We start from the raw sequence: 72,089 nt of genomic DNA, 5'->3' as shown, positions 1-72,089 counted from the left end.
AAAGAAAGGGACTGAGAAAATATTTGAAGAGATTATAGTTGAAAACTTCCCTAATATGGGAAAGGAAATAGTTAATCAAGTCCAGGAGGCACAGAGAGTCCCATACAGAATAAATCCAAGGAGAAATATGCCAAGACACATATTAATCAAACTGTCAAAAATTAAACACAAAGAAATCATATTAAAAGCAGCCAGGGAAAAACAACAAATAACACACAAGGGAATCCCCATCAGGTTAACAGCTGATCTCTCAGCAGAAACTCTACAAGCCAGAAGGGAGTGGCAGAACATAATTAAAGTGATGAAGGAGAAAAACCTGCAACCAAGATTACTCTACCCAGCAAGGATCTCATTCAGATTTGATGGAGAAATTAAAAGGTTTACAGACAAGCAAAAGCTGAGAGAGTTCAGCACCACCAAACCAGCTTTACAACAAATGCTAAAGGAACTTCTCTAGGCAAGAAACACAACAGAAGGAAAAGACCTACAATAACGAACCCAAAACAATTAAGGAAATGGAAATAGGAACATACATATCAATAACTACCTTAAATGTAAATGGACTAAATGCTCCCACCAAAAGACACAGATTGGCTGAATGGATACAAAAACAAGACCCATATATATGTTGTCTACAAGAGACCCACTTCAGACCTAGAGACACATAGAGATTGAAAGTAAGGGGATGGAAAAAGATATTCCATGCAAATGGAAATCAAAAGAAAGCTGGAGTAGCAATTCTTATATCAGACAAAATAGACTTTAAAATAAAGACTATTAGAAGAGACAAAGAAGGACACTACATAATGATCAAGGGATCGATCCAAGAAGAAGATATAACAATTGTAAATATTTATGCACCCAACATAGGAGGACCTCAATAGATAAGGCAAATACTAACAGTCATAAAAGGGGAAATCGACAGTAACACACTCATACTAGGGGACTTTAACACCCCACTTTCACCAATGGACAGATCATCCAAAATGAAAATAAATAAGGAAACACAACCTTTAAATGATACATTAAACAAGATGTATTTAATTGATATTTATAGGACATTCCATCCAAAAACAACAGAATACACATTTTTCTCAAGTGCTCATGGAACATTCTCCAGGATAGATTATATCTTGGGTCACAAATCAAGCCTTGGTAAATTTAAGAAAATTGAAATTGTATCAAGTATCTTTTCCGACCACAATGCTATGAGACTAGACATCAATTACAGGAAAAGATCTGTAAAAAGTACAAACACATGGAGGCTAAACAATACATTACTCAATAACGAAGTGATCACTGAAGAAATCAAAGAGGAAATTTAAAAGTACCTAGAAACAAATGACAATGGAGACACGATGACCCAAAACCTATAGGAAGCAGCAAAAGCAGTTCTAAGGGGGAAGTTTATAGCAATACAATCCCACCTTAAGAAACAGGAAACATCTCGAGTAAACAACCTGACCCTGCACCTAAAGCAATAAGAGAAAGAAGAACAAAAAACCCCCAAAGTTAGTAGAAGGAAAGAAATCATAAAGAGCAGATCAGAAATAAACGAAAAAGAAATGAAGGAAACGATAGCAAAGATCAATAAAACTAAAAGCTGGTTCTTTGAGAAGATAAACAAAACAGACAAACCATTAGCCAGACTCATCAAGAAAAAAAGGGAGAAGACTCAAATCAATAGAATTAGAAATGAAAAAGGAGAAGTAACAACTGACACTGCAGAAATATAAAAGATCATGAGAGATTACTACAAGCAACTCTATGCCAATTAAATGGACAACCTGGAAGAAATGGACAAATTCTTAGAAATGCACAACCTGCCAAGACTGAATCAGGAAGAAATAGAAAATATGAATAGACCAATCACAAGCACTGAAATTGAAACTGTGATTAAAAATCTTCCAACAAACAAAAGCCCAGGACCAGATGGCTTCACAGGCGAATTCTATCAAACATTTAGAGAAGAGCTAACACCTATCCTTCTCAAACTCTTCCAAAATATAGCAGAGGGAGGAGCACTCCCAAACTCATTCTACGAGGCCACCATCACCTTGATACCAAAACCAGGCAAGGATGTCACAAAGAAAGAAAACTATAGGCCAATATCACTGATGAACATAGATGCAAAAATCCTCAACAAAATACTAGCAAACAGAATCCAACAGCACATTAAAAGGATCATACACCATGATCAAGTGGGGTTTTTCCAGGAATGCAAGGATTCTTCAATATATGCAAATCAATCAATTTGATACACCATATCAACAAATTGAAGAAGAAAAACCATATGATCATCTCAATAGATGCAGAGAAAGCTTTTGACAAAATTCAACACCCATTTATGATAAAAACCCTGCAGAAAGTAGGCATAGAGGGAAATTTCCTCAACATAATAAAGGCCATATATGACAAACCCACAGCCAACATCGTCCTCAATGGTGAAAAACTGAAACCATTTCCACTAAGATCAGGAACAAGACAAGGCTGCCCACTCTCGCCACTCTTATTCAACTTAGTTTTGGAAGTTTTAGCCACAACAATCAGAGAAGAAAAGGAAATAAAAGGAATCCAAATTGGAAAAGAGGAAGTAAAGCTGTCACTGTTTGCAGATGACATGATACTATACATAGAGAATCCTAAAGATGCTACCAGAAAACTACTAGATCTAATCAATGAATTTGGTAAAGTAGCAGGATACAAAATTAATGCACAGAAATCTCTGGCATTCCTGTACACTAATGATGAAAAATCTGAAAGTGAAATCAAGAAAACACTCCCATTTACCATTGCAACAAAAAGAATAAAATATCTAGGAATAAACCTACCTAAGGAGACAAAAGACCTGTATGCAGAAAATTATAAGACACTGATGAAAGAAATTAAAGATGATACAAATAGATGGAGAGATATACCATGCTCCTGGATTGGAAGAATCAATATTGTGAAAATGACTTTACTACCCAAAGCAATCTACAGATTCAATGCAATCCCTATCAAACTACCACTGGCATTTTTCACAGAACTAGAACAAAAAATTTCAAAATTTGTTTGGAGAATCAAAAGACCCTGAATAGCCAAAGCAATCTTGAGAACGAAAAACGGAGCTGGAGGAATCAGGCTCCCTGACTTCAGACTATACTACAAAGCTACAGTAATCAAGACAGTGTGGTACTGGCACAAAAACAGAAAGATAGATCAATGGAACAGGATAGAAAGCCCAGAGATAAACCCACGCACATATGGTCACCTTATCTTTGATAAAGGAGGCAGGAATGTACAGTGGAGAAAGGACAGCCTCTTCAATAAGTGGTGCTGGGAAAACTGGACAGGGACATGTAAAAGTATGAGATTAGATCATTCCCTAACACCATACACAAAAATAAGCTCAAAATGGATTAAAGACCTAAATGTAAGGCCAGAAACTATCAAAGTCTTAGAGGAAAACATAGGCAGAACACTCTATGACATCAATCACAGCAAGATCCTTTTTGACCCACCTCCCAGAGAAATGGAAATAAAAACACATGGGACCTAATGAAACTTAAAAGCTTTTGCACAGCAAAGGAAACCATAAACAAGACCAAAAGAGAACCCTCAGAATGGGAGAAAATATTTTCAAATGAAGCAACTGACAAAGGATTAATCTCCAAAATTTATAAACAGCTCATGCAGCTCAATAGCAAAAATACAAGCTAATCCAAAAATGGGCAGAAGACTTAAATAGGCATTTCTCCAAAGAAGATATACAGACTGCCAACAAACATGTGAAAGCATGCTCAACATCATTAATCATTAGAGAAATGCAAATCAAAACTACAGTGAGATATCATCTCACACCAGTCAGAATGGTTATCATCAAGAAATCTAGAAACAATAAATGCTGGAGAGGGTGTGGAGAAAAGGGAACACTCTTGCACTGCTGGTGGGAATGTGAATTGGTACAGCCACTATGGAGAACAGTATGGAGGTTCCTTAAAAAACTAAAAATAGAACTACCATATGACCCAGCAATCCCACTACTAGGCATATACCCTGAGAAAACCATAATTCAAAAAGAGACACGTACCAAAATGTTCATTGCAGCTCTATTCACAATAGCCCAGAGATGGAAACAACCTAAGTGTCCATCATCGGATGAATGGATAAAGAAGATGTGGTACATATATACAATGGAATATTACTCAGCCATAAAAAGAAAGGAAACTGAGCTATTTGTAATGAGGTGGATAGACCTAGAGTCTGTCATACAGAATGAAGTAAGTCAGAAAGAGAAAGACAAATACCGTATGCTAACACATATATATGGAATTAAAAAAAAATGTCATGAAGAACCTAGGGGTAAAATGGGAATAAATACACAGACCTACTTGAGAATGGACTTGAGGATATGGGGAGGGGGATGGGTAAGCTGTGACAAAGTGAAAGAGAGGCATGGACATATATACACTACCAAACGTAAGGTAGATAGATAGTGGGAAGCAGCCGCAGAGCACACGGAGATCAGCTCGGTGCTTTGTGACCGCCTGGAGGGGTGGGATGGGGAGGGTGGGAGGGAGGGAGATGCATGAGGGAAGGGATGTGGGAACAGATGTATATGTATGACTGATTCACTTTGTTATAAAGCAGAAACTAATAAAATAAAATAAAATTAAATTAAATTAAAAATAATGGATTAAAGGGCTTCCCTGGTGGTGCAGTGGTTGAGAGTCTGAATGCCGATGCAGGGGACACGGGTTCGTGCCCCGGTCTGGGAGGATCCCACATGCCGCGGAGTGGCTGGGCCCATGAGCCATGGCCTCTGAGCCTGTGCGTCCGGAGCCTGTGCTCCGCAACGGGAGAGGCCACAACAGTGAGAGGCCCGCGCACTGCAAAAAAAAAAAAAAAAAAAAAAAAAAATGGATTAAAGACTTAAACATAAGACTGGAAACCATAAAATTCCTAGAAGGAAACACAGGGGGAAAATTCCATGTCATTAGTCTTGGCTATGATTTTTTGGATATTACACCAAAGCACAGGTAAAAAAAACAAAAATAAATAAGTAGAACTACATTAAACTGGAAAGTTTCTGTGCACAAAAAGAACAAAATGAAAAGATGGAAATGGCAGAAAATATTTACAAAACATATCTGATAAAGAGTTAATATCTAAATTATACAAAGAACTCATACAACTCAAGAGCAAAATAAATAACCCAATTAAAAATGAACAAAGGACTTGAATAGATATTTTTCAATAAAAGACATACAAATGGCCAAAAAATACATAAAAGGTGATCAGGGAAGCATAAATCAAATGAGGTATCACTCCACACCTGTCAGGATGGCTATTAGCAAAAAGTCAAAACATAACAAGTGCTAGCAAGGATGTGAAGAAAAGGGAACCTTTATGCATTATTGGTGGGAAAGTAAATTGCTACAGTCATATAGAAACTGTATAGAGGTCCCTCAAAAAATTAAAAATAGAACTACCATATGACTCAGCAATCCCAATTCTGAGTATATATGCAGAGGAAATAAAAAGACTAAAGAGATACATGCACTCCCATGTTCATTGCAACATTATTCATAATAGATATGGAAACATATCTATTATCTTTCCATAAAAGATATGGAAACAATTTAATTGTCTGCTGATGGATGAATAGATAGAGTAACTTTGGTATATGCATACAGCAGAGTATTATTCAGCCTTTAAAAAGAAGGAAATCTTGCCATTTGTGACAACACAGATGAACCTGAAGGACATTATGCTAGGTGAAATAATCCACATGCAGAAAGACAAATATTTCATGATCTTACTCATATATGGAGTCTAAAATAGTCGAAGTCACAGTAGAAGGTGGTTACCAGGGCATAGAAGTGGGGGAAGTGGGGAGGTGTTGGTCAAAGGAAACAAACATAATATGAATAAGTTCTGGAGATCTAATGTAAATTATGGTGTCTATGGTTAATATATTGTATGCTTGAAATCTGTTAAGAGAATAGATCTTAAGTATTCTCACCACATACACACTCACACACACACAAAAGGTAACTATATGAGGTGATGAGTATGTTGTGGTAATCATTTTACAATGCATATGTACATTAAGATATTACATTGTCCACCTTAAATATATAAAATTTTTATTTGTCAATCATACTTCAATAAAGCTGAAAAAAGAAAATGAAAATAAAAATAAAAGAATTGAGGGGAAATGCCAGAAATAAAGGAGTCATAGAGAGGGGAGCCTCAAAATCTACTTATAAAGTCAACTCAAAACATTGGCTAAATTCTGACTGTACAAACATAGGCAATACTCTAATAATAGCAGGAAGGCTGAGAGAGCTGAAGAGATATTTTAATTGTTGCCCTTCTAAACAACATTTGGTGGTCAAATTCCACCAAATTACAAGATCTTGGTAACCATTTTGGGCTGTCTGTTGAAACCCTAGAAGGGCCATGTCTTAGGAATAAGACTACACTTCCGGACAAAGGGATTCACTGAAAGCTAAAGGCAAGACTGAAATAGATTCTCTCCAAAAAAGTGTTCAATAAATCTTCTATGAGTTCAAACAATTAACTGCCTGTTAGAACAAACAAAACACTCTTTAGAGGAAGATAATAGAATCCAGAATGTTTACACTGTATTATTCACCGTGTCCAATAAACAAGCAAAATTAAAAGACATACCAAAAAACTCAAGAAAGATAAGACTCAATAGAAATGAACCAGATGTTGGAATTAGAAGAAAAACTGTTTATAATAACTATAATAAATGTATTGGAGTCTACAGGAAAAGATGGATATAGTGGATGAAGAAATGGGGAATTTCAGGAGGGATTTAGAAACTGCATAAAGAGCACAATGGAAATCCTAAAGATAAGAAACATACCTAAAATCAGAAATTTTGGAAAGTATTAATAATAGATTGAATACAATAGAAGAAAGATCAGTGAATTTGAATAAAGGACAATAGAAGTCTTGTAAGCTGATGCACACAGAGAAAAAAAATTGAAACAAAAAGAGAACAGGTACTAAAGGACTTGTTGGAAGTAACAAGTAGTAAAATATATGTGTAATAGGAGATACAGAAGGACTGGAGAGAGGATGTAGGGTAGACAAAACATGAAGAAATATAAGCTGAAAATTTTCCAGATTTTCTCAGAGTAACCCACACATCCAATAATGTCTGCAAACCTCAAGCAGAATAAAAACAAAGAAAACTGCATCTAAGCATGTCAAAGCCAAATTGCTGAAAACTAGAAGTTAAAAAAAACCCAAAAACATAAAAGTAGCCAGGAGACTAAAATGCATATTAAATATAAATAAATAACAGTAAGAAAATTGATTCAGACCTTGAAGGATAGAAGTCAATTGTATAACATCTTTAAAATGCTAAAGGAAAAAAAAATAAACTGTCAATTATGAATTCTATATTCAGGAAGTTATTCCAAATAACAAAAATGAAAACAATAGATTCAGCATAATTCCTATCAAAATTTCAACACCTTTCTTTTTTTACAGAAATGAAAAAGTTGATTGCCAAATTCATGTAGAATTGAAAGGGGCCCTGAATAGCCAAAATAATCTTGAAAAAAAGAATAAAGTCAGAATCTTCACATTTTCCAATTTCAAAACTTACTACAAAGCTACAGTAATTGTAACAGAATGATACTGGCATAAGGATACATTTATAGACAAATAGAATAATATTGAGAGTCCATAAATACACCAATACATCTATGGTCAGTTGGGTTTTGACAAGGGTGCCAGGTCTTTTCAATAGAGAAACAATAGTCTCTTCAACAAATGGTGTTAGGAGGGAGACCTTCAAAACGGCAGAAGAGTAAGATATGGAGATCACCTTCCTCCCCACAAATACCTCAGAACTACATTTACATGTGGAACAACTCCTACAGAACACCTACTGAATGCTGGCAGAAGACCTCAGACTTCCCCAAAGACAAAAAACTCTGCATGTACCTGGGTAGGGCAAAAGAGAAAAGAAAAAACAGAGACAAAAGAATAGGAATGGGACCTGCACCACTGGGAGGGAGCTGTGAAGGAGGAAAGGTTTCCACACACTAGGAAGCCCCTTTGTGGGTGGAGACTGCAGGTGGTGGAGGGAGGAAGCTTCAGAGCCACAGAGGAGAGCGCAGCAACAGGGGTGCAGAGGGCAAAGCAGAGAGATTCCCGCACAGAGGATCGGTGCCGACCAGCACTCACCAGTCTGAGAGGCTTGTCTGCTCACCCGCTGGGACGGGCCGGGGCTGGGAGCTGAGGCTCGGGCTTCAGTCTGAGCGCAGGGAGAGGACTGAACACAGCCTGAAGGGAGCTAGTGCTCCACGGCTAGCCGGGAGGGAGTCTATGAAAAAGTCTGGACCTGCCAAAGAGGCAAGAGACCATTGTTTCAGGGAGTGCAAGGAGAGGGTATTCAGAGAACCACCTAAACAAGCTCCACAGATGGGTGCAAGATGCAGCTATCAGCATGAATACCAGAGAAGGGCATGAAAGGCTAAGGCTGCTGCTGCAGCCAGCAAGAACCCTGTGGGCAAGCACAGGTCACTATCCACACCTCCCCTCCCAGGAGCCTGTGCAGCCTGCCACTGCCAGGGTCCCGTAATCCAGGGACAACTTCTCCGAGAGAACACATGGTGCGCCTCAGGCTGGTGCAACGTTATGCCGTCCTCTGCCGGCACAAGTTCACCCCACATTTGGTACCCCTCCCTCCTCCCGGCCTGAGTGAGCCAGAGCCCCACAATCAGCTGCTACTTTAACCCTGTACTGTCTGAGTGAAGAACAGACGCCCTCAGGCGACATACACACAGAGAAGGAGCCAAATCCAAAGCTGAAACCCAGGAGATGTGCGAACAAAGAAGAGAAAGGGAAATTTCTCCCAGCAGCCTCAGGAGCAGCAGATTAAATGTTCACAATCAACTTGATGTATGCTGCATCTGTGGAATACCTGAATAGGCAACAGATTATCCCAAACTGAGGCAGTAGACTTCGGGAGCAATGATATATATATTTTTTTCCTTTTTCTCTTTTTGTGAGTGTGTATGTGTATGCTTCTTTGTGTGATTTTGTCTCTATAGCTTTGCTTTTACCATTTGTCCTAGGGTTCTGTCTGTACATATTTTGTTGGATTGTTTTGTTTTGTTTTTTTCTTTTTTTATTACTTTTCTATTTTTTTATTATTAAATTTTATTTTTTATTTTAATAACTTTATTTTCTTTCTTTCTTTCTTTCTTTCTTTTTTCCCCCTTTTCTTCTGATCCTTGTGGATGACAGCATTTTGGTACTTCGGCCAGGTGTCAGGCCTCTGCCTTTGAGGTGAGAGAGCTGAGTTCAGGACACTGGTCCACCAGAGACCTCCCTGCTCCATGTAATATCAAATAGCAAAAGCTCTGACAGGGATATCCACCTCAACACTAAGACCCAGCTCCACTCAATGATGAGCAAACTACAGTGCTGGACACCCTATGCCAAACAACTAGCAAGACAGGAACACATCCCCACGCATTAGCAGAGAGGCTGCCTAAAATCATAATAGGGTCACAGGCACACCAAAACACACCAACGGATGCGGTCCTGACCATCAGAAAGACAAGATCCAGCCTCATTCACCAGAACACAGGCACCAATCCCCTCTGCCAGGAAGCCTACACAACCCACTGAACAAACCTTACCCACTGAGGGCAGACACCAAAAACAACAGGAACTACGAACCTGCACCTGTGAAAAGGAGACCCCAAACACAGTAAGTTAAGCAAAATGAGACGACAGATAAATACACAGCAGATGATGGAGCGAGGTTAAAACCCACCAGATCAAACAAATGAGGAGGAAGTAGGCAGTCTACCTGAAAAAGAATTCAGAGTAATGATAGTAAACATGATCCAAAATCTTGGAAATAGAATGGAGATAATACAAGAAATGTTTAAGAAAGACCCAGAAGAACTAAAAAGCAAACAAACAATGATGAACAACACAATAAATGAAATTAAAAATTCTCTAGAAGGAAGCAATAGCAGAATAACTGAGGTAGAAGAATGGATGAGTGACCTGGAAGATAAAATAGTGGAAATAACTACTGCAGAGCAGAATAAAGAAAAAAGAATGAAAAGAATTGAGGACAGGGCTTCCCTGTGGCGCAGTAGTTGAGAGCCCGCCTGCCGATGCAAGGGACACGGGTTCATGCCGCGGTCCGGGAAGATCCCACATGCTGCAGAGCGGCTGGGCCCCTGAGCCATGGCCGTTGAGCCTGCGCGTCCAGAGCCTGTGCTCCGCAACGGGAGAGGCCACAACAGCACGAGGCCCGCGTACCGCGAAAAAAAAAAAAAAAAAGAATTGAGGACAGTCTCAGAGACCTCTGGGACAACATTAAAAATACCAATATTCGAATAATAGGGGTCCCAGAAGAAGAAGAGAAAAAGAAAGGACTGAGAAAATATTTGAAGAGATTACAGTTGAAAACTTCCCTAATATGGAAAGGAAATAGTTAATCAAGTCCAGAAAGCACAGAGAGTCCCATACAGGATAAACCCAAGGAGAAACGTGCCAAGACACATATTAATCAAACTATCAAAAATTAAATACAAACAAAAAATATTAAAAGCTGCAAGGGAAAAACAATAAATAACACACAAAGGAATCCCAAGAAAGTTAAACAGGTGATCTTTCAGCAGAAACTCTGCAAGCCAGAAAACAGTGGCAGGACATATTTTAAGTGATGAAAGGGAAAAATCTACAACCAAGATAACTCTAGCCAGCAAGGATCTCATTCAGATTCGACAGAGAAATTAAAATCTTTACAGATAATCAAAAGCTAAGAGAATTCAGCACCACCAAACCAGCTTTACAACAAAGGCTAAAGGAACTTCTCCAGGCAGGAAACACAAGAGAAGGAAAAGACCTACAATAGCAAACCCAAAACAATTAAGAACATGGTAATAGGAACATACATATCAATAATTACCTTAATGTAAGTGGATTAAATGCTCCAACCAAAAGACACAGACTAGCTGAATGGATACAAAAACAAGACCTGTATATATGCTGTCTACAAGAGACCCACTTCAGACCTAGGGACACATACAGACTGAAAGGGAGGGGATGGAAAAATATATTCCATGCAAATGGAAATCAAAAGAAAGCTGGAGTAGCAATTCTCATATCAGACAAAATAGACTTTAAAATAAAGACTACTAGAAGAGACAAAGAAAGACACTACATAATGATCAAGGGATCAATCCAAGAAGAAGATATAACAATTGTAAATATTTATGCACCCAACATAGGAGCACCTCAATACATAAGGCAAATACTAACAGCCATAAAAGGGGAAATTGACAGTAACATAATCATAGTAGGGGACTTTAACATCCCATCTTCACCAATGGACAGATCATCCAAAATGAAAATAAATAAGGAAACACAAGCTTTAAATGATACATTAAACAAGATGGACTTAATTGATATTTATAGGACATTCCATCCAAACACAACAAAATCTTTCTTCTCAAGTGCTCATGGAACATTCTCCAGGATAGATCATAACTTAGGTCACAAATCAAGCCTTGGTAAATTTAAGAAAATTGAAATTGTATCAAGTACCTTTTCCGACCACAGTGCTATGAGACTAGATATCAATTACAGGAAAAAATCTGTCAAAAATACAAACACATGGAGGCTAAGCAATACACTACTAAATAACCAAGAGTTCACTGAAGAAATCAAAGAGGAAATCAAAATATACCTAGAAATAAATGACAATGAAAACACAATGACCAAAAAGCTATGGGATGCAGCAAAAGCAGTTCTAAGAGGGAAGTTTATAGCAATACAATCCTACCTCGAGAAACAAGAAACATGTCAAATAAACAACCTAACCTTACACCTAAAGCAATTAGAGAAAGAAGAACAAAAACATCTCAAAGTTAGCAGAAGGAAAGAAATCATAAAGAGCAGATCAGAAATAAATGAAAAAGAAATGAAGGAAACAATAGCAAATATCAATAAAACTAAAAGCTGGTTCTTTGAGAAGATAAACAAAGTTGAAAAACCATTAGCCAGACTCATCAAGAAAAAATGGGAGGGGCTTCCCTGGTGGCGCAGTGGTTGAGAGTCCGCCTGCCGATTCAGGGGACATGGGCTCGTGCCCCGGTCCGGGAAAATCCCACTTGCTGCGGAGAGGCTAGGCCCATGAGCCATGGTCACTGAGCCTGCGCATCTGGAGCCTGTGCTCTGCAACAGGAGAGGCCACAGCAGTGAGAGGCCCGCGTACTGCAAAAATAAAAATAAAAATAAAAACAAAAGAAAGAAAAAAAGGGAGAAGACTCAAATTAGAAATAAAAAAGGAGAAGTAACAACTGACACTGCAGAAATACAAAGGATCATGAGAAATTACTACAAGCAACTATATGCCAATAAAATGGACAACCTGGAAGAAATGGACAAATTCTTAGAAAAGCTTCTGAGACTGAACCAGGAAGAAAGAGAAAATACAAACAGACCAAACACAAGCACTGAAATTGAGACTGTGATTAAAAATCTTCCAACAAACAAAAGCCCAGGACCAGATGGTTTCACAGGAGAATTCTACCAAATATTTAGAGAAAAGCTAACACCCATCCTTCTTAAACTCTTCCAAAATATTACAGAGGGAGGAACACTCCCCAACTCATTCTACAAGGCTACCATCACCCTGATATCAAACGAGGCAAAGATGTCAGAAAGAAAGAAAACTACAGGTCAATATCACTAATGAACATAGATGCAAAAATCCTCAACAAAATACTAGCAAACAGAATCCAACAGCACATTAAAAGGATCATACGCCATGATCAAGTGGGGTTTATTCCAGGAATGCAAGGATTCTTCAATATACGCAAATCAGTCAATGTGATACACCATATTAACAAACTGAAGGAGAAAAACCATATGATCATCTCAATAGATGTAGAAAAAGCTTTTGACAAAATTCAACACCCATTTATGATAAAAACCCTCCAGAAAGTAGGCATAGAGGGAACTTACGTCAACATAATAAAGACCTTATATGACAAACCTACAGCCAACATCATTCTCAGTGGTGAAAAACTGAAACGATTTCCACTAAGGTCAGGAGCAAGAAAAAGTTGCCCACCCTCACCACTATTGTTCAACATAGTTTTGGAAGTTTTAACAACAGCAATCAGAGAAGAAAAAGAAATGAAAGGAATCCAAATCAGAAAAGAAGTAAAGCTGTCACTGCTTGCAGATGACATGATACTATACATAGAGAATCCTAAAGATGCCACCAGAAAACTAATCAATGAGCTAATCAATGCATTTGGTAAAGTTGCAGGATACAAAATTTTTGCACAGAAATCTCTTGCATTCCTATACACTAATGATGAAACATCTGAAAGAGAAATTAAGGAAACACTCCCATTTACTACTACAAGAAAAAGAATAAAATACCTAGGAATAAACCTACCTAGGGAGACAAAAGACCTGTATGCAGAAAACTATAACACACTGAAGAAAGAAATGAAAGATGATACAAACAGATGGAGATATATACCATGTTCTTGGATTGAAGGAATCAATATTGTGAAGATGACTGTACTACCCAAAGCAATCTACAGATTCAGTGCATTCCCTATCAAATTACCAATGGCATTTTTTACAGAACTAGAACAAAAAATCTTAAAATTTGTATGGAGACACAAAAGACCCCAAATAACCAAAGCAGTCTTGAGGGAAAAAATGGAGCTGGAGGAATCAGACTCCCTGACTTCAGACTATACTACAAAGCTACAGTAATCAAGATAACATGGTACTGGCACAAAAACAGACATAGATCAATGGAACAGGATAGAAAGCCCAGGGATAAACCCATGCACCTATGGTCAACTAATCTATGACAAAGGAGGCAAGAATATACAATGGAGAAATGACACCCTCTTCAATAAGTCATGCTGGGAAAACTAGACAGCTACATGTAAAAGAATGAAATTAGAACACACCCTAACACCATACAAAAAAATAAACTCAAAATGGATTAAAGACCTACATGTAAGGCCAGACATTATAAAACTCTTAGAGGAAAACATAGGCAGAACAATCTATGACATAAATCACAGCAAGATCCTTTGTGACCCACCTCCTAGAGAAATGAAAATAAAAGCAAAAATAAACAAATGGGACCTAATGAAACTTAAATCCTTTTGCACAACAAAGGAAACCATAAACAAGACAGAAAGACAACCCTCAGAATGGGAGAAAATAATTGCAAATGAAGCAACTGACAAAGGATTAATCTGCAAAATTTACAAGCAGCTCATTCAGCTCAATATCAAAAAAACAAACAACCCAATCAAAAAATGGACAGAAGACCTAAATAGACATTTCTCCAAAGAAGATATACACATTGCTAAGAAACACATGAAAGAATGCTCAACATCACTAATCATTAGAGAAATGCAAATCAAAACTACAATGAGGTAACACCTCACAACAGTCAGAATGGCCATCATTAAAAAATCTACAATCAGTAAATGCTGGAGAGGGTGTGGAGGAAAGGGAACCCTCTGGCACTGTTGGTGGGAATGTAAATTGATACAGCCACTATGGAGAACAATATGGAGGTTACTTTAAAAACTACAAATAGAACTACGATATGACCCAGCAATCCCACTCCTGGGCATATACCCTGAGAAAACCATAATTCAAAAAGAATCATGTACCACAATGTTCATTGCAGCTCTATTTACAATAGCCAGGACATGGAAGCAACCTAAGTGTTCATCGACAGATGAATGGATAAAGAAGATGTGGCACATATACACAATGGAATATTACTCAGCCATAAAAAGAAATGAAATTGAGTTATTTGTAGTGAGGTAGATGGAGTTAGAGTCTGTCATACAGAGTGAAGTATGTTCAGAAAGAGAAAAACAAATACCGTATGCTAACACATATATGTGGAATTAAAAAAAAATGGCTCTGATGAACCTAGGGGCAGGACAGGAATAAAGACACAGACGTAGAGAATTGACTTGAGGACACGGGAAGGGGAAGGGTAAGCTGAGACGAAGTGAGAAAGTAACTTTGACATATATATACTACCAAATATAAAATAGATAGCTAGTAGGAAGCAGCCACATAGCACAGGGAGATCAGCTTGGTGCTTTGTGGCCACCTAGAGGGGTGGGATATTGAGAATGGGAGGGAGATGCAAGAAGGAGGAGATATGGGGATATATGTATATGCATAGCTGTTTCACTTTGTTATAAAGCAGAAAGTAACACACCACTGTAAAACAATTATACTCCAATAAAGATGTTAAAAAACAAACCAACAAAAACAAACAAAAAACACCAAATGGTGCTGGGACAACTGAATAACCATATGTAAAAGAATGTAGTTGAACCCCTGACTCACACCACCCACAAAAATTAACTCAAAATGGATCAATGACCAAGTATAAGAAGTCAAACTATAAAACTCTTAGAAGAAAATATAGAAGCAAACCTTCATGAACTTGTTTTCTTAGTTACAACAACAAGAAAATAGATAAATTGCACTTAATCAAAAAAAAAAACTTTTGTGTATCAAAGGCCATGGTCAAGAAAGTGAAAAGACAACCTATAGAGTGGGAGAAAATATTTTAACCTCGTATATATGATGCAGTTTAATATCCAGAACATACAAAACCTCCTACAATGCAACAAAAAGTTAATGCAATTTTTAAATGCGCAAAGAACTGAAAAGACATAGCCAAAAAAGATATACAAGTGGCTAATAAACACATGAAAAGATGTTCAACATCATTAGTCATTAGGGAAATGCAAATGAAAACCACGGTGAGATAGCACATTGCACCTACTCGGATGGTTATAATTTTTTTTAAAGGGAAATAACACACGATGAGAATGTAGAGACCCTGGACCCCTCGTACATTGCTAGTGGTAATGCAAAATGGTGCAGCTGCTGTGAAAAACAGCTTAACCTTTCCTCAGAAAGCTAAACATAGGCTATTATCCAGCAATCCCATTCTTACCTCAAAGAACTGAAAACAGGGACTCAGACAGATAATTGTACACCAAAACTAATTGTAGCATTACTCATAATAACCAAAAGGTGGAAACAACCCAAGAGTCTATCAACAGATGAATGGATAAACAAACTGTAATTATATACATACTGTGGGATGTTTTTCAGCTGTAAAAAGGAAAGAAATTCTGATATATGCCTCAACATGGATGAACCTTGAAAACTATAATAGGCAAATTCGTAGGGATAGAAAGTAGATTAGAGGTTACCTGGGGCTAGAAGAGTAGAAGTTATTGCATAATCATTGGCTACAGAGTTTTTTGGGGAGATGAAAACGTTTTGGAAATAGATGGCGGTGATAGTTGCACATTAGGAATGTAATTAATACCATTGAACTGTACACTTAAGATGGTTAAAATGTCAAGTTTTATGTTATATATATTATACCACAATAAAAATTTTAAATTGTATAAAAAAGAAAGCAAATAAAGACATTTTAAATAATCGAAAACAGATTAAAAATGTTGTCAGCACCTCTGCCTTGCAAGAAATGTCAAAGCTTTTCGTCCTGGAAGGAAACAATATAAAAATAGAAATCTTGATTGAAAGGAAGGAAGGGAAAGAACAGGATATTGTAAATATGTGGGTAAATATAAAGGTCGCTCTTTCTCTTCTTAATTTCTTTAAAAGTAAATTAACTAAAAGCAAAAACAATAACAATGTATTTGGGGTTTAAAACATATTTTGGGTTTTAAACATACAGTATAAAATGTATGATAATAATAGCACAGGCCAGAGTAAGGGTTATAAGTGAAACTGTGCTGTTGTAAGGGTCTTACATTGTATATCTAATAGTATAATATTAATTCCAGATAGATTGTAACAAGTTAAGTATGCATATTATAATCCCTAGAGAAAGCACTAAATATAATAATATAAAGAGGTAGTTAAAAACGTAAATAGAAGAGATAGAATGAAATTCTAAACAATATTCAACTGAAGGGAAGATAGGGAAAAAAACCTCACAAAACGAAGCAGACAAATAGAAAACAAAGAGTGAGATGATAGATTTAAACCCAACCATATCAATAATTACATCAATTGTAATGAACTAATATAATTAAAAAGCTGAGATTGAAGACTACATAAAGAAGCATGACCCAGTTATACAGTTTAGAAAGGATGCACTATAAATATAAAGTCACAGTTTGAAAATAAAAGGGTAGAAAAATATGCAATAAAAACATTTAGTATGATATAGTCATACCAGTCTGCTATTAACATCAAAGAAAGAAGTCTTCAAGACAGGAAAAATCATCAGGGATGAAGTTATTTGATGATAAAATGTTCAATTCATCAAAAAGATCTAATGATCCTAAATGCTTATGTTCCTAATAACAGTCTCAAAATACATGAAGCAAAAATTGACAGAACTAAATGGAGAAATAGATAAATAGATTTGTTTCTACATGTTGCTAGATTTGATTTGCTAAACATTTTTCTGTCTATGGATACATGAATTGGAAGACTCAATATTGTTAAGATGTTAGTCCTCCCCAAGTTGATATATAGATCCAAGGCAATCCCATTTAAATTCTAAGCAGTCTTTTTTGGTTTTTGTAAAGACATATGCTAAATCTAAAATTTATGTGAGAATTTAGGGGACCTAGAATATAATCTTTAAAAAGATGAATAAAATTGAAGCTGTTACACAAACTGACTCCAAAACTTATCAACTTATTAAAAAGCTACAATAATCAAAGTAGTAAGGTATTGACAAAAGTAGAGAGAAATAGACCACTAGAACTGTGTAAAGAGACTAAACATAAACATTTTTTAAAGTTAAATGATTTTTTACAAAGCATCAAGATAATTCAATGGAAAAAGGAAAGTCTTTCAACAAATGATGCTGTAACACAAGATATTTACATAGAAAAAGAAAATGAATCTCAACTGCCACATCATGTGATATATAAATATTAATTTGAAATGGATGATAGGACTAAACTAAAAAACTAAAACTATAAAGCTTCTAGGAAAAAATTAGGAAAACATCATGATTTTCTGGTACCTAGAGATTTCCTAGAACTCCAAAAGCACTAACTATAATGTAAAATGTATATAGTGTAGTTTGTCAATATTAAGAACTTCTGTTCTCAATGAAACACTTGATAATAAAACAAAACTGTAAGCCACAGACTAGGAGAAAATATTTGCAATATGTATACCTGACAAAGGACTTGTATCTAGGTCATATAAAGAACTCCCATACTACATCATCATCACTACCATCATCATCACCAAACAACCTGGGTTTTAAAATGGACAGAAGATTTGAAAAAAAAAACAGTTCATAAAAGAGATTATATATGAACATGGTCACGAGACATATAAAAGCCTCTTTTGACACCACCAGTCTTCAAGGAACTACAAATAAAAACCACCATGATATGCCACTCCCTAGCTACCAGAATGGTTAAAATTTAAAAGACCAACAATACTAAGTGTTGACAAGGATGTGGAGCAAGAGGAGCTCTCCTACTTTGGTGGTGGCTGTATGAAATTGTATGACCACTTTAAAAACAGTTTGACAGTTTCTTATAAAGTTAAATGTACACCAATCCTATGACCCAGCAATTTCACTCTTAGTTTTTTAACCCAAGAGAAATGAAAACACACTTGGTGGTGTTGGTTCTGAGCTTTTTTTTTTTTTTTTTTTTTGCGGTACGCGGGCCTCTCACCATTGTGGCCTCTCCCGTTGCGGAACACAGGCTCCGGACGCACAGGCTCAGCCGCCATGGCTCACGGGCCTAGCCACTCCGCGGCATGTGGGATCATCCCGGACCGGGGCACGAACCCACGTCCCCTGCATTGGCAGGCAGACTCTCAACCACTGTGCCAGCAGGGAAGCCCTGGTTCTGAGCTCTTTAAAAGACACTTTCGAGTCTGTCATACAGAGTGAAGTAAGTCAGAAAGAGAAAGACAAATACTGTATGCTAACACATAAATATGGAATTTAAGGAAAAAAAATGTCATGAAGAACCTAAGGGTAAAACAGGAATAAAGACACAGACCTACTTGAGAATGGACTTGAGGATATGGGGAGGGGGAAGAGTAAGCTGTGACAAAGCGAGAGAGAGGCATGGACATATATACACTACCAAACATAAGGTAGATAGCTAGTGGGAAGCAGCCACATAACACAGGGAGATCAGTTCGGTGCTTTGTGACCCACTGGAGGGCTGGGATAGGGAGGGTGGGAGGGAGGGAGACGCAAGAGGGAAGGGATATGGGAAGAGATGTATATGTATAACTGATTCACTTTGTTATAAAGCAGAAGCTAATACACCATTGTGAAGCAATTATACTCCAATAAAGTTTAAAAAAAAAGACATTTTCATAAACAAACTTTCTAAAACGTTAAAACATACTAGCCATCTCCACTTCCTTACCTCTCATTTACTCCTCCAATCACTGTTATCAAGCATCATTCTCTGGACTCCCCTGAAATCACTTTGGCATCTCAAGTGCTTCAAAGTTCATAGTAATTAAAGAGGTTTCCTTGGTTTGAGATTAGCTGGAGTGAATAGTGTTTAATGGGTTTGATTATTCTCAACCTGCTCTGTCATATCCTGGATTAGGGTAGCTACATTATGGTATCTTTTTGTTGATCATGTTGACTCTACACACAGCCAGCTCTGTAATTTAATTAGGCAATGGGGCCTTAGATTCCTCCTCTAGGCTGTCTTATATCCCCCACCCCCAACCCACCACCCCCTAGTTTAGGCCATCATTACTTCCTTTATATTTTTGCAAGAATTCTTACCTAATGGCTCTCCCTCCTCTCTCATAATACGTGTCTACTCTTCACAGGCTGAGTGAGTAAGGTTCCTAAAGCACATCTCTGTTCAAATAATTTTGTGTTTCCTTTTGCCAGCAGGGTAACATCCATACACTTAGGGTTGATGTTCAAGGCCCACCACGATCTGGTCCTGATTTAGCATGTCCTGGTCATTTTAAATACTTGATTCCAATTCAGCTGATCAGGGAAAAATTGCAAATAAAAATACCTCATATTTACTGAGTGTTTACTCTGTGCCATTCACAGATCATCCTTAGCATGGTAGTCACAAGATTTGACCTAAAGTAACCTTTGTCCTAACCTGACTCTTGCTTTGTCATTCTGTTATCTCACCTTAACCACCAGCTCCATTACTTTACTTTCCTCATCCATTTCAGTCCCTCTGATTATGGCATCCTGAGTTTTTGGCTTCTCTAGTTGCCTCTGCCATCATTTCCTTTGAGTTCTGTATTCTTATCACCATGACATTTGTCCAACTTTCCTGTTTGTTAACTAACCCTTTTTCTTGTCCTCTGGATGCCCTGCTTAGAATTACCACTACAGAAAGACTTGTTGGCACTGACCCCAGCAACTTGGGCTCTATTCTATTCTTTGGCCTTGATATCAGAGGGGTGGATCCTGGACATTGTGAACCTAGCCTTCCTGGTTTATTATAAAATCATGCTGTAGATTTCCTAGAATGTCAGGTTTAAAAGGAATCCTAAAGTCTATAACAGTAAAACCACTAACTGAGTTAAAAATCCTATGTTCTTTCTCTTATTTTGCTCATTCCTTTGAACAGTGCTTCAAATACTTGATGGCAGAATTCATATCCATAAGTCTCCTGTTTCTAATCTAAATATCCCAGTTTCTTTAGTCATTGTCTCCAGCTTGATTGATTTCCTCAAAATTAGCTTTATTTTTATTACTGCCCCTTTTGCAATAAATGGTGGAAAGAATTTTTTTTAATATCCCAATTATGTTCTGACCAGTTTGGGCTAGAATAGGGCTTTATGTTATTTACTATTAACTTTTACATAACTTTTTCCATGATGATGATTGGGATCTTTTTAAATGCTTGTTCTGGAATCAGTGTATTAGTTACTTCCTGCTTCAGCTTCAGCCTCATCTCAGATCTGAGTCATGGAGCTGGGGTCAGAGTGCCATGCTTCTTCCCACAAGGGCAGCAGCTTTTACTAATTTCTCTGCAGCAATGTACAGATATACAACATATTGCCGTGGGTATGTCCAGATATGTTATCACTGTTGGAGAGTTCTGCACAATTCTCTTCTGCTAATTGTATCTCCCACTCGTCTCCCATTCACTGAAACCATCTGAATGCCAGTGAGGGAGATATTATCAGATAGAAAACTTTGAATCCATGTTGATTTACTTCTCAGCTTTAGTAACAAATTCCTCTTCACACACAACTGATTGAAACACATCCGTGTGCTTATCACAGATGAGATTTATCCACATATGAGACTTCCTCTAGGTACTGATCAATAGTACACCTAGTACACATTGTGTAATCATTTAACCAGTTATTCTAACTGTTCCACATCCTCTCCAAACAATTAAAAAAACTTTATCAAACCCTTGCCAAAATTTTGATTTCATCACATCTATTGCATTCCTCTTATTTAGAGGCTTCATGAAAAATAAAAACTAGTTTGGCTTAACTTTCTTTCCCCTTTCAAGTTCTGATTATTACTGCTCCATTTTTATTTTTAAAAGCTTTAGAATCTTAACAGGGTCCATGTCAAACTCCCCTTTCTATGCTGTTTCTATGCAATCTACCTCCATTCATTAGGATTAGTCAAGAATTAGCGGATTTCTTTTTCTTTGTAATTGGGATGTGATTCTCCTCTCTAATGGAATCATTCCCCATCCCCAGAATACACCCTCCCTTTTCTCTCCTCCACCTGTGCCCCCCCACCCCGCCCCGAACCCCTACCCCGCTGGCTCTCCTAGCCTTTGCTTAGGGTCTGAAATATCCTGTTCTATTATGTAACTGTGTCTGTATGTCTTGGCTCCTCGGCTAAAACCAGAGATTTCTGAAGGTGGGAGCCCTTTATTATACTTCATAGCGTCTAGTGACGAGCAAAGCACCTAACAGTCCCGTAAAGACATACTTTCTGAATGGATGAATGAGGACACATTAAGTTTTCTTAGCTTTTTTTCACCGTGAATACTCCTGCAAAAAATATTCCAGCATATATGCCTTTTTGTGAATGGATGCTTTTATATCTAGAGAGTCCCAAGAGCGAAGTTATTTGTATTTTAAAAATAAATGTTGCTAGATTCCTTTTCCCAAAGACTTTATCTGCATTTCTCCCAGCCATGTATAGGAGCATTTCTTTTCTCACATCTCTTTTAGCAATAAGTATTTTGTGTTGGATTTTAATCTTTGATGAGCTCATTATTACACATTTGCAATATCTTTACTATTAAGTTTGCACATATTTTCATATGTTTTTCGATCTTTTTGATTTTCACTTCTGTGAATTTGTTCTTCATGTGAATTTTCATACTCTTTGCCCATTTTCCTGTTTGGTTGCTTGTCTCTTTTTATCAGTTTATAAACTTTTTGTGTATTATTGTTATTTATTCTCTGCTCAAACTTAACATTGCAAAAACTCTTTCCAAACAAATTGTTTGTCGGGCAGTGTTGGTGGTACAGTGGTGAGCATAGCTACATCTAAATAAATTGTCTTTGAGCTTGTTGTATACTTTTCAATACTTTATGTCTTTCAATAAGATTTTATAGTTTTCTTTATAAACTATATTGACAAATTTATCCCTAATTATTTTGTAGTGTTTGTCAATATTGAGAAAATTTTTTCTCATTTCTATTTCTAGGCCCTTATTATTAAAATAAAGTTATTGATATTTGAATATTTATCTAGTATCCACCTATTTTACCATTACTGCTTGTTATTGCTGTGGTTGTTACTCAGATTTATTGGGTGTTCATACCATCAGCAAAAGCAGATAACTTGATCTCATCTTTTTGAGACTAGTTATTTTATGTTCTTGTTGTTTTGCATTATCTAGAACTTCTAAGACAATGTTTACTAATAATGGTGGCATGAACAAAAATTTGGAATTTCTTGAAAATTAAGACTGATTCTTCTAGATAATTTTTGGATCAAACAGAAATCAAAAGTGAAAAGATAACCAACCTATCTAGAGAGGAGTAAAAAAGAGACATTCTACCCAAACCTATAGAACCTAGAAAACACTGTAGTCAGAGGAAAACATATATATATTCTTAAATGACTTCATTATTAAAGAAAATAAATATTAAAAAATCAAAGGGGAGAAAAGAATTTAATATCCATTTTAAGAATATTTAGGAAAGAAACTAAAATGGAATTAATTAAAAAATTTTTAAATGACCCTTCCCTCCTGTCTCCCTCTTATAAGGACCTTTCTGATTACATTGGACTCACTTCAGAAATCCAGGATAATCTCCCCACCTCAAGATCTTAATCCTATCTGCAAAATGCCTTTTTACCATACAAAGTACCATATTCATAGGTTCCAAGGATTAGGGCATGAACACTTTTTTTTGGAGGGGGGTCATTATTGGGCCTATCACACAAAAATTTGGGCTAAACTTCTCTTTTCCAAAATGATCAGTTTCAGCTTAACACACATTAATTAGATTTTCTTTACTCTCTGTATCTTACTGCCTTTTTGTTTGTTTGGTGCAATAGCCCCAGTTTGGTGTCAGGCTGGGTCTTTTGGGACAGCTTTAATTCCTTCTTACTCGCACTAGTACAAAACACTATAAAGAACTCATTTTGCCTTTTAAAATTATTCCTTTTTTTCTCCATTTTCCTTCTTGCTGACTTTTAACCTCTTTCTTTCAAAATTTCCAAATTCAAAAAGTATACATACACATAATGATCAAACATGTGCTGTACCTTAAGTCCAAAGAGATTTCCTCAAGAGTTTGCTCATGACGGCAGATGGCTGCTTAAACATAGTAACTTATATGTTCTTTTAAATTCAACAGAAAGGAGATAAGTGTTCAGTGAATAATCTTGGATATTTAGCATAAGGAATCTGGGGTTCTTATGCTCTTCATAAAACATACCACAAAAACTTATCTGAACAATATTATCAGCTCTTCTTCCTTCCCATAACAAACTGAAGACCTAAGATAGATTTCTTTTTTAAGATCACTTGCCATCTGTCTCTCAAAGATGACTAAGCCTGTAGAAGTCTATTTCATGTGTATGAACTAAAAGTAACAGTATAGAGAATAACAGTGCCAATTCTGGAATCAGACAAACCGTGGTCAACCATAGCTCCATTGATTACTGAACTTAGGAAAATTACTTAATTATTCTAGTTTAGTTTTTCTATTGGTCAGATAACAGTACGTAGCTGGATTAATGTGAGTATTAAATAATTCAGTCAAAGCACTTAATCCAGGATAGGCATGCAGTAAATTCTTGATAAAATTACTTATCAGTTCTTTTTACAAGGTCTCATTAAAAATGTGCCAGACACACCACACAAGGATTTGTTCCCCAGGTTTGATCAGCCTGAAAAACAGAGGCACCCTAACCCTGGAATCAATGGGACCATTGCTGAAAGAAAACTTTCAAGGTCCTTATTCCCCTATGCATGTCATTAATGTTGACCTCATTTGTTGATGAAAAAGAAACAAGTTGGTTTATGCTATCATTAGCTTAAGATCCTGAGTATATACTTCTTCAAAAGGAAATAGGAAAAAGAAAGATCTAGTCCCCTAGAATTTCTCTGTTACTATTAGTCATGTTTCTCTTTTCTCTTCCTGATAAAGCTATAAAAACTCTTTTTAAAAGACTCCTAAAGTTTCTTTACTTTGTTCAGACAGTTTGAAAAATTAAGACTTGTGCTACTCAGATAAATCCTAGAGGAGCCCATGCCCCCTTTGCATGGCAGAAAGAAGGGCCAAAAAGCAGACTTTGCTTAGCAAGGGTCAAACTGGAAGAGATGTAAAGTAGAATACTCTTTTATTATATCAAAGATGTAAACAAAATTGCAGAGCTACCTGGTTGAAAATTTCTGAAGAAACAGAATGAATTAATAAATTCAGTTGCTCAAACACAGTAATTTAATATAATAAAGTGGCACTTTCTCTCCTTTCTCAGGATTTCCTTACATCTTTCTCTATCTGCTTAAGTATTATCAGATTCCCACAGTAGTAAATTATGCAAGACTGGAAAAGAGTGAACAAATGATTCTTGAGGCATAAAGTAACAAAATTTGTATGAGGCACCTGAGGTCGGCTGGATAGCTGGTGAAATATTGAGGTTTAAACCTCAATATTTCACTTCAGTGTGGCCAAGCAATTCTGGCTGTGTCATTCCCCAAGTCCTGTGAGAGTGTGGAGTGATGGTGTGCAGGCTCTTTATGTCACCTTCCCTCCCTCCAAGGCCTTATTTAGAAATTCCAGAGGTGGTTTAGTGGTGAAAGGTTGTTCAAGTACTTTCCTCTCCTTTTTATTCTCTTCAGAGCAAACACTCAAATACTCAGAGAGCCAAAGCAGCTGTCTCACTCTATGTCTGGATTGCAGAGCCCTAAATATTTATAGGTCTTTGAGAATTCCAAGTCTCAAGTTCAGGTAGGATGCTATTTTTACTTGGTTGCCATTTGAAGACTTACTTCCAGTGGTTAACACACTAGAAGATAACTTTTTTGACTATAGCTCTAATACTTTCTAATTTGGAAAACTAATTAGAATTAGTTATTCTAATTTAGTCATTAGAACGACTAAAAAAACTTAGTCACTCTAATTTGGAAAAATATTCATACCAAATATTTTATTTGGTATAAATAAAATAAAAATATCCATAATACCACTGTCAGTGTAACACTGTGATCTCCTTTCCTCTCTCTATGTGTATATGCATATTGACACACAGTATTCAGATTTTTATGATGTTTTCACATTTTACATACAATTCTTATTCTGTTTTTATTAATCTATTATTTTATTATTTCTTTACTGGAACATAGGCATTTCCCCATGCCAATAAATATTTTTTGAAAATATTCTTTTAGTAGCTAAATAATATTCTGTTTTATCCACATATAACATAAGAAAAATGGTTCTCCCATTTCTCACTACTGTGGCAGCCCTGGAACTAAATAATGGAAAGGAAGTTATCACTAAAGGCAGAAATCTGGGAGGGGAGTCTCTGGGAATAGTCAGGGGACAAAGGTATAGATAGAAAATATCAGATGAACATGAGGTGTCAACCTCCTGGAGCACTGCCCTGCTCCTGTTGGTTCCTTTCAATGGCTCTTACTCCTGAACAAAGCCCAAACTTCCAAGTCAGCATTTAAGGCTTCCCACAATTTGCTACAACTCACTTTTCCAACTTCAGCTCTTATTGTACTTGTTTACGTTTTCCCATGTTTCTGCCAAATGGGCTGGTTGCCTTTTCTTTACATAGAAGTCAAAGGTCTTTGCTCCCTCTATACCCATGCTCACTCTTTCCCCTTCACTTTGAATGTCTCTGCCCTTCCTTATAGTGACTTGTCTACATCTTATCCCTTGTTTTAAGATGCAGCTTGAAAAGCACCTCCTTCATGGAGCCATGCCTGAGTCCTTCTATCTCTCCTGGCCAGAGTCAGTGTTTTCCTCCTCTCAGTTTTATCTTTACCTATGCATCAATCTTTACTTGAATTATGGCTATTTGGGCACACATCTTATTACTCCTTCTAGATTATGCATCAAAAATTTTGAATATTTTCATGTCACAGTATTGTCTTGAACATTGTAATTTTTATTGGCACACACTAAGGAATTAATAGCATCCACTGTTATACTGCTCACTTATCACTTTGTATCTTTATTTGAGTAAAACTCACCTGACTGGTCTTTCTTACATTCATCAGAGAAATGTTTTTTGATGGTAACTGACCTCCAAAGATGGTCCCAAATATTTCCTGTTCACTCTGTAAATTCCCACACACATCAAGATATGGTGCTACCTCCTACCCACAACTCTCAGAATCTGGGCTGGCCTTGTGAATTGGCTTTGAGAATGCAGTGGAAATAATAGTCTGAGACTTCCAACCCCAGGACATGTTGTGAGGAACCCATACTACAAAGCAAAGAGCCAAGGTTGTTTTTGACAGCCACAGCTGAGCTCCCAGCTGACAGCCAGCAGTAATTATTGGCCATGTTGTTGAATCACCTTGAATATTCTAACCTACTCAAGACCCTAGACAGCTGACCCAAACCCATGAAGAAGAAGAACACAAACCTATGCAGCTGACCCTAGTCATCCCAAGAATCATTAAACATAATAAAATGGTTGTCATTTTAAGCCACAGAATTTTGGGGTGGTGTGTTACACAACATATAAACCTAACACTGATACACAAGTTAAACCATGTGAATTGCTGATATTGGACAGGTTTTGACTGACAACCTCATATAGTTCAACCTAATATGAATAATACCTTGATATTGTTCTATTGCTCTTAGCTCTTATTCTAAGCAAGTTATAACACTCTTGTCTCAGAACCCACTCAGCAAAGAGAGGTTGAAAGTTATCACCATAACAGTAAATAATAATAACAGTAAATAAAAATAAATGAATATTATGTATTGACCAAAAATTAAATAATCCAACAGAGAAGTGTGTTGTGTATACTAGTGGTCCATACACAACACTAAAGAGAAAAATTCCCGAGTTCAGCTTTTCCTAACTTCAGTTCTTTACATACCACCTTCATGATTTAGGGCACGTCTTCATACTCACTATAAGATTATCTACATTATTTTTACTCAGAAAAATCATTTTAGTGAAACATTATATCCCTCCCATCAACGGACCTATTTAAAGAGACTCAAAGTGATAGAATGTTACTGGCCCTCTTTGAAGCTTATATGTTAAGATAGACACATTTACATACCCACAGGCTCTGATTAGATCATCAGACACACAAGTAGTACAACATGTGTCTTAAAACACAAAAGATCAGAGTTCTTTCTTAGCAATACTGTGAAAAACCCAAGGCTTTTCTTCATCTCCTATTTCTCTTTTTCAGTATAATTATCACTCTCCAAACCATAACCTGAGGCATCCATTTCTTCCTAGTACCCCAAATGTCTCTGGTCTACACAATGACATTTGATCTAGAACCCTCCTCAGTGGACAGCACTTAAGCTCAAAAGATTTCTTGTCTTCTTTTCCAACCACATTTATCCTGTTCACCAACTCCATGAGTCTTGTTCTCCAATAGAGAGAGTTAATATAAAGAATACATCTAGATTACTTTGTTCATGCTTATGCTTTCAAGGTACCAAGTATACACAAACTATTTGAATTTTTGGTTTACTTCTTTGTATTCTGGCCTTTCCATTAAATATTTGAGGTCACTTATAGAAAGTGTTTAATAAAATAATAAAATATGAATGTAAGGAAAAGGCACAAGAGCCAGAAGAAAATGCAAACTGGTACAGATGTAACCAAGGAGAAAATAGCACTCAAACCAACAAAATAGTCCATAAAATACCACACATATGCTATAGTTAATATACAAATTTGACTAAGAATCTCCTGTTTGATCAAAGAATAAAGAAAACAGGTCTTTTATATTAATCTCCTTAATCATGATTTAGAAGAAAACTAATTTCTTCAGGTAAATGTTGTTTCCTGCATTGTATTCTAAAATTAATCTCTTATATGGATCCTTATAATGTGGAGCAGAGAAGTGTAAAATATAAAATATAAAAACATTCCTACAACAAATAGAGAAATAATTTCTAGAGAGTGTTTCTAGTAGTAGTCTTTGATTAAAAGTGAGTTCAGACTTCTATTTCTAGTTAAGGTAAGGAGTTGGATTTACCATTACAACTGAAACAATGACAAAGCCAGAGAATATATATGAAACAATGTTTTTCAGTCATTGGATAGGAGGTTGCAAAGGACAGTGATATTGGCGAGAGTGGAAACAAATGAGGTAAGTCTTCTGATTGCCCAGATTTACTTCCTGGAGAGTTTCCAGGCTATAACTTGAAGAGAGAGGGAACTCAGGCAGAGCCTGGAGACTTCCTGAAACTGAGAATGGCTTAGAAGTTGAGAGAGGCTAGGGTTGGTAAAGTGTGCAGGACAGAGTTCCAGAGAGGAGAGAGCTACACAGAGAGAGCTCTGGAAATCTTCAGAAAATCTCCAAGTCTTCCTCAAGCTGGGCTATGATAGTTTCCTTTGTAAGAAAACTACCCACATCTGGGGAAAGAACCACCCAATAAGAGCAAGGGGAACAATTCTTGGGTTTCCACAGGACAAAGCATAGTTTGTGCTCCCTTCAACAAGAGTGGGAAAAACTCATAAATCATGGGATATCAGGTAGAATACTCAAGAGAATATTGATTCAGTAATAAAAGAAAATTAGCCCTGGATTAAAGGTGGCTCCAGTCTCACAAAACAATACTTAAAAAATAAAAACCTCACAAAATAAATAAATAAATAAAAACCTCAAAAGGTTCAACATTTCTCCAAGTAACTTAGCTATGACCTAGAAGAAAAACTCAGGAATATTTATAAGAATATGAATATATCCAGCACCAAGCAAGGTAAAATTCATAATGTCTTGCATCTAATAAAAAATTAAAGGTCACAAAAAAGCAGGAATTTATGACTCATATTAAGGAGATGGGTCAATCAATAGAAACAGACCCAGAAATGACACATATGATAGAATTAGCAACAAGAACATTAGAAGTTATTATAATGATATCCAACACATTCAAGAAGGTGAAGGAAACTTGAGCATGGTGAGTAAAGGCCCAAGTAGGACCACTAGCCATGAAAACTGCTACTGGGATTATTTTAAAAAACACATTGAGTAATAGCAGATTAAACAATGTAGAAGAAAAAATTAGTAAACTTGAAAACATAGCAATTGAAACTATTCAAAATGAAACACAAATAGAAAAAAGACTAGAACAAATAAGCAGAGCATCAGTGAGCTATGGGACAATGCCAAGCACCCTTTTTTATCTGTATTGGAGTTTACAAAAGGGAAGAGGTGGGTGGTACAGAAAAAAATTTTCTGAAGAAATAATGGTTGAAATTTTTCCAAATTTAATGAAAACATAAAGTCACAGATCTAAGAATCTTAACAAACCACAAACACACACACACACACACAAATCATAAAGAAAACTATATGAAGTCACATCATAATCAAATTTCTAAAGCCAATGTTAAAAATATCCTAAAAACAACAAGAGATAAAAAAGATGTTACATTAAAAGAACAAAGATAAGCAGATTTAGAAGAAGGTGAAACATTTCTAAAGAACAAAAGCAAAAACAAAAACAAAACCCTGTCAATGTAGAATTCTATACCAATAAAGTTCTCTGACCATTTATCTGATTAACTTCCACATTGGAGGAAACTACTGACCTGAAAACTAATGTGAGGCAACAGGATGATACCTGTCTCTGAGCACATTGTAATTTAATGGAACATAATTATTGTATGTTTATAAAATAACATAGCCATTTGAATGTATAAATTTGCTAATTAAATTATCTATTCAATTTATTAAAACTATCTTTCAAAATGAAAACTCAAAAAAAAAATACCCAGAGATGTTCTCAGAAAAGAATTCATTACCAGAAAACATGTATGTACTATGAGAAATGTTAAAGGAAGTTTCTAAACAGAAGGAAAATGATGGCAGAGGAAAATCTGAATCTACAGAAAAGAATGATGAGTACAGAAATGGTAAATATGCAGTTAAACATAAAAACTTTTCTTAATTTTCAAATATCTTTAAAAGATAACTGACTTTTTAAAGTAAAAAACAACAGCAATGTATTGTGGGGTTTATTACACCTGTAAAATAAAAATATCTTAGCACGAAACCTGGAAGGGGGAGACAAGAAAATATACTATTATAAAGTTCTCATATGTGAAGTGGTGTAATAGTTAAAGATGTACTATAAATCCTAAAGCAACTACTAAAAACAAAAACATAGAGTAATAACTAATAAGCCAATAAAAAGGGTAAAGTGTAATTACTAAAAATATAACAATCAATCCAAAAGAAGGCAGAAAAGAAAAGGAAATATGGAGTAAAGAACAGATGGGATTATCTTACAGCATATACAAAAATCAACTCAAAGTAGATTAAGACTTAACATAAGACCTAAAACTGTAAAATTCCCAGAAGAATATGTAGGGGAAACCAACAAAGGACAGGTATCCAGAATATATATGTATACACATATGTATCTCCAGCTCAAATGTTCCTAAACACAAAGAGTTGTTAAATGTATGAAAAGATGTTCAACCTCACTAGTAATCAGGAAAATGCAAATTTAAACCATTATGGGAAAACTTTTTATACCCATAAGAAAGGCAAATTTTTAAGTCAGACAATGCCAAAGTTTGGTAAGCCAGTTAGTAATGTGAACTCTTATTCACTGCTGGTGGGAGTATAGATTATTTCAATCACTTCAGAAAATAGTTTGGCTTTCCTTATAAACCTGAAAGTGTACTTTTCCTACAACCCAGCAATTTCATTAGAATGTATACACTTTATAGGAATTATTGCACCCTAAGTTAACTCTTACACATGTTAGTCAGGAACATGTAAAACAGTGTTTATAGACACTTTGATCAGTATTGTAAAAATGGAAACAGCCCAAAATGGAAACAGCACAACACTAGAATGTGTAAATAAGCTGTAGCATAATCTTATAATGAATATACAAAGCTAAATACAATATGGATGAATTATTCAAAAACATAATTTTGTGTGAATAAAGTCATAGACAAATATATTGTTTGATTATTTTTATGTAAAATTCAAAAGCTGGCAAACAAAATAATGTTTCACTTAGGGTTTCCTATATAGGTATAAAATCTCCAAAGAAAGGGAATTGTTAATGTATAATTCAAGATATCGCTTATGCCTCAGTAAGAGAGCTGCAATCAGTGAGTAACTTCTACGAGGCTCTGAAGAATAGTAATGCTCTATCTCTTGGCCTTGGTGGTACATACAGGTGTTCACTTGCTGCCCTTTAATATGTGCATGTTCATCTGCATTCAATCTTTCTGTGTATATTATATTTAAAAAATTTTTTAATTGCAGATTCCAAGGTCACAAAACCAGATATTTCAGTTCAATAGGTTAGGATGGCCCCAAGAAATGTGAATGTTTGTCAAGTTCCCATGATGATTCTGATATAAATAATCTGAGGACCATACTTCAAGTATCTGCTTATTATTTCTATGGGTTTGAACTCTTTGGTCTTGGAACTTGACATTTCACAAAGAGCTGCAACATGATTAAAGGAGGCAATTTATAATAAATAAACACACAACTCTTTCAATTCCAGAAATTATCACTTTACTATACAAAAAAACCTAAACATTTACAAAAGAAATCAAAAGAAGTTGCATTTTTAGACCAAATTGGGAAAGTTACACAAGAGTCTGATGAACAAACAACATCATAAAACGTCTAAGTACCATATCAGTACCATCCAGAGAAATCCAATCAACCATTATACCATAGGTTGAAGTATTTAGTACCTGAAAGTCTACCCAGTGCCCTCTTGGTTTATCATTTTCCTATAACAATATAAAACCCTAACATCTTTACAAAACATGGAATTGTTGTCTATGAACTTTATAGGAATAAAATTTTGTTAAAGGAAATAAAATATTAAAAAGATGACATAGTTCAGCTGTCAATCAATATTAAGATGCTTTAAGTTATAACAGTCAATCCAAGCAACATTTTAATAATTATAGAAATGTGACTATAGTGTGCTGATATTCCAAGCAATCTTGCTATGGCATAGTTTTATTTTACATATATACAAATCATGTTATTGCATATACACATCAAGAAACTACTCCAGTTGTCACATCTCAAAGGTAGTGCCTATTTTTTAGGCACAAATTTTCCTTTGGCTTCTTGCTCACAACAAGGGGCCTAGGCAGCCATTTCTTTCCAAGAGTTCACTACATTCAAGGAAGTCTGGACTCCTAGCTTGTTGTTTTCCTCATGGAATGATGAGCAGTACTGAGGATTTGAACTGATAAATAGTGTCTCTGAATGAACATTTCAAACATTAGCTACACTTTTGATTTCTGTGCTTCTACAAGACTGTATGACCCTTTCATGTTGGCTTTTCTAGCAAAGTAAATAATCATTCCAATGGCAGGTATTATTAAGGAGGATGCACAATAGAGCACAAGAAGTTCAGGAGAAAAATAGTGCTTGTTACTTTCTCTTCCTGGAAAATAACAAAATGGATGCAATTAATGTCTAGTATAAAAATAAATTGTTTAATAATAATAGTTACATGTTTTATTTTAACAGTACAACTCGTTCTCTAAAGAGAAGTGACTCAAAGTAGTGATAAGAACCAACAGGACCCAAAATGCATATTTCTTTGAATTATTCAAATAATCAGTTAGCAGTTGCTATGGTCATGATGAGTCTAAAGATGACAGTTGTTGATTTCCACAAACTTGGATTCAAATAGATTCAGGTTCAATAGCAGAATGGAAGGAAGGGCGCAACATTTTAGGACTCATTTAGAAGAGCAAGAATTGGAGCAGGGGGTTTGCTTTGGGAAATAGAAATATATACTAAAGAACTGGGACTCTGATCATTATGAATTAAAATAACTAAACAGTTCTCCAAGAAAAGCCTTGTAACACCTAGAGTGTAACCATTATAGTCAAACACCACATATAAGACAGTAAGGGAAAGAATTCTTGTCAATGGCTTTTTTAGAAATATATAGAAAACTTTATATTTTGTATCTCTGAAGTAGGGCATCTTAATATACATTATTCCTCTTCAGCATTTATATCACTTCTTGATAATATGAAGTTTTTTGGATAGCATTATGTTTTAGCTTAAATGTGACTTACTCAGAGAGACATTCTCTGACCTGCATCTCCTCCAGCCTAAATAAGAAACCCTAATATACTTTTTTTCCTAATATAGTTTTATAACCCATTACACTTTCCCTCCATAGCTCTAATCACAGCTTATAGTTAAACATTTGTTTGCTTATCTATTAATCTTGTCCTCCTCCTTCAGACTGTGAATTACATAAGCATATGTATCTACTGTCTTTTAGATCCACCACTGAATAGCCTTACCTGCCTCCCTGCTTGGAGTAGCTTGCACCCAATTAATATCTTTTGAATAGTAATATATTTTTTTTCTTTCTACATCCTGCCATTTTTTCATTTTGTTGTAAATTGGGTACATAAGGTAATAGTATACAAAAACTTTAAAATTAGTACTCTTTCTACTTACAAAAATCATCTGACCCCTACAATACTATTTAATATCTTAACCTTATAAGAACATCTATAGAAGATAGCATGGTATTTACTGAAGTTTCATCTCTATTTATATTTACGTTTGCACAGCATTGTATGACCTCACAAATATTGTTTCTTCAAGTGACATATATATTGTCTCAGTCCTGGAAGAAAGGAGTGATTTGACCTTGATAATCATTGCTTTACTTCTAGGAGTTTCTAATCACTGGAGATCAACCAAGAAGAAAAGAATCACTGGAGTCAGATGACGGGAAGTCCATTTTTTTGAATTATTGAGGTCAAAAACACTTCACCATAAACATAATGATAATTGCCTTATTTTTCTACTTTCCCTCGCTAGAGTAGAACTAGTCAGAGTACAAGGGTAATATTTTAATAGAATTTCCATTATCATAATTATGGTTAGGCATCAATATTGATAACCTGCTGAGCAATGAATGGTACCTCTGCTCCTACTGTTTTCTTTTCAATTTAATACATATTCTCTTTTGCCTTTGATTTTCCCCTCAGATATCTGCAGTAAAATACAAATTCGCTGCTGAGTTGGTTACCAAGGCAACCTTCAAATACAATTTTCTATTAGCTGTATCAACACTGAAAATCCTAAAGACTCCCAACCATTTCTATCACTGGAATACATTCAAGCAAATATATTTGTAAAAAAAAAAACAAACCAAAATTAATTTTAAAACTCAGCTAACTTCAAAAGATGACTAGTTGAAAATTCCCAGGAAAAATGTCCAATTTTTGTTTCCATTCATTTGTAGTTATTTTAAACCATATTTAGTTTGGGGGTTCTAGCTGAGTGCCTAATGTGCTTTAATTTGTTCATTTAAATAATGAGTGAAAAATGGCAAATATGTAAGTTACTAGCTTAATAAAGCAATTAGAAAAGACAGCAAGGTATGAGAAATAAAAAGTGGAGAAGCTTTGGTGTGTCTTTAAAAGATAATCGTTAACTACAAAAAGAAATATAAAAGTGTTAGACATCCAAGTTCCTGGGACTAGGCTTAATTAAAGGTGTTCTGGAGGCATTGAGGATTAAATAGGAATAAATGAATTTCAACCTACTCATAACCAAGATCTCAATCCATCCAGAAACATCCCCAACCTCATGGGAAGCACTGATTACATACACCCCTGTGTCACTTTGAGTAACATGATACAAGGTAAATGTTTCATTCTTTGAACACATAGTAACTTCATTGGCCAGATCAACTCTTTTCAGGATAATCACTGCAGGTGGATGACTAAAAGTTTTACATGTAATCATGATATTTTCCCCTTCTTTAACATTTCCATGTGTATGTATTGATATTGTCGTGTTCCAAGGAGGTATCATGAAGACAAGAAAACATACGGTAAGGTCTTGTAATCTTGAGAGATTTGGCCAGATGAGTAAAATTTTTACCCATTTTCTGACCCACATTTAAATTTTCTTTACACTGATGAGTAGTTGCTAACTCTGAGAGCCCAGTGCCAGAGGCTCTTAAAAATTGGCATTTGTTTGCAAAAATGTTCACTTCAATTTTGGCTTCCAACACACAGTGTGAGCTCATTAGCCCTCAAGGTGTGGGAGACAGAGTAGTAAAGGCTGACTTATTCTGCTTCCACTGATAAGATCAACAGATCCTACTGTGTGTTCACACGAGGGGTTAGAAGATTAAGAGGCTTCTGAAGTTTCTCTGCTGGGGCCACTGCCCCCTCCCTCCCTCTCTCCATCAGAATAGGGTAAAATGGACAAGGAGCTTGGATTTTCTAAGGAGGCAGTTCTGTAGTCTAGAGTTCCCTTTATGTTGTTCAGCATTAAGATCACCAAACTCAATTATTATCCTGAAGAGAGTCAATCCAGAAAATATGTAGTTACTCCGTGTTCAGAGAGTGACACTCTCTTCTGGTAGGAAGGAAAAGGGTCTGGATAGAGCCTTTCTTTTTCCATGTGCCAATTCAACTTCTCTAGTTTCCCTATAACCCCCAGGGAAAGGTTTTGAAAATACATTTAAAACTTTGGAAATGCAGGACCTCAGAGACCAATGATGAATTGTCAACGTTTATAAAAGCAAACAGGAATTCTACACTGACCAATGATTGATTAATGTCAACTTTCTGGCTGAACTCCATAGGATAGAGCAGCTGTGTGTGATTATTTTAGGAAACACTAAGAAATAACCATAATCATCATGGAATTCAGTTCCATTTTACCCACTCATTCACCTAATCCTTGAAATTCATTACAATTCACCAAGCCTCTGACCGATTATAAAAAATAATAAAAAAAAAAAACAAAAAACAAACCTTTAACATCAAGTGTTATGCTTCTTAATTGCAAGCCAACTTCATTTTTAGATTCACATTCGTATACTCCCGCATCCTCCAACTGGGCCCTGTGGATGGTATATGCACCATCTGTAGACTTCAGCACTATGTAGCCTGACTCTGCTTTTTTCTTCAGGATTATCAAAGTTTGGGGAACATTTCCACATGTACAGGAGATAATGACAGTGTCTCCTTCCTTGACACTCTCAGAAGGAAAAGCTGTAAGTCGTACATCTTTTGGAGCAACTGTGGAAAGAATTTAAAGATACCTCTGACTGAATGAAATATAAACCAATCCCATATTAATTTAATGACAGTAACAATAGCTGTCAAGATGGTATTTGTGCTTACTGTTTGCATTAAATATTTAGAGGGGTAATTAAAGAAGTCAAGCATTTACTGGATTGTTGTAAATGATCACATTTTTAATAAAAGAAGACAACTCTTATGCTTCTTTCATGTCCCTTAATATAATTCTTTACCCAGCCTAGCCAATGAATAAGTGTTTTAAAAACAGCTGTAGATTTCAAATGTGACAAAGAACTTTTTTTTTTTGTCACACTGCTGTGCAAATATTTCTTTAAGTATAAAGGCCTCTACAGGCTTCTGAGTTCTGAGCTGGACAATCCCAGATCAAGAAATTAAGCTGTGCTTACAATTCTTAACAACACCAATTACCCTGGGCTAAGTACTTGACATACGACATCTCTGTTAATACGCAACCCGTGGAGGGAGGTACCACATCACCATTTTTTAAGTGAGATTCCCATTAAGTTCATCTGTTTTGTGACTTGATTTGATACTCTTTCCCCAACCAAAGCTACATCCTAAGGGCTTTCTTTAAGGTAGTGCATTGCCCTGCCAAGGTTCTTCCTTTAAAATACAAATTATTATTGTAATGATGTAACAAGAAAGTCCCTAATATCTTAGTGGAAACAATACCAAGGGATAAGAGAGGAACTGACAGCTCTAGTGAAGAAGAGAACCTTGAACCCCAAAAGGGAAGGTATGAGGGAAATCCAAATCACTTCATGATTTTGCCCAAAACTGCCTACAGCTTCATCCTGTCAACTAGGAATTGTTTTGTTCTCAGTCTTGCCTCTCCATCCTGGCAAGAATGGGTCTGGGTCTGCTAACTTCATCCACCCTAGTGATTCTATGCCATTAAACTGATAAACTAGAGGGCATGGTCACTGCTACTCAAACTCAGAATTTATAAAATGTTTAAGTTCCTTCTTAGGCTTCTAAGCACATATTAGCAGGCATCTTGTGAGATTACCACTCAGAGTTTAATCCAGCTAGATAAGGTAGCTTTAGTCCTAAGTAATTTCAAAATACATATATACATCTTCCTATCCTTATTTCAATGCCATAATCAATGCCTTGTAAGTGTAACTGGAACTCTTGGCACAGTTCCTGGATTCCACCTGCAGTTGAAAGAATTTTAGGATAAGTGACTTGGAATAGTTCATGAGGAAGTACTATTCCAGGAGCTTTCCATGCAGAGGAAACATCATGAGCTTTTCAAAACGCTCAATGCATTCTGTTTTAGTAAAAATTTTGTTTGTTTCAAAAAGGACTTTGTTCAAAACCAGTAACACAACCAAAATAAAACTAGCAATCATAACTCATTTAATCACTTAGCTCACCTTGGATAATTAATTCGACTTCTTTTCTGCTTATTCCAACCTGGTTAATGCCTTCACAGACATAAATACCAGAATCTTCCATTTTTGTAGACGTTAAGGTAAGAGTGGTATTCTCAGAAAGAGGCTGTAGATCCCCGTTATTTAGCAGCCTGCTCCACAGGATTTTCGGAGCTGGAAGGCCATCGCTAGAGCATGTCATATTCACAGATCTACCTTCCTCCAGGATGGAGGAAGGGCTGACCAAGATGGTTGTATCCCCGGGAGCAACTGAAAAGGTGGGAACACTTGTTAGCTTGACTCTTTATACACCGAGTTCCAAATAATTTTGATAATGTTGCAAAACTGGGCTATGGATTCGCGGATTAGAACAGTTTATAAATCTTAATAACTTTCCAAAAGAGGTTTCTGTCCCCATTTACTTTAGCAGATACAGAACGAGAGAGAGTAGAATATAGACACATCCTGGATATTTTCCAATGGAAATAAATTCTGTAGAAACTCTCTTACTATCAAAGAATGGATGATCAATGATAGTACATATTGACATTTATGGTACATTAAACATGACCATGAGCTATGTGAATCACCTATGAAAAGGTGGACTCTATTTTTCTACCTCTTGAATCTAGGCTGTCCTTGTGACTAACTTTGACCAATATATCCTGGAAGAAGTAACACGGTAGGACTTCCAAGCCCAGCCCCAAGAGCCCCCTTTCATGATCACCCTCTTGAAATACTGCACTCTGGTGACTATACCTAGGCTACCTTCCTTGAGAGACACCACATGGAGAAAGAAAGGCCAAGAAACACCATAGAAGGCCCAGACATGTGAGTGAGGCCACCTGGGACCATCCCCCACTGACCTGCCAACTGACTGACAATGCATGAATGAGCTCATCTAATACTACATTGAACAAACTGCCCATCTGACCTCTTCCCAAATTGCCAGCTTAGAATCATAAGCCAATAAACAGTTGTTTTAAGCACTGGGGGTGGTTTGTTATAATAATCATTATTTTGTTGTTCCTTTTCAATTATTTTTTTCACATCGGTTTTAACTATCAACCTCATGTTAACTCTTGCCTGGCAACCATGATTAAAAAAATTCATATTAAATTATGGATAGATCATGCATGTACTTACCATTAACATATAGTATCTGTGTACTCTGCCTTTGTTTGGGTTCAAATTCCATTTTGTCAATAGGTAACTTAGCCAGACAAACAAGAACTTTTCCAGTGTCTTCAGTGGTGGGGATGAAGGTCATTTCCAAACTCTTGGTCTCTAGAGATTTCTTACTTACATCTTCCAAAAAGATTTTATTCTTCATAATATTCTCCCCTTTAAGTAATTCAATTTCCAGCCGGTCAAAAGGATACACATCAGGAACCTTACAGCTTACAGTGACTGGGTTTCCACTCACTAACAGACCACTCATCTCAATTTCTGGATCTCTAAGGAAGGCTGCAAATGTCAAGCAAAAATGATGTTTATATGTGACAGTCAAGGAAAAACAGAACTAATCTCTATTAAATGCAAAGGTCTCAAAATGCAGATTTTAATTCACCTGGGATAGGATGATCACTAATATATAAATAACAACATTGAGTATAAATATTTATGACATTAAATGTCAGTAATGCTGGAAACAAAAAATAACTAGCACATCAAATCATCAGGTAATAAATATACTTCTTATTCTTCTCTAGTGATGCAATCTTGCTGACACCTGTGGACTGGTCTTTTCAATGGATATGTCAGCATCCACCATCTTATTTAGTAACTATATATTTTAAACATTTTAAATATTTTCCAGGATGTATTGGATATTTACTATGTGCTAGTCCCTTAACATTCATTATCTCAGTCTTCAAAACAGCGTAATCTAATGGGTATTAACTTATTTTACAGTTAGAAAAACTTATAGAGAATGTATTTTACAGCTAGGGAAACATAAAATGCATAGAGGCTAAGAGTCTGCCATTTGGCATCATATCTAGTAAGTCACTGAGCTGAGATCAGAATTCCTATTTCCTTGAGCTCAGAGCCCAGGTTTGGTTTCACAGAGCCATGCAGCCTCTCATCTCAAATAAGACCCAAGGGCACTTCTCACTTTAGACATTTTCATTTGCAACAGCGAAGTTTAGTCAGAAAGTCTTAAATATTCCTTGGATAATACTTGTAGTTAAGAAAAAACTATGAGATTTAGATTCTGAATAACATTTATAACACATCTTATGCAAATCAATAAAAGTGAGATTAGAGTGGTTATCAGAGCAAGAGCCATGCTAAAATTTTTTTCTCCTTAAGCAAAATGTTGTTAAAGTGATACATTCTCTAAAGTTTCTGTATGATGGTAAGACTTCACTGCTGGTTCTCATTGCTGTTGGGAATGTGCCTACATCAGCAGGTCCTGGACTCTTGGTAATATGATAATGCAATAAATTTACCCTTCTTCTGAGAGATTCAAATCCCTTTACAGACATACTCTAACTCATGCTGAACAAACTCCTGAGGGGTAACACAAGTTTGGGCAGGATTTCTGGAGGAAAATCTCTACAATTGTTCTCTTGAATTCCACTGAATAAAAACAAGGCAGAATAACCTTCTCAAATTGTAACTTTATGATCACTTTACATATTTTCTTCTTCGTTCATTATAAACTGAGGAACTCCAGCAATGTCAATTCATAGAGATTTGAGGCTGTAAAGGATTTTTGTTAAGGTGACAAGAACAGCAAGAAAAAGTGTAGTGTATTTATATGGTGTAAATCAATATTCAAATCTAGTTCAGTCTCCTGGTTCTACTTTTTGTCTGCCACTGACCATCCCCAGTGACCAATCTAACTCCCTGGCTTTCTTTTGCTCCCCATTGCCTCATTTCTCCCATCCTGCCAATCAGCTTTCAAATGTGCCTTCAAAACAGACCTACTAGAGCATGGACTTGAGGATATGGGGAGGAGGAAGGATAAGCTGTGACAAAGTGAGAGAGTGGCATGGACATATATACACTACCAAACATAAAATAGATAGCTAGTGGGAAGTAGCTGCATAGCACAGGGAGATCAGCTCGGTGCTTTGTGACCACCTAGAGAGGTGGGATAGGGAGGGTGGGAGGGAGGGATACACAATAGGGAAGAGATATGGGAACATATGTATATGTATAACTGACTCACTTTGTTATAAAGCAGAAACTAACACACCATTGTAAAGCAATTATACTCCAATAAAGATGTTTAAAAAAAAAAAACAGTATGCTTGGGCCTCACCCCCAATTCAAATAATTGAGCAGCAGTCATCCCACCCTGTTATCTGAGTGGACACTGACTACACTCCTTGCACACGACCACCTCTGTACACTCCACATACACCCAGAGGGGGATGGGAAGCAGGGAGCATGCAGTGTGTTCAAGTCCATGATGAGAGAGTATCGACAAGACACAACCTAAGCATTGTGGATGCTGGGTTCATATGTAATATCTACTTAAGATTTAGGCCAATTAAGTTACATCAGAAATTCTGGTTCAGAGATTTAGGAACCATTCACAATGCTAAATTCCCTTCTAAACACAAGGATCTTGTCTTGTGTCACAGATTCGCATTCTGTTTCTTCCAGTGGAACTGGGAACAACAACGACAAAACAGTGAACAATTCTGAAAACCACTTACAGTAGAGCTCCACATGGATTCCCTTTTCCAGTTTCTTATGCCCACATGTCACGGTGCACAGATAAAAATGTTCGTTCTCAAATCTCACAGGGCTCAGGGTCAACGTGGACTTGGACCCCTCGCTCCTCACCTTCCCGTTCAGAGGGCTGTCTATCTGGGTTCTCCAAGAGAAAGATGGAGACTCACAACCCATGACATCACAGGTCAGTACAACTGAGTCGCCAATCTGAGCAGCAATCTGGGATCCAGGAGAGATCTCTACAGTAAACATTTTCTCTGGGGGATAAAATAACAAGACAAAAAGAAGATAAGATTCTTTTCTTCTTTCATCACAGCTCAATACATGGTCTTTCTTTTTTTCCTGGCCTCTTTTCAGCTAACATCTATGCCAGGAATAAATTACTCCTTTACACCTTGGGACCTTCAGAAATGAAACCACATGTTTTAAGAACAAATGCACAAGACGCTGTTGATTCATTCATTCAACAGAGTGAATAAGGATAAAATTTTGTCAAGACAGAGATTGGCATCTTTTCAACAAAAAAATTCATTCTCCACTCAAATGTAGTTTATCAAATCCCTGTAACAGTGGAATAACAGCTCAAAAATATAAGAGGTTCCAGTGTGTCAAGCATTGTGGAAACCACTTTACATATATTATCTCATTTAATCCTCACAATTTCATGAACTGATATTATTAATTCTGTCTCCCTCTCCTCCTCTTCTTCCTCCTCCTCTTTCTTCTTGATGAAAAATGATAAATAACCTCACCCAGCTTACAAGTGGCAAAATTAGGACTTGAAGCCAGGTGGGTCTGATTCAAGATCCCAGCTTTTCAATTGCTTGAACAACTAAATCAAATCATCCTCATGTGGAGATAAAACAAAATCTAAGAAAAGTACTGAAAAAAAGTTATACAAATATGTCTTCTGATTAGAAGCAATACCCATAACAGACCAGCACTTAGAGCTTCTGTATCAACAGAATAAAGCTGCACCATTGAAAGTCACACAGAATCACACTGAAAGCAAAGTCAAAATCTAAGCATTAAAGTGGTATGCAGGCCACCTCTTAAATTTGTTTGATACAATATAAAAATACTTTACTATTGACTCAGGGGCTGAAACTTGAGATGTCAGGGCAAACTCCTAAGTCTCAGATATCCAGAAAAGCTCTTTGGCTTCCAGTGCCATCCCTGCTAGTTGTTTTTGACTAGATTGTGAAGAGTTTTATGTGACTATTTTAAGAAATGTGAATTTTAATTTACATGCAGTTAGGGTTTGGTTGAAGTCATATAAAATGTGCACCTTTTTTGTTTAAGGTAGATAACTCTGGTAGCAGTACATAGGATTATGTGGGGGACAGAATGATAGCAGGGTGACCACTTAAAGACAATTAGCTATAGTTGAAAAACCATGGGGTTTGGGGTTTAAATGGGTCTCTGTTAAATGCCACTAATGAGCTATGTGACTCTAGGCAAATTGTCAACTATTCTGTGCCTGTGTGTTGTTTTTTTTTTTTCTTTTTGCTGTATGCGGGCCTCTCACTGTTGTGGCCTCTCCCGTTGCGGAGCACAGGCTCCGGATGCGCAGGCCCAGCGGCCATGGCTCACGGGCCCAGCCGCTCCGCGGCATATGGGATCCTCCCAGACCGGGGCACGAACCCGTATCCCCTGCATCGGCAGGCGGACTCTTAACCACTGCGCCACCAGGGAGGCCCTGTGCCTGTGTTTTTATTCGCCTCATAAGGTTGTGGTAAAGAAAAAAGACATAACATTTATAAAGAGGAAAGAGAATTCCTGGCAAATATTAGGTGTACAAGCAATAAGGGTCATTATTAATCTCTGGGAGACACTATTCTCTCATCTCTAAAATGGATATAAAATACATACTCGTTAGTTATTTCTTGAAGATTAGAGGAAACATATGTAAAGTGCCTGGAATATAGCTGGTGGTCAGTGGATGTTATTTATTGATAAGAACATCTTTCAAGAGTCCAAGTAAGAGATGATAAACTGAGGCAATAGCAAGAGGGTTGAAGAAAAGAGGTCAAATTCTAGGAATCATTTTGAGGTAGAATGACAGGTTTTGGTGATATGGAATAGGAACATGAATTTCAGAGTAAACAGCATATAATACATAGTTCAAATCTTGGGAGTCCAGAGTTAGAAGGGAAGAGGACCAGATGTGGGAACCTGAGAATACTAATATTCAAGGGGCAGAAGGAAGAGAGAAAGCCAAGGAATGAGGCAGTGAAAGAATGATGAGAAATGGAAAGGAACCAGAAAAATAGAGCCATGGAAGTTCCGGCAGGAAAGATTTCCAAGAAGTATGAGTAAGATGAATATATAATTGTATTAAAGTACATGGCGATCAGATGGATCATCAATAAAAGTTAACGAAGTAATTTTGGCATTGAAGCTATTTCACTATTGCTTAAATCTGAATGATGGCAGTTTTATCATCCTTTTTCACATTCTGCTTACCTTGAACAATTAATTTCACCTCTTTTCTGTCTTTCCCAACCGGATTACCTCCTTCACACACATAAATTCCAGAATCTTCCATCCTCATAGCAATTAAAGTGAGAGTTGCATTCTCAGAAAGGAGCTGTAGATTCCCATTGTCTAATTTCTTGCTCCAGAAAATCTGTGGAGCTGGTAGACCTTCACTGGTACATGTCATCGTCACGGAGTCACCTTCTTGCAGGCTTGTGGAGGGATTCACAGATATAACTGTGTCCTTGGGTGAGACTGAGAAGGCAGGGCACAATAGTAGTCATTGCTAAGCATCATCTTGATCCAATAGGGCTACGGTATTTCTCTCATAGACTTTATTTACATGCTTTCACAAATTTGACAAACTTTCTCTGCCAAACTAGTGTAAAGAATTGCTGAGTCATAAAAATTAGTCAATCCAGTTTCTAACTAATTTGATGGAGTTACTTTTTTTGATGTTTGGTGTTTTCAGATGGCCATAGATACTCAGAAATTAAGAAAACCCTTAGAATAATGTGGTTCAATTCCCAGGTAAGGTAGAAGTTCTGGCTCATCTTCCTTGCCAAAGGTTCATTCAAGTCAGCTTCAACACTAATGGTGCAAGGAAATCCATACCTTATAGTAAACACAGTCCATTTGATTTTTGGACAGCTCTAGTTATTAGAACATTTTCTCTTTATTGAGCTGAACTCTTCCTCTTTGTAACTAACTTTTATACACTGGTCGTAGTTCAGTCCTCTACTGCTAAAGAATATATCAAATCCCACTTCTACATGACTGTCTTTCAAATACTTAGTTATAGCTCTCATTTCCAAGTTTTATATTCTCTAGGAAAAATATCTATTTTGACTATTCTTCTCAAAACATTGATAAAACCTTTCCATCTCATTCTCTTTCAGCTAAACTTGTTATAGAAGGCAATACTTCTTTTAAGTATGGTGTCAAAGCAGACCAGAGCATTTTAGTCTAGAACAAAGCACAGTGAGTCCACTCCTACCAATTTTGGGATTTCAAGACTGCCTCAGCTCCCCCAGCCATCTCAGGGAGCATGGAAACAATCAAACCTCATCTCCTCTCTCTCACCCCACACATATGTGTCCAGGTGAGCATACATATATGCACTCACACACAGAATAATTGCCCACCTTGTAAAATCTCTATACCTTGATATTTCAAGGCATAGTATAAGAGTTTACGAAACATGATTAAAAACATTTTATCACTTAAGCCTATTTCCTACTACCCAATCAGGTGGTATTAGTAGTCCTCTTTGATAGACTGGGAAATTAAGTGACCCAAATTCACACAGTTAGTGGAGACAGAACTTAAGCTCAAATCTTCTCAACACAAATTTGGTGCACTTTTTATTAAATTATGCTATTGACAAAAATTATGCTCTCAATGAATCAAAATTGTGTAAAATCTACACACATGTTTCTTCTTGACTTTAGCTCCTAAGCTTACTGCTGTATAGATCCAAGACTAAATTCCCACAGACTTTACACAAGTACTTACTGTAGACTTGCAGTGTTTTTGTAGTCTCCCTTACTTGGGGTTGAGAATCAATTTCATTAATGTGTAATGTAGCTTGACAAACAAGAGCTTTCCCAATATCCTCATCAATAGGAATGAAGGTTACTTCCAAACTCTTCGTTTCCTGGGACTTCATTTCTGAAACCTCCAGAAAGTTCTGTTTCTTCACGGAATGGTTGCCCTTCAGTAATTCTATCTCCAGCCTTTCAAATGGGTAAACATCAGGGACCAAACACGTGACTGTGACTGGCTTCCCAACCTCCAGGGGGTCACTCAAATGAATCTCTGGGTCCTTAGGGAAAGCTGCAAAGTTCAAACAAATACATGCAAATGGACTTTTTGTTCATGTTGTATGAGGTCCCTTACTGATTTAAATCAATGTAAACTAAATCTAATATGTTTGCAAATACAGTAGAATTAATTGTTTAAATAGCCTTTCATGGTTTGGGGTAGGTTCAAAGACTGGAATCTCCTGTTAGAGAGTTCAGCTCTGATGCTGCATGTACTAAGTGTTGCATGTTATCAGAGTAAAAGGAGGGAGAAGAAATTCATGTTTATTGAATACTTATGTGTGCCCATCGCTCTGCTATTCATTTAACACCAATGACTTTATTTTATCCTCACAACAACCCTAAGAAATAGATACCACAATTCATAGATATGAAAACATAAACTTAGCACATGTGCATAACTTTCCTAAGGTCACATAGCTAGTAATGATAAAGCCGGGATTTAAACTCAGGAGTTTTATTAGTCTGTACTGCTATTGAAGATTTTTTTATGTTATATCACAATCTCTTATTTTAGTGAGGGCAGATATATTTCATTTTATGGATAAGGAACCTGAGGCTTAGAATGTCATTGCAAAAAAAAAGTTATTGGGCAAGATATGCTAAGCAATGAAAAGAACAATTCTAAATAATTGGCTTCTGAAAAATGGTGCCTCTGACAGGCATTCATCCACCAGAAAGGTATACCTGTGCAGTCTTTAAATTCTGGAAGGCATATTTGCCTCCCAAAATGCCTAACTCAAAGTCTAACTAATACTCCACTTGAACTTTTTAGTGTCAAGGGACACACTAGTTCAGTCAGCCATTGCTTTCCTTGCAAGGCTAGTTTTCGTTGCAAACCACCAGGATGGTAACACATTGGCTCTATTCAAGACTGTGAAATAAGAATACAAAGTTTCCAACTCTAAAGAATATTACAATCAAATGTGGAATGGAGACAGGACTGTTAAACATAATGAAAGACAGACATTCTTGAAGAAAAAAAAAAAAAAACTTCAGTCAAGATAATTAAAGCCAGAAGGGCCTTCATTTCTCTTTTTAAATCTTCAACTATTTGGTACTTGTGAGGAAAGGCAAAGGAACTGGAAATGTTTTGCTATGTGAAGAAACAGTACTTTTCATTTTTCCACCAATAGTCCCATCCCTCATATTCTGAAAGAAATGCGCTTATAATCCATATAGTTTGCTGTCAGGTAATACAAGAACTCACTACTTTCCCCTGTATTTACATAAGGGGGCCTTTCAAGGAGCTCAGGAGGCTGCACAGACATAAACTCTGCATGTACAGCCAGCATAATTGAAAGCAGCCGGCCAGGCACAGTTTCTTGGGAAACACTAGCAACATACGGGCTTCTTGAAGAATCAGTTAAGGTTACTGGACAAAGTTGTCTCCACTACAGCAGAAGAGAAGCAACATAAGTAGAAAAGATTATCAAATGAGGTCTTCCTGAAGAGATGACTATCAAGGATTCCAGTATTTTAGAAAGAACAGTAACCAGAATGCAAGTGATTTATTTCAGGTTATTTTTTCACTCCTTTTGCTAACTTTCTTTGCTGGATTGAGAATGGATTGGGATACATTTTGGTAGGCTGGTAAATGAGGGGTATTCATTCACATTCACAAGGCAAATCTAGTTCATTATACAAATATCTCTGAGATTGAGCGATTGAGCATTAAGACCCAACAAAAACAAAAACAAAACCTCCTAAATTTATCTCCACCAAAGTCAAATGAGTGAAATGTTTGCAGATATTTTTCTTCTATCTAAAGGGGAAAATTCTGTACAGAAGCCCATTACTAAATTATAGATCCCCTGCTTAATCTTTAAACTAATTTTAAGCACCAAATTGCATAAGAATAAATAAATGGAAAATCCCTGAAATATGGAATTCATAAATCATTTAGACACATAGACAAGTAAACACATAAGGATATAATTGAATAGAAAAATTTTAAATAAAATAAACAGAACCTTAGAGATTTTCACTTTATGGTTAAGAAAACTGAAGCCCAGAGAAGTTGAGTCTTACCCATGGTCACCATGTTTGTGGCAGAGTTGGAAATAGAAGCTAGGATTTGGGTCTCTGGTCTAGTGCTAGGTTCAGCTGTCTCTAGCTTTCTCGGTACACTAGGTCCTCTAGCCAAGAATCTGGACATGAATATACTTTTTTCTTTCTTTTCTTTCAAAACTATCCTTTTAAAAACTTATTTTAAAGCAAAATGGAGAGAAAATCAAATATTCTCTAAAGTACTCACAGTAGATCTCCACTGGGATTCCTTTTTCCAGTTTCTGAGACTCACAAATCACTGTGCACAGGTAATAGTGTTCATTCCCCAGACTAACAGGATCCATGGTCAGCGTGGATTTGGTCCCCTCATTTCTCACCTTCCCGTTCAGTGGACTGTCTATCTGAGTTCTCCAGGAGAACGATGGGGTCTCGCAGCCTGTTGTGCTACAAGTCAGTGAGATGGAGTCACCAATCTGAGCAATAATTTTGGATTCAGGGGAGATGTCGATTTTAAAAGCTTGAGCTGTGAAGGCAAAAAGAAAAAAAAAAACAAAAAAACACTGGTTTGTTGAGTATTCTAGTCCTTCTTCTCTGTTCTAGTATAACACCCAAAATACAATCTGGCTGATCTCTTTCCTAAACTGCTTCCAACTAACGCAAGGCAGCACTGGAGTCACTTTCAAAAGAAGGTGTTGAAATCATCTTCGCTTAGGAGAACCCTCACTTTGACTTTGATGCCCATTTATCAGAGTTGTTTTGTCACTAGCTAAGTTTGCTTTCATTATCAAGTGCAGGAAACTAAAGAGACAGACCTTCCTAGAAATAGAATCCAATTACTCATTTGACATTGGAAAAAAGGTATCCAAAAACATCAACTTTGAAGCTCCAACTATGACAATATAATAGTGTCTAGCAATACTCAATAGCACATTAAAAGTTAGGTTAAATTAAGTTTTCCCACGCTTTAAAAATCCTTTACGACCATAACAAAACTGACTGAAGCCAAAAACAGGGCTAAAATGGAATGCTAGCATTTGGAACAAATCAAGGAGAAGAACTTACAAACTGCAAACACCATCCAAAGTATATTTGAGGCTCCAAAGATCACAACCATCTTCCTAGGCATTTTAAGTTGCTGTTGTTATGAGAAAATAATGGTTCCAAAACCCTTCTTTCTGTCCCCACTGAAAGTGCCTGGGAAGTCTTGAGCTCCTAAAGCCAGAGAGGTTCAGTGAGGAATGAAATAGAAAGTCTGCTCTTTATAAATGGTCTTGTTGCAGAGGCACAGAGGCGGAGGGAAATCCCTTCAAGGGGAAACCCGGAGCAGAGCCAGAAAAAAAGTTTAACTGACACCCAGCCAAGTCCATGTTAACCCCTTCCGTTGCTCTCAGTACTGAAACTACTATCTCTGCCCTAGAAAAAGAAAACACTTCCAAGGCTATAAAATTAAAACTTTTCCTGATTTTCATTCCAAAAGGGTATCTTTACATGAAATATATAAAGTAATGCTTGTGGCAGAATGAGGCTTTGTGAATCCAATGGGGAAAAGAGAGACGGAAAAATAGTAAATTACACTCTAGTTTTTGAAGTGGCTAAACAAGCACTATGTCATGTGAACTGATTTTTCTCCATTAGGAAGATATATTTGCAATTCTAAAACAGAGACTAAATTTTCTCTTGCAAAAAAAAGGAAAAGATCCTTTCTTTTGATGAGTTACTTTTAAAAAGAGAGACAGCATAGCTTCTTAGTTTTATACTTTTTATTCACAACATAGTTTTTTTGACAACAAACATCCAGCTTCTGAAATGATTTTCTTGAGTAGAGAATACAGGAATGCTACCAGAAAAAGAGAAAGAATTTTCCTCTTCTGTTTTAGAAAAGCTACCAATTCTTTGGTTCAGTTGCTGGATAATTGGAGTCTTTTTCAGACTTAAATGCAAATGTATGGAATTCATCTGAAGTGGTAAATCTCTTAGACTGTGAGACTTAACCACAAACACAGTTAAAACATGAAAAATAATTTGTTTCTCTTTTATGGGAGTTGACGACAACAATTTTATACTCTTTTTCCCCGCCAGTGAAATGACTTTTTAAAAGGTATTTTTAAATGACTGTTTTTGCCTTACACACACATACTTAAGTCTTTGCAAAATGCTTGCCCATCAGAAAGAAACCGGAATAGCCACTTCCTTGTATTAGACTTGTGCAGGTCTTCCTCCCGCACTGGATCATCAGTTCGTATCATGGTCCCAGACCAGTTCTTGTTCAGCATTGTATCTACCTCTGCCTTCCCAATATGTAATGCATGGTTTTACACTTAATGGGCACCAAAAAAGTGCAATCATAAATATTATAAATTAAAATTTGGAAAAGAAACTTCCAAAATGCTAGCAATAATATGTAAATACTGCATGAGAAAAATGTTGGATTCTACAAAAAAAATATATATACCAAAGCTCACGGACTCCCAGGGATGGTACAATAAACAGCCCTGTGCTATGTGACTGAGGAAGGCCATAACTGAAGTTTGGAACTGATAACTTTTCTTACACGGCTGGAGAGGTTCTGGACCTCCTCTTGGATGCTGATGAGGCTCCCACTCAAGGCTAAGGAGAGAAAAAAAGTGGAAGAAGCTACTGGCTGTGATGGTATCTAAGTGTGACTTCATCTGCCAAATAGCTAAGGATCAGAAAAGGGGCTTCAGGCAAACTTAGCTGATGAACAAGTAATCTAGAGGTCTTTTACAATGTTCATGTCATGGAAGAAGATTATCAGAACCATGTATGTTGACTGCTTAACTCAGAAGAAATCAAAAGGGAATTATGGAGTTTTATTGTACTTCTCTGGGGTGTAGAAACACAAGTGAACCATAGGATCCAAATTGGGATCACTGAGAACAAGTCATAGCAAATAACTTCAGTATCAAGCTAGGATATGATTCCAAGCTTGGGACATTGGAGAAATATCTAATCTATTGAATTAGTTCATAGTGGTTTCGGCAGAAATGTCTCATGACATACTTGAGTTGGATGCCATTTGAGGTCCTACCAACTCCTCCCAGGTTGAGTTGATTGCATTCTCTTCTGTGACCTCTTCACTAGAGCATACTGGCAGTGAAGCACTTGTCATGCTGCATTTACCTGTTAACATGTCAATCATTCCTAACTTACATACTCAGGTGTTTTCATTTTCCATCATAGCATCTAGCCCAGAATAAGATATTCTTAAAATTTGTGGAATGAATGAATGAATAGAATTTCAAATACAAGGTTAACAGGTTGGGACTAACCTATCTGGATAGAGTGTTCCTGCGTTTTTTCTTTGAAATTGTTCAGTTCAACATTTTTATCAGTAACACAGGAGACATGATTATCTAATTTATTCATAATGCAAGACTGAGAAAGACAGTTAACCTTAGAGATGACAGAATCAAGATAAGGATGATCTCAAAAGATGTAATAATGGTCCAGATAATGAAGTGAAATTTAATGGGAATGCATTAAAGTCCAGCATTGAAATGTAAAACATCAAAGTCTTAAGTAAAATATGGAAGAGTTTTGATGGTAATTCATAGGAAGACCCTCTAATGGTTTTAGTGAATCACAAAGTGAACACAAGGCAACATTGTCATGAGAAACCAAAATAGATGTTGATAAGCTCAAGGTGCACTCATAGCATTCAACCTTCTCATCACCTGAGGCCACAGTCTCCAAGACTATATTGAGAGCAGAGGTGTCTGATTCAAGGCTCTAGTCCTTATGAGAGAGACTGACAAAATAGAGGGTGTCCAGAAGAAAGTGATAAGGCTGGTAGATGGCTTTAAAAACCATGGCCTGGTAGGAGCTGTTGAAAGAATAGGATGTTTAGTTTGGATAAGAGACACCAATGAAGTCATTTGATAAATAGATGACTGATGTGTGAAGGAAGGAATATACCTGCTGTTCTGTGCTATATCAGAGGCTAAAGGTAGGGCTTATTGGTAGGTAGTTACTAGATTATTAGCTGTCGGAAGGCCAGGAGTACGTGTGTCCTGTTCACCACTAGAGCCTCAGCACTTAACACAGTGACCAGTAGATAGTAGTAAAACAATACTGAATGAATAAATAACAATTCGAAAGAGAGCTTGACTCGGATCCCATTAGTCCTGAATTCAAATCCACTACTCCACCTAGGAATTGCACAACTTTGCGCAAGTATAGGTAGCCCCTCTACACTTGTTTACACATGCTCAAATAGGGATAATAGTATCATTTAAAGTGATTCACATGATTTTTATGACTATCAAATCAAAAGTGATCATCTGAAATCTCTTTAAGTAAAAATAGCAAAGTGCTCATTGGTTCAAGATGGTGGAGTAGAAGGACATGAGAGAGAACTGGAACCACAACTAACTGCTGAACAATCATTGACAGGAAGACACTGGAACTCACCAAAAAACATACTCCACATCCAAAGACAAAGGAGAAGCTGCAATGAGATGGTAGGAGGAGCTCAATCACAATAAAATCACATCTCGTAACTGCTGGGTGGGTGACTCACAAACTGGAGAACACTTATACCACAGAGTCCACCCACTGGAGTGAAGGTTCTGAGCCCCACGTCAGGCTTCCCAACCTGGGGGTCTGTAAAAAATAAATTAATTAATTAAACAAAACAAGAAAACAAACTTATGGTTCCCAAAGGGGAAAGGGAGGGAGGGATAAATTAGGAGCTTGAGATTTACATACACATACTACTATATATATAATAGATAAACAACAAGGTTCTACTGTATAACACAGGGAACTATATTCAATATCTTATAATAAACTATAATGGAAAACAATCTGAAAAAGAAATAGAAAAGTGATTCAATTATGTATATGCATATATATATACATAACTGAATCATCTTTCTGTACACCAGAAACTAACAACAAAAAAAGAAAAAAAGAGAAATGCAAATATTATTTACCTTATAAATAGTTTTTAAAATATTGATTACATGTTGAAATGATCATATTCAGGATATGGGTTAAAAATGCATTATTAAAATAAAAAAATAGGAAAGTGCAGTGTAAATGGCATGTATTAATATTAAGATACAACACTATTAAGTTCACTGTGAAGAAGGACATTCTAGTTATTAAATCTTTCAAACGATGGAATGGGTTGCCTTAGGAATTCACCAACTCCTATTCACTGCAAGTTGTCAAGCAAGGTTGGGTGACACCTCCTAAAAATGTGGTAGACGTCAAGTTTTATTTTATATGAGATATCCAACTGGGTGACCATTAAGGTGCCCTTCAAAGTTAAGATTTTTTTATTGTGGGCAGTGTTATCCATCCTTTCTAGCCTAACTTCACCAATTCCCTCACTGTCCATTTCAAAATTCTAAGCATCTTCTGATGCTCCTCTGGATGGACTCTCAGAAGTTTCAGGCATACTTCTTTCAGCTGGTTTAATACCAACCACACTTTTAGTAACTCCAACTCTTTAAGACTTCCAAGTAATCAATTTGTTATGGGCTTCCCTGGAGCTAAAGTTCCTATCTTTTTCTAACACAACTAAGGCAAGTGACATTCCTAGTAGTATCAGTGGCTTTTAATGGCAACCATTCTCACCAAGGTAAGAGGAGGAGCAATTCCTTTTGTGGAGGGCGTATCAGAATGGAGAAGGGAATGTGAAAGACCCCTTTGGTAGATTCTACAATGTCAATTCCTCCCCACTTTGAGAATCACTCTGGATAGGTTAAAAAAAATCTTGTCTGTAACTGCATTAGGCCCTGTGTAATAGAAATCTTTCACAGTGACTTAACAAATGTGAGATCTAAGGGTATGCAGTTCAAGGCTGTTTCAGCTACTTGATAAAAACATTGAGAAACAAGACTGAGTCTAGTTTCTGGGTTTGTCATCTATAGCTTGTCACTAACCCTCATGATCATAGAACTGCTGATTCTTCTCCAAACATTACATCTGTATTTCAGGCAAGAAAATGAGAGAAAACAAAGGGCAAACGAACAAAGCCATTGGAGATTATCCCGTTTTAAAGAGTTTTCCAAGAAGTCCCAAGGAATGACTTCCACTTATATTTCATTGAAAAGGTGGAAGAGTGAATATTTTTTTTCATCTTTTTCTTTTTTACTTTTTTTCTTTTTGCTGTTTCTTTGAGATTTAATACATATATTTTAAATAAATGAAAAAAATTCAAAGCCAGAAACAAGAAATGATGATTCAAAAATATAATACTTAACCCCAAAAGTAAGTAAATTAGCTTATTTGCAAGTGTAAAATGAAACCCTTTATTTTTTTTAATTATTTTTTATTGGAGAACAGTTGCTTTACAATGTTGTGTTAGTTTCTAATGTACAGCAAAATGAATCGGCTATACATATACACATATGCCCTCTTTTTTGGATTTCCTTCCCATTTAGGTCACCACAGTGCATTAAGTAGAGTTCTCTGTGCTATTCAGTAGGTTCTCATTAGTTATCTACTTTATGCATAATATCAATAGTGTATATGTGTCACTCCCAAGGGAGATTGAATATTTTAACTGAATACATTGTTGCCACAAATGAACCAGGATTCTTTGTATAAGAAAAGAGAATGGATGATAATTAGGCAATTAGTAATGGCAGTCACAATTTCCTAATAGATATAGATATAGATATAGATATATAATTATTTTCGGATTCTTTTTCATTGTAGGTTATTACAAGATACTGAATATAGTTCCTTGTGCTATATATTAGGTCCTTGTTGTTTATCTATTTTATGTGTAGTAGTGTGTATATGTTAATTCCAAATTCCTAATTTATCCCTCCCCCAGCTTCCTGTTTGGTAACCATAAGTTTGTTTTCTATGTCTGTGAGTTTATTTCTGTTTTGTAAATAAGTTCATTTGTATCATTTTTTTAGATTCCGCATGTTAAGTGATATATGATATTTGTCTTTCTCTGTATGACTTACTTCACTTAGTATGATAATCTCTAAGTCCATCCATGTTTCTGCAAATGGCATTATTTGGGGTTTTTTTTATGGCTGAGTAGAATTCCATTGTATATATGTACCACATCTCCTTTATCCATTCATCTGTCAATGGACGTTTAGTTTGCTTCCATGTCTTAGTTATTGTAAATAGTGCTGCTGTGAATGCTGGGGTGCATGTATCTTTTTAAATTAGGGTTTAAAATTAGAGTTTTAGAGTTTTCATCCTTGACTCATAATCAGAAGTTTGTACCTTTTGATTCCCCTTCACCCATTTCACCCACACTTTACCCCCTCAGATTCACTCTTAGGGACCTAAGACTCTAATGTCAAAAGAGGAATTCTCTTTGCCTCTTGTTGGAGCTTAGAAGAAAAATTAGTAGAGCCCCTGAGCATCAAAACACACTTCCTATCCATTCTTTGAGTTGCCTCCAGTCAGCCTTAAGTGGGATTTCCTTGTAAACAGCCCCATAAGACAGTCCCACCAACTTCCTGGCCCCAAATGATTCCCACTCTATTTTTCATTTGCAACATGAGCAACACTAAGGAACTGAGGAGATGAAAATATTCAGGTCCTCTTCTGTTCCAAAATGATTAGGAAACATCTGTTTACATTGTGAGGGGCTACTTGGAGAGGACATTTCATGAGCTTGTGGTAGATAAGGACAAATAAATACATGAGAAAGAAAAAAAAGCAAATGCCATCGGAGAAAATCACTCTAAATCAAAATGTGTTAGCTCTATTAATAAATTATTTATTTAATTTGGGAATGATCTTATGATTTACAATGACCAGAGTTTTGTACAGAAAACAATAAAAAATATTTTTCTGCCATTTGATTAGATCATAGACATTTTCCCCCCAAAGCACAATACCTTTGGAAATCTCCCTTTAAACATGATAATTGTTTAAATTTATGTGCTAAATTAAAGTTCCAGTATTCATAAACAACACATAAGTTTTTTTTGTAACCTAGACCCATTTTAAGAATTGTAGCTCAGCATTGCACTGAACAGTTTAGGAAGACATTTTGACATTTGTAGGATACCATGAAGAAAAAAGAAGTAGTCAGGAGTAAGGACACCTGGGTTTTGCCTCTATAAATAAAAGTGTAATCTAAGGCTTGAGTCTTTACTTCCAGGGTCCAAGTTTTTTCATCTGCAAAACAAGGGGGCAGGATAGATGGTTTGCAAAGTTCTTCCCTTTCATCATTATGATTTCTGGGTTAAAAATGAGTAGCAAAATAATTATAGATAAATTGGCCAAATATCTGTTTGTCCAGGTGTTATGACTCTAAGCAAACCAGCACAGGTCCTCTTGCAAGGCAGATATTTCTTTGCAGAAATCTCATGGAAATCCAATTGCATGTCTTTTTTAAAAAACATGCTATTGCTTTTTTTACGCCTTAAACAGACTCTCTGCTGTTGGGTGAAGCTCTGGGCTCTTGTATCTACTCTGTATGTCCCAATGTTTCTATTTGGGCCCCTGGACATGAACATGTCTATTTCCCCTCCACAGCTAAGGCTGGTGACAAAATGAATATTTATGAGTGCCTCTTATGTGCTAAACACTGTTCTAGGTGCTCAGGAATACAGTGGTGACAAAGCAGATAATATCCCTGCTTGCTTTTATGGAGTTTATATTCTAGTAGAACTAAGCAAAGAAATATGAAGAGAAATAAACTAGCAGAGGGAAGGTAAGTTAGCAAAGACAGGGAAACAAAGCAAACCCCAGATGGAAGTACAATGTGTTTGAATAAGAGAATGGTCAGTTTCTTTCAGAAATCTCTCCTCCCATTTCTCCTTTTGTCTATTAAAAAAATGTTGTTAGTTGCCTTCGATATAGAATATGGTGTGAAATGAATATCTTAAGAAATCACATACCTAAAAGAATCGCTGATTTTGCCATGCAGCCAGGTTCAGCTTCAGCAGTGCAGATTCTGTATGGTATAATATTGGATTAACCAAAGTTGGGAGTTTGCCAGGTAAGGACAGTAGAGGAAAATAGGGGCATAGGAGGTGAAGGTGAATCTGGGACATGGTATATGGTAACAATAAGAATCAAAGAACTGTTAAATTTGGACTGTAGAACAGTAAGTGAATTAAAAAAAAATGAGGAGGTAGTGGTCAGAAAATGGGAATCTTGATATCAAAATTATGATTAGGAATATTTTGGGTGATGACAAGTTTTAGAGAATGACTATGAGATGGAATGACTAGGTTCTGTAGAAGCAATGATTATTATAAGCAAAGAAGTCAAAAGTCAGAGGCCAGATCTATGAGGGTATTCAACTTATTAAAAATAAAGATATGAGTGGTGGAGAGGAAGAGATTGAACCAGGTATCCAAATAACTAATGAATGAAGAAGGGTCACCAGAAGTTATCAGGAGGTTAAAGAAGATGGGCTTTGGGAAATAGTGGAGAGGAGTAATGTTTGGGAATTGGCAATGAGAAGAAGAAAAATCCTTAATCTAAACTCAGGCTCAGTGGCATGTGGGGGTCACCATCTGCTAGGACTTCAGTGGAAAGAGTGTTATCAAACCAAGCCAGTCTTCTCTTGGAATAAAAAGATGAAGGAAAGGCTTAATGAAGGTAGAGATTATCAGAGATTTTGCAGATAACTAATCTTAAATTCTAGAGAGCACAATGAAAGTCTTGGAAGACCTAGAATTGGCACAGAATAAGGAATGTACAGAGAGTTACTGATAATGAGTTCAGAAGCTTAGACTTGTGAAGAAGGACCTAAAGAGAGATGGGATTCATCCTGATGATCTAAGAGATCAGACCTAATTATCACCATCTTCTGGATTTGGTTTCATAGGCAATTTGTAGTGGTAAGACTAAGATAAGCAGGGGAGGGTTGGTCTTTCTAAGAGCTCACCGAACTTTGGAAGAAGAGCAGAATGGAAGAAGGAGGGCTTTACAGGAATAACTCAATAGTCTTCCTTTAAATCCTATAGCAGAATCAAAAAATTGGTACAGCCACTATGGAAAGCAGTATGGAGGTTCCTTAAAAAACTAAAAATAGAACTACGGTATAATCCAGCAATCCCACTCCTGAGCATATTTCTGGAGAAAAACATGGTTTGAAAGGATACATGCACCCCAATGTTCATTGCAGCGATGTTTACAATAGCCAGGACATGGAAGCAACCTAAATGTCCATCGACAGATGAATGAATAAAGAAGATGTGGTACATATATACAAGGGAATACTACTCAGCCATTGAAAAGAATGAAATAATGCCATTTATAGCAACAGGGATGGACCTGGAGATTATCATACTCAGTGAAGTAAGTCAGACAGAGAAAGACAAATATCATATGATATCACTTATATGCAGAATCTAAAAAGAAATGATACAAATAAACTTATTTACAAAACAGAAACAAACTCGCAGACTTAAAGAATGAACTTATGGTTACCAGGGGGGAGGGTGGGGGAAAGGGATAGATTAGGAGTTTGGGATTGACATGAACACACTGCTATATTTAAAATAGGTAACCAAAAAGGACCTACTGTATAGCACAGGGAACTGTGCTCAGTACTCTGTAGTAACTAAAATGGCAAAAGAATTTGAAAAAGAATAAATACATGTATATGTATAACCAAAGCACTTTGCTGTACACCTAAAACTAACACAACATTGTTAATCAACTATACTTCAATATAAAATAAAAATGTAATAAATAAATAAAATATATAAGCTACAAGGATATATTGTACAGCACAGGGAATATAGCCAATATTTTATAGTAACTTTAAAAGGAGTATAATCTATAAAAATTTTGAATCACTATGTTGTACACCTAAAACTAATTTAATATTGTAAATCAAGTATACCACAATAAAAATAAATAAATAAATAAATCAAAACAGACAAAATCCTATAGCAGAATCATTAACATTTGCTAACCCTGCTCCAAATAAATAATAGACTTCTGAGGGTATAAACAAGTACTAATGAAAGAAACACCATATCCTGATGAGCTGAAATATGCCAATTAATCTTGTCATCTCATCCAATTTAAACATCATATGTTCAAAGGTTAATTGAATTATAGAAAGATTTTATAAAGATATCTCACATTCATAAAGTGCTTTATAATTTTGTTAATTCTTTAATATGTTTTATCTCAAGTGAGCCACTTAACAATTCTAAATACTCAGGTTGAATATTTTTATCTCCATTAAATGAGGAAGAAACCTTGGGTCAGAGAGGTTAACTGACCTCCTCAAAAACACACAGCTAGGTAACAGGAAAACTAGGACTAGAAGTGAAGTTTTCTGATTCCATATCTAGTGCCCTTTCTGCACTAGCACAGTGCCTACTTTTGAAACAACCTCAATTCAGCTCAACTGCAGACCTTTTTTGGTCTTCCTGTACCAGTGGCTGTCCAGGAAAACCTTATGGATAACTTAGGCATCACCTTTTCCTGGGAAGTGTTATTGTCAGAAGAAAACTATTTTTATCCATTTTGCTTCTGATGTCACAAAACAAACTTTCCGTTTCCAAATCACACTTAAAATTCACTGCCCTGATAAGCAAATATATTTGTAAGAAGTAATGTTGTGAAATAAATCAACTGAATTCAAAAATTCCCTCTGTATATTTTTGTTGGCTCAGAACATAAGCTGTGGAAATTCCAAGACTGCCATATAAAAAATTAGAAAAGCTTGCCTGTGATTTGCCACTTTAGCTAAAATAGGACTTGAGGAGAATAGCCTGCTTTTGAAGACTTTGCCCAGGATAGATAAGGTAAATACTAAGTGATTAAAATCTTTAAAAATGAAATTATAGCCAAAATTTCAATGTTCTTATGGAGATTAAAAATATGTTCTATAAATGTTCCAGGTAAGCTTTTAAGAAGCCCAGAGGGAAATAAATATATAGGGAGAAATGATGAATGTAAAAATGAAAATAGACAGCTTTGACCTAAAAGATTTCCCACTTGAAGGATTCAGGCACCTAAGAATCTATGGGCTCTGTTATTTCCTCCAAATCAGGATGGAGACCATGTTTGCCTCAGATGACAATAATCTTCTTAAGCCAGATGGCACCGGGCAACCTGACATTTTCCATGCCTCTCAGGATTCTGCAGGAGCAGCAATGGATTTGGCAATTTTATTCTCTTCTCAGGGATGTTCTTAAATTTTTTCAAGGAATTGCTATAACACCCTTTCTTTTCAGATTAGCAAACTGGACAAAACTTAGAAATAATTGTGCTGTGTAAATTATCTTCAAAGCAGTCAATCCAGAAAGACCACTGTGAAGGTCTACTGGACAAAAGTTTCAAGACCATAATGAGATGTTTGTGTTGGAAGAGATCTGAAAATCATCTAGTCCTATGGTTCTCAACCACAGAGCAGTGATCAGGTGTAAGAGCTGCTCTTTGGAAATTATTTATTTTTTAAAAACAGATTAGATTGCAGATAATTCCTCTGACAGTCATCAGGCTTACTCACTTGCATTCTGAAATGCTTTCCTGATTGGGAGTAAAGAGGTGGAGTTAAACAGCAAGTTTCCTGTGAATTGCTCATAACCCACAGTCTATCTGCTACATGGTGAGTAAGATAACAGACACTCTGGTAATTATTATAGTTGTTGCAATTAGGAAAAAAAAGACTGCAATCTTTTTTTCTTTTTAAGTTATTTATTTATTTATTTATTTTGGCTGCGTTGGGTCTCTGTCTCACTTGTTGCATGCGGGCTTTCTCTAGTTGCAGTGAGCTGGGGCTACTCTTCGTTGTGGTGTGTGGGCTTCTCATTGAGGTGGCTTCTCTTGTTGCAGAGCACGGGCTCTAGGCACTCGGGCTTCAGTAGTTGCAGCGCATGGGCTCAGTAGTTGTGGCACATGGGCCTAGTTGCTCCGCGGCATGTGGGATCTTCCCGGACCAGGGATCGAACCCGTGTCCCCTGCATCGGCAGGCGGATCCTTAACCATTGCACCACCAGGGAAGTCCCAGAGCTGCAATCTTATTTGTTTTGCATCCTTGCAAAATATTCATGCGTTTCACCCAAATCTGGGTTTGTGAAAACGAAGATCATCCATCCTATACTGTGGTGGAGAAAAATTTGATGAAGCCCAACCCCATCCGATGTAAATGCAGCAAACAGTGACCACTGGAATCACAGGGAGCGGCAGCTTAGCTGGGGCTGGAACTCAAATCCTGAGTGAGCTCTTTCCACTAATCTCTGGTGACACCAGAACATCTGCCTTTAGGGTTGGTTATACATTACAAATAAAATAATTTTGAGTAGTTCCATGGAATATCAGCAAGGAAAAGGAATGCATGACTATTTTGAGGAAAAGGACATAAAAATAATTCTTTAAAGATCAGACATACCAGGAAAGTAAAAGAGATGATAATAAATTTACAGAATGTAGCATTTGATTTATAGTAGAAAAAAAGAGTAACATCTAAAATATTTCAAAAATAATATCTTGTAGGCATAATATATTCTTCCTCTGTGGTCCTTAACAAGTCTGTTATCTTATTCATTTTGACATTATCCTTGGGAGGAAGGCCCACTTTAAAGAATGTAAACAGTAAAGAGAGTGTTTTGCGGTTTTCCAGGATTATATATTTGGAGGCAGGATGGTACTGCAAATCCTGGTTCCACTACTTTTTCTTTCTGAGCAACCCAAGGGAAGTTACTTTGCCTCCCTAGGCAAAGGTTTCCCCATCTATAAAATAGGATGAAAAATAACACCCATCTAACAGGATTGTCTCAAGGGTTACATAAGATCATGCAAATAGAGTTAACAACACATTTCATGGTAAACAGAAAATACTCAATAAATATCAGCTACTCTAGAGAGAAAGAGAGAGCATATGTGAACTTTGATTTGTGATCTGCTTCTACTGGATTCTTTGGTAAACTGATGAGACACCATCCAAAATACACCAATCTTTTAAAATAATTTTTGGCCAATTATGTAAACCAGGCTGTCTACAGTTTTGGATCATGAAGAGAGGAATAATGGGGAAATTGAGTGACCGTATGTGAATTTGCCCTATTCTCCATTTTCTGTGTTGCTGGTGTGTGTGTGTGTGTGTGTGGGTGTGTGTGTGTGGTGATTATTACTGGAAAACAGTCTTCCAGAATCTGAAACAGAAGGTCACAGTATCATCTTGAAGTCTGCCCATCACATAGTGTAACCTGGGGATGAGATTGAAATGGAGAGATTCAGAACACTGCCTCAACACTGGGCAAATGATGTTCTCTAACAGTGTCGTCCCAAGTGTGGTCCCCAGACCAGCAGCAACAGCATCACCTGAAAACTTATTAGAAATAAAATTTTCAGACCTTGCCCCAGATCTACTGAATCAGCAACTCTGTGGGTGGGTCCCAGCAATCTGTGTGATTGTGGTGCTGCTAAAGTATAAAAAACACTGTTCTCCAAAGAGTCCTCCCCAAGGAAATACCCTTTTCTTTCTAGGCTATTGAACAAAAGCAACCAGAAACATATTCCTATGGCCTAACCTACTTCTTAGCACAGAGCCTCCATATGTATCAACAGTTTTGTTCTGGAGAAAATTAAGTCATGGAAAAAGTGTCAAGATGAAATTAACATTATTTTATGTACTTGATCCAAAAAATTTAAAAATGAGGGCAATCAGAGACATAATATTCTAATTTCCTATTGTAGTTTGCTTTTTCCTCTAGGTTTAATAGCTTAACAACTTTTGAACTGGACAAGATCTTGGCATTTGTCTAGTCCAACTAAAGCCCAGAAGAGCCATCATGTGCCCAAGTACACATGAGGTTGTTTACAGCAGAAAGCATAATGACAACCCAGGCCTTTGGCCTAAAATTAGCTCACTGCTTTTCCAGTGAACTAATACACTGTGCTACTTTTTGAAAGATAAAAATGCCATAGAAATTGAGGGAATTTAAGAAATTTTTTCTGAAATTCTAATCTGGCCTATCCCTAAACCCAGTTTCCTAATGCTTTTACAGATTCTGTAAAAGACATCTGCTCAAGTGACTGGTGACATTGTTATTGTCCAAAAAGTCATAGAGGAAATTTTCCTAAAAATCATAGGGTTAGATGGTGGATGGATGGATAAAAACCATTGGGTAGAGGATCAAAATCTCTTAGGTAAAGAATTACAGTTTTTAGGGCTTCCCTGGTGGCGCAGTGGTTGAGAGTCTGCCTGCTGATGCAGGGAACACGGGTTCGTGCCCCGGTCTGGGAAGATCCCACATGCCGCGGAGTGGCTGGGCTCGTGAGCCATGGCCACTGAGCCTGCGCATCCAGAGCCTGTTCTCCACAACCGGAGAGGCCACAACAGTGAGAGGCCCACGTACCGCAAAAAAAAAAAAAAAAAGAATTACAGTTTTTAAAACGTCCTCCACTCCCCAAACACACACACTCCTGCGTCCCAGGAAACTCTAAGAGACTCCTCCTCCTCTCTCTCCCCAAGTTGAGATTCAATCATTGCTCCTGAAGTAAGTCTCCATGGTGAATCCCAGGATGCATTTTTCCTCCCAAGAGGATTCTTTGATTTAGCATGAAGTTCAAAGCCCCTGTAAAAGATAGAAATGTCCGTGTAAGAATGTCTGGAATGGCTGTATCAGGCTTTCTTAGGGACTGAGAACATTGCGTTGATAAGGGAGGTATTGCAGTGTGGTCACTGGGGCTGCCATGTGACAGTATCAGAAGAATGTAGTAGCTTTGTGTGGAATAACATTAAAACAATACATACAAAATGACTAAGTCAGTTACAAAATATAATTGTTCTAATACTCAGATTATTATCGGTAAGTATTTATAAAATATTTTCGAGGACTCTATCATAAGTCGGTTTTACTCTATTTTCTTTTCCCAGCAGATTTAAACCTGGTCTCCCTCCTCACAAGCTCATGGTGTCAGGCTTTCCATATGTTTCACATACAAGGGGTACCAATTAAAAGTGTTGTTACCCTTTTCTTGACAGATCTTCAGAAGTCAATCATCTTCCTAGAAATTCACCTTAAGACCTTCGTTAGCAAGTTGTATGCACTTGATTTTGCCTGATTTTAATACAGAGGTACTATTTCTAGTACACCAGGAAACAGTTAAATGAGATCAGCTAGCATTGCCTTCAGCCATCAGGGAACTTGTATATCCCCATTCACTAACCTTGCATTTGATTACACTATAATCACAAAGGAGGGAATGGTTAGATCGCCCACAGTAAGTATAATACAACAAATCTAACCCACTTTCCAGTTTCAGGATAGGACAAGCTTGTGGAGACAATGTGACATGATGCTAAGAATAGAAAAGAACCTTGTAGTCAGAAGAGAAAGTTTCACTCCTTACTCACTGAGTAACGATAGGCAGCTCAAAGCCTGATCTTTCCATCACCTGTTAAATGGAAATGGTAATGACAGTACCAGCTTTACATATAAGAAAAAGTGGCCACCAACACCCAAACTAGAGCATTTTAAATATATTCTGGTCTTATCATCAGCAATTCTACTTTTGGAGTAGAATTATAGGGTCCAAAGAGATTCTTACACAGATCCTTAAGGGTCACATACATGGACATTGACTTCAGCATCCTTTGGAGTGAGGTAACTAGAGGTAATCTGGGTGCATATCACTGAGAGAATGCATAGAGGAAGTTATTTGTCATTAAGTAAATGTATCATAGGGAATATGTACACATTGTATGGTAGTTAGAAGCAAGGGACTAAATGTACACAGAGTATGTGGATGAGTCTTAAATATATGGTCCTGAGTAAAGGAAAATTTTAAAGTAAATAGAATTATAAAACAAATTAAATGTAGACAAAAACATATGCATTTTGCAAGAACACGTACAAACCAAAAGGTACAGAATGAATACATTATAACGGTTACCTGTGGGGAGGTGGAATGGGAATGTGCAATAGGAATAAAATGGAAAAAAATAAAAAATAAAAGAGGAGTCTTGCTTTGACCAGTGATGATAATGTGCCATCAACTGAGGGAATCATTAACTCAATCCTCTGATGTCCAGACAAGGAAAAAAATATTATATAAATGGTATTTGTTAAGAAGATAATTGTTGCCTCCCTGCTAAACTCTTTATCTCTTTCTTTCAGCTCTTCATTGAAGAATTTTCTTTCCTTTGATCCTCATTCATTAACCATAGCAATTCTTCCATTAGAAAAATTGATATGAATAACTTATTTATATATTGTTTTTTGTATCCCATTGTTTTATTCACTCTAATACTACTTTTTTTTATTACTGGATAGAAAGAAAAGCTTAAAATAAAAGGCTCTCCCTTTTACGGTGGAATTTAACACCAAGGCAAATGGGTGGACTCTTTAAGAGCATGGTGGGTCCTCCACTGGTGCCAGATCACAGACATTAAATGTCATCAGAGACCTGTGACTGTAGATTGAAAATTTGAATAAGATCTCATATATAATCAAAAAATATCACAAATAGCTGATTATTCTCTTCTCTCTTTGAAAGTTGGCTTAAATTAGAAGTTTTCAGGTCAGAGTGGTCCCCCTACTGTTCTTCCCCAACACACACATGGCTTATTCAGTGAATATGTCTACTTTAATCTACTAATGCCTTTGCAATTTTGTGTGTAGAGTGATACAGGAGAAGTGAGGTACAGTTGAAAGACTTGAATAACTATGACTTGGGGGTAACAAATAAAAGACTGATTAAGGTAAAACGCAGTTTAGTGGATGCACGTCCAGTTTGTTGCCCAGCAAAATCTCTCTCATCAGTCACCCTCACACTGCCTAGTCATCTTGTTTACCCCCACCGAGGAAGTGAAGGAGTTACAGTGAGAGGCTCTCTTTTATGTATTAACAAAAGGGCAGGCGTTTGTAGGTGTAATGTGGAGGAGGTTTCTTATTCTGTGGATTATGTTTAACTTGTCACCTTGTCATCTTTCTTCTGTGTTTCTCATATTCCCGCTTTTACATCTTCACGCTGTTTTACTGACTCCTTTTTCCATGAGATGTTAAGGGTCATCGAGCTTTCATAGCCATTGTCAAGACACTGTCATTTTTTCAGGAAAAGCACTCACTGCACTTGTCCCCTTCTACCTGGTAACTTCTCTGTGATATTTAAAGTGTTGAAGACTCTTGTTCTTTCCTCATTTTGATTACTCAGTCTCCCAGATCTTCTAAGGCAATGAAAGAGCATAATATCTGGCCTGCCCTCAAGAGATTTATCTTCCAAAATATCTTTCAAAAATAGTTTACAGTAAGAGCATTGACAAATAAGAGCCTTAGACATCTCTTGCTCTCTCTCTCTCTTGCTGTCTCTTTTTTTTTACTTGATTTAGGAGCATTTCTGTAATAATTATTTCACCAGCATGCTCTGTGACTTCCAAGAAACATCCAAATATTGAGTAAAATAAAGAATTTTAAGACATCATTATTTATGGTACACTGACTTAAGTGGATGAATTTAATTTTAGTCATCTGTGGGAGTTTAAATTCTATTATGATGTCCAAATAAGAATAAAATTCCATCTATATTATTTGCCTAGATTTTCTGTGGTCTAGTATTGCAGAGCACTGGAAAGTTCCACACAGAAATGTGTTGACCAGGCTGGATGCTGCCAGTTGCTCTAACCAGTCAAAAGCCACGGTTAGAAATTAAAGGCACAGGAAGGTTGATTATTTTCCCTCCTGGTTTCTAAGGAAATACTGCTAGAATTTATGGACCCAAAGGGAAGAATGGGGTAGATGAATGATATTTTGTAATAATAGGAACAGGTGTTGGTCATGGTATAGCCTTCTCTTGTCGTCTTGAGGAGCAGTTCAGACAACCAGCTTTCCTTAAATGCATTTCTACTCTGGTGCCTGGACTGAAATATACAATGCACAACTCTTTAAAAATCCTATGCTTCAAAGCACAATCTTCATTTTCTGTTTCCCCTCAGAATGATTTGTCAGAAAAGAACTGTGTCAAACAAATCTCCAGAAAAGCAAAATAACATAACCAATAAAGTCAATCATTTCTTTGATCATTTTCTTTATATTATCTTAATAATTTCTTATAGGAAAATCCAAAATCTACATTTCAAATGTTCTTACAGCTGACATGGAAGCAAATACATGGTTTGCTAGCTTTTCCCTCACAAGCCTTGATGTCACCAAACACATGATGCGGAATAAGATAGGGCTGAAACATTAATGTGAGAACTGGGAGAAGGTCCAGTCAGAGGCAGTTGTGTTGGAGTTAATGGAAATGATGCAGGGAGGGGAAGTGGGAAAGCACCAGCCAAAGGTGGAAAGGAGCTGGGAAACATGGCTGAGAAATAAGCTGAGGGAGAGATTTGGACTTGTGCTCTTTTCTATCCATCCTCATTGCACTAGAAGGGCAATAAGGATGTTGGCTGTATTGCCACTGCAGGACAGAAAACCAGCCAGGTCAGTGCAGTGTTAGCCAGAAACAACAGAGCCTTGCCAGAGGCCAGCTAGAGGGGAAGCAGGTAACAACATATGCAGAAAGAGCAGCAGCCCCTGAGAATTCCTTCTACCCTTTCCCTCCTCTTTCCATATGCTGACGTTGTGCTAGCTTAGCAATGTGTCAACCTAGCCAGTATGAACTACATTTCCAAGAATTCTTTTTCTCTGTATTTCCAGTTAAAGACTTTTGCACAATATTGGATAGTAGAAGTGACACAGCATTCAGATTGTTTTGGTTTGGTTTGGTTTTGGTTTTTTTTTTTTTTTCCTCTCAATGTCAGAGCAACATAACCAGGAGTTTTTGAACTTCATGAACATTGTCACCTTGCTGGCTTACTTCATGGACATGCAAATGATCCAGATTCTCCTAGAAACTCCTTCATCTTTTCTGATTCAAGAGCTAGATGTTTTGGGTCCACGATGAAGGGTTCCAACATCTCACTGCCGTGAGGTTGAAAGCAGTGAGAACTGACACGGGTTCCCATCCAGCATTGCAGGTTCCAACTCATGCTTATGAGCTCCAGTTTTTCCTTGCTGTCTCTGACTTTATATCCACATTTCCTTTCTGACTGACTTCTCTACAGACTTCAAACTCCAGCATCAGAAATGAAGACAACAGCCCTGCAGAGACTGTTTAACCAGCTCTTTCCACTGTGTAGGCTTGAATCACCATAACAAATCCACTAATATAGTGAAATAGATGTATTTCCTTCAAGTGATTCTCCCTAGACTATACAGAGATCCAGTATGTTACAAGCAAAGGAAAAAGCTTTCAGAAAGGACAGTCCCCTAGGTGAATGCATGACAAAATTTGTCAAGGAACAGGGTCAACTGTGGAGAAGAGGAATGGCAAGGGGGTCATGAAAGAGTCTTGCTCCCCTACTAGGATGACTTTCCCATTCTACCCCTATTCCTGAAATTTACCACAAGGATCACAGTTAGCCTGGAATTTAACCTTTTCATGAAAGCTAGTTGATACTCCCAGAGGACTATGAGCTCACAGGCACACTAACAAGACATCTGATACCAGGATTAAAAAACAAACTGAAAGGGGCTTCGCTGGTGGCGCAGTGGCTGAGAGTCCGCCTGCCGATGCAGGGGACACGGGTTCGTGCCCCGGTCCGGGAGGATCCCACATGCCACGGAGCGGCTGAACCCGTGAGCCATGGCCGCTGAGCCTGTGCGTCCGGAGCCTGTGCTCCGCAACGGGAGAGGCCCACGTACCGCAAAAAAAAAAAAAAAAAAAAAAAACTGAAAAACTTATACCTGAAAAATAAGGCTTAATTAACCAGAGAGATAAATTATTTAAATTAAGCATTATAATTGTCTTCAAAAAGATGAGGAAGATATTATTAACATAAAAAAAGAACTAGCAGTTACAGAGTATAACCAAGTGGAAATACTGTAGCAGAAATATAAAATTGGAAATAAAGAACTCAATACATGGTGTAATAGAAGAATAAATACAGTTGAAGAACAAGTTAGTGAGCTGAAAGGTGAGAATGAAGAAATCTATGAAAGCACTAGGAAGAAAGTTGTGGAAAATATAAAGGAAGATTTAATAAGAGATGTGAAGAACAGAGTTAGAAGAGTCAACCTTTATATGAGAGTCACAGAAAAAGGGAGAGGGCTTTCCTGGTGGTGCAGTGGTTGGGAGTCCGCCTGCCGATGCAGGGGACGCAGGTTCATGCCCCGGTCCGGGAGGATCCCACATGCTGCGGAGCGGCTGGGTCCGTGAGCCATGGCCGATGCACCTGTGCGTCTATAGCCTGTGCTCTGCAACGGGAGAAGCCACAACAGTGAGAGGCCCTCGTACCGCAAAAAAAAAAAAAAAGAAAAAGGGAGAAAAACAATAAAAAGTAAAGGGCTACTTGAAAGAATGAAGACCAATTATTTCCCAGAATTAGAGAAAGATGTAAGACCTTGGAATGAAAGGGCTCATAAAGTATAAAATGGCATAAAGAAGAAAAAAACTGTACTTACACATCTTATAATAAAATGTTAAAAATTAAAAGACAGAAAAAAATTCTAAAATGCTGCTGGAACAGGGCTTCCCTGGGGGCGCAGTGGTTGAGGGTCTGCCTGCCGATGCAGGGGACACGGGTTCGTGCCCTGGTCCGGGAAGATCCCACATGCGGTGGAGCGGCTGGGCCCGTGAGCCATGGCCACTGAGCCTGCGTGTCCGGAGCCTGTGCTCCACAACGGGAGAGGCCACAACAGTGAGAGGCCCGCATACCACCAAAAAAAAATAAAAAAATGCTGCTGGGACAAACTGCAGATCACCTATAAAGAAGTAAGTATAAAAGTAATATCAGATTTTGCAACAGTAACCTAAATGCAAGAAAACAATAGATATTGTTTTAAAAGAAAAGAACTTCATTTTTGTACTTTCACAGCCAACTAAGCTATTACTGAAATGTGACAGAAAAATTTCTTTGGGGGCATGTAAGGTCTCAGAAGTTTACTGCACAAGAACTTTAAAAAAAAAAAAACCTTTTGGAGAAAATGCTTTAGCAAAAAGAGCAAGAAATTCAGAAGGAAGCTATAAAATACATAGGGTTTCAGTTAACCAGTACTGCATAACCAATCACCCCAAAATTTAGTGGCTTAAAACAATAGCATTTCTTTTGCTCACTAGTCTGCAAACTAGGCAGGGCTCTGGGGACAGCTCTCTCTACCCACTTTAGCAGTGGCTCAAAGGTTGGTGTTGAGAATTATCTGAAGGTTCACTCACTCATGTGACTGGCTCCTGGGCTGAAGAAGACTCAGTCACTTGAAGAGTGGAACAGCTGGAACTGCATCAGTATCTCAAATGTAGCGCTGACTCTCCACGTGATCTTTCCAGCATAGGGACTTCAAGGTAGCCAAATGTATAACATATTGACTCAGGACTCCCAAGGCATGTGCCTCAAGAGAAAAAGCCAAGTGGAAGTCATATTGCTTTTTGACCTAGCCTATTCCATCTTGTCTGTCAAGTACGAGTATGATATTTTACATTGTTTATAAGCTAACAAGTTAGCCTGCCACATTTTTATGAATGCTGGCAGAAGGCATAAGACTCCTGGGTCAAAGACAAAGGACAGATCATTACTTGCAGTAATAGCAGTAGATGGAGAATAAGCATTTTCTTCCGCTAATGCCTGGAGCCCCAGTTCCACAGGGTGATGAACAGAGGGTCAAGTGACAACTCCTCATACACTGGGTTGCATTACAGAAGAGGAACATTGAGCTTAGGAAATACAAATATATTTTGCTGGACAGTAAACATGCTCATCCTTTGCTCTGGAGAGAGACACTATCTCTATTCCAAGACTTTAAGCAAATCTGTCCTTTGCTCTGGTGGGAGATAACTATTTTATCTTCTAAGTCAGTTTATTACATAAATATCCTTCCAAAGTTAGTCTAGAACAAATGTGGTCAATACCTCTGCTAGGAAGACATGATGAAATGCAAGAAACTAACAGAGAATTGTCTCTCAGGAGTCTCATTTCTACTGCATTTTATTTGTTAGAAGGATAAATATTTACTAAGGGAGATTGAGGCACAAGGACTTTTGCTTCCAACAAAGATGGAGTAACAAGGACCAGATCTACTCTCTAGTCTGAAACCAAAAACTGGACAAAATATATGAAACAATGGTTTTCAAGCCACTGGAATTAGACAATGAGTGATGGTAATCCTTGAGAAAACAAACAACATAAACCCTATGATTGCTCCAGCTACTGACTTGAGAGAGTTTTCAGGCCTTGACATAGGGAGAGGGATCACAAGCAGAGCTCAGAAAATTCCCTGAGACAGAGCTGAGTGTCCAGGGAGATCAAGGTTGTTAGAGTTCCCAGGACAGAGTACAGGAGAGGAGAGAGCTGTATCCAGAGATGGAATCATTGGACCAATAAACTTTCTAAAAGTTACTGCTATCTTAAAAAAAAAAAAAAGAACTAAAAAACCAAAAGAATTCCAAGTCTCAAGATCATTTATATCAACCCAGAACTAAAACTGCAGGAAATAATAATAGGCAAGAGCTAGAGGACAAAAGAGAAATTTTTTTCAAAAAAATGGAAATTAAAGTGTGTTAAGATGCTTGTCTGCTCGTATAGGAGGGAAATATGAAGGGTAATAAATTGACAGAAAAAAAGTATGTGTAAGTAAGCCTAACAAAAAGAAAAATAGAGTATTATTTTTAATCGGCCAGATTATAATTTAATCTATCCAAACAGAGGCAGGAGAAAATAGTTTTAAGGAAAACAAGGTAATTAGAATATATAAAATGAGCTAGCAGAAACGTTTTAATATAAGAGTAATTAAAATAAGAATATATGGATAAACTTAGTGATCAAAAGAGGAGAGTCTTAGTTTATGTTTGCAAAACCAAAACCAGGAGTAAGTAGTTTACAAGAATCACCCAATTATAAGAAAAGGATAAAGAGAATTGAAACTAAAAGGAGAAAAGATAAATATGCACCAAAAGAAAGCCAGGATAGAAATTTTAATATCAAAATACACTTGAAAATAAAAA

General features: G+C 36.9%; 1 protein-coding gene across 3 annotated transcripts; it reads right to left on the bottom strand.

Moving 5' to 3' along the window:
• Window positions 1–32,776: 32,776 nt before the first annotated feature.
• Window positions 32,777–49,307, bottom strand: VCAM1 (vascular cell adhesion molecule 1). 3 transcript variants are annotated; one of them, XM_060085674.1, is made up of 9 exons: window positions 49,242–49,307; window positions 48,427–48,702; window positions 45,862–46,182; window positions 44,335–44,601; window positions 41,850–42,125; window positions 39,325–39,645; window positions 38,182–38,448; window positions 36,512–36,778; window positions 32,777–33,147 (listed from the first exon to the last, which is right to left on the bottom strand). In XM_060085674.1, the coding sequence occupies exons 1-9, from the start codon at window positions 49,303–49,305 to the stop codon at window positions 32,987–32,989; spliced, it is 2,220 nt and encodes a 739-aa protein (XP_059941657.1). In that variant the 5' UTR covers window positions 49,306–49,307; the 3' UTR covers window positions 32,777–32,986. The 3 variants fall into 3 exon arrangements, with proteins under 3 accessions (XP_059941657.1, XP_059941660.1, XP_059941671.1); XM_060085677.1 differs by having other exon boundaries at window positions 48,613–48,702; XM_060085688.1 differs by lacking the exon at window positions 41,850–42,125.
• Window positions 49,308–72,089: the final 22,782 nt, after the last annotated feature.

Source organism: Mesoplodon densirostris, chromosome 2, assembly GCF_025265405.1.
Source record: "Mesoplodon densirostris isolate mMesDen1 chromosome 2, mMesDen1 primary haplotype, whole genome shotgun sequence".
Taxonomy (NCBI): Eukaryota; Metazoa; Chordata; class Mammalia; order Artiodactyla; family Ziphiidae; genus Mesoplodon; species Mesoplodon densirostris.
Note: the sequence above shows the minus strand (reverse complement) of the source record. Positions and strands in the feature narration are given on the sequence as shown.

Coding starts and splice junctions, on each gene's coding strand:
- VCAM1 (XM_060085674.1), bottom strand. CDS start 49,305: ATGCCTAGGAAGATGGTTGTGATCTTTGGAGCCTCAAATATACTTTGG. Junction 46,183..48,426: donor AATCCCAGTGGAGATCTACT/GTGAGTACTTTA, acceptor TGAACTTTGCAG/CTTTCCCTAAGGACCCAGAG. Junction 36,779..38,181: donor AGTCGAATTAATTATCCAAG/GTGAGCTAAGTG, acceptor TTCTTTCCACAG/TTGCTCCAAAAGATGTACGA.